Raw genomic sequence first — 72,089 nt, 5'->3', positions numbered from 1 at the left:
GCCCCAAACTTCTAAGAAATGATAGCTTAGGTTTCTCTAAACCATAGTTCATATGGTGTCATCTCATCGGAATTACGTGGTGCCCTATTTAAAGTGAATGTGGTTGTCTTTAATGCCTAACCCATAAACTATCGTGGTAATTCGATAAGAGACATCATGGTATGCATCATATCCAATAGGGTGCAGTTATGATGTTCGGACACACCATCACACTATGGTGTTCCAGGCTGTATTAGTTGTGAAACAATTTCCACAATGTCTTAATTCTGTGCCAAACTCGTAATTCAGATATTCATCTCTATGATCATATCATAGATCATTTTATCCTCTTGTCACGACGATCTTTCAACTTCACCCTGAAATTACTTGAACCTTTCAATAATTCAGACTCGTGATTCATCAAGTAAATATACTCAACATCTACTCAAATCATCTGTGAAGTAAGAACATAACGATATCCACTACACGCCTCAGCACTCATTGGACTGCACACATCAAAATGTATTACTTCCAACAAGTTGCTTTCTAGTTCCATTTTACTGAAAACGAGGCTTTCAGTCATCTTGCCCATGTGGTATGATTTGCATGTCTCAAGTGATTCAAAATCAAGTGAGTCCAAACGGTCCATTTGCATGGAGTTTCTTCATGCATATACACCAATAGACATGGTTCGCATGTCTCAAACTTTCAAAAATGAGTGAGTCCAAAGATCCATCAACATGGAGCTTCTTCATGCGTTTTATACCGATATGACTTAAGTGGCAGTGCCACAAGTAGGTGGTACTATCATTACTATCTTATATCTTTTGGCATGAACATGTGTATCACTATGATCGAGATTCAATGAACCATTCATTTTAGGTGCAAGACCATTGAAGGTATTATTCAAATAAACAGAGTAACCATTATTCTCCTTAAATGAATAACTGTATTGCGATAGACATAATCCAATCATGTCTATGCTCAACGCAAACACCAATCTCGATGGTAGAGGGAGCGTACGATATTTGATCAACCTTGGAAATACTTCCAACACATATTGTCATCTCACCTTTAGCCAGTCTCCGTTTATTCCGTAGCTTTTATTTCGAGTTACTAACACTTAGCAACCGAACCGGTATCTAATACCCTGGTGCTACTAGGAGTGCTAGTAAAGTACACATCAACACAATGTATATCTAATATACTTCTATCGACCTTGCCAGCCTTCTCATCTACCAAGTATCTAGGGTAATTCTGCTCCAGTGGTTGTTCCCCTTATTACAGAAGCACTTAGTCTCGGGCTTGGGTTCAACTTTGGGTTTCTTCACTAGAGCAGCAGCTGAATTGCCGTTTCATGAAGTATCCCTTCTTTCCCTTGCCCTTCTTGAAACTAGTGGTTTCACCAACCATCAACAATTGATGCTCCTACTTGATTTCTACTTTTGTGGTGTCAAACATCGCGAATATCTCAAGGATCATCATATATGTCCTTGATATATTATAGTTCATCACGAAGCTCTAGCAGCTTGGTGGTAATGACTTCGGAGAACCATCACTATTTCATCTGGAAGATCAACTCCCACTCGATTCAAATGATTGTTGTACTCAGACAATCTGAGCACAAGCTCAACAATTGAGCTTTTCTCCTTAGTTTGCAGGCTAAGAAAATTGTCGAAGGTCTCATACCTCTTGACGTGGGCACGAGCCTGAAATCCCAATTTCAGCCCTCGAAACATCTCATATGTTTTTGCGACGTTTCAAAACGTCTTCGGTGCCTCAACTCTAAACCGTTTAACTGAACTATCACGTTGTTATCAAAATGTGTATGTCAGATGTTCGCAACATCCACAGACGACGTTTGAGGTTCAGCACACTGAGTGGTGCATTAAGGACATAAGCCTTCTATGAAGCAATGAGGACAATCATCAGTTTACGGACCTAGTCCGCATAATTACTACTATCAACTTTCAACTAAATTTTCTCTAGGAACATATCTAAATAGTAGAACTGAAGCGCGAGCTACGACATAATTTGCGAAGACCTTTTGACTATGTTCAGGATAATTAAGTTCATCTTGTGAACTCCCACTCAGATAGACATCCCTCTAGTCATCTAAGTGATTACATGATCCGAGTCAACTAGGCCGTGTCCGATCATCACGTGAGACAGACTAGTCATCATCGGTGAACATCTTCATGTTGATCGTATCTACCATACGACTCATGCTCGACCTTTCGGTCTCTTGTGTTCCGAGGCCATGTCTGTACATGCTAGGCTCGTCAAGTCAACCTAAGTGTTTCGCGTGTGTAAATCTGTCTTACACCCGTTGTATGTGAACGTTAGAATCTAACACCCGATCATCACGTGGTGCTTCGAAACAATGAACTGTCGCAACGGTGCACAGTTAGGGGGAACACTTTCTTGAAATTATTATGAGGGATCATCTTATTTACTACCGTCGTTCTAAGTAAACAAGATGCATAAACATGATAAACATCACATGCAATCAAATAGTGACATGATATGGCCATCATCACTTTGCTCCTCTTGATCTCCATCTTCGGGGCTCCATGATCATCATCGTCACCGGCATGACACCATGATCTCCATCATCATGATCTCCATCATCGTGTCTTCATGAAGTTGTCTCGTCATCTATTACTTCTACTACTACAGCTAACGGTTAGCAATAAAGTAAAGTAATTACATGACGTTTATGTTGACACGCAAGTCATAAATAAATTAAGACAACTCCTATGGCTCCTGCCGGTTGTCATACTCATCGACATGCAAGTCGTGATTCCTATTACAAGAACATGATCAATCTCATACATCACATATATCATTCATCACATCCTTCTTGGCTATATCACATCACATAGCAAACCCTGCAAAAACAAGTTAGACGTCCTCTAATTGTTGTTTGCATGTTTTACGTGGCTGCTATGGGTTTCTAGCAAGAACGTTTCTTACCTACGCAAAAACCACAACGTGATATGCCAATTGCTATTTACCCTTCATAAGGACCCTTTTCATCGAATCCGATCCGACTAAAGTGGGAGAGACAGACACCCGCTAGCCACCTTATGCAACTAGTGCATGTCAGTCGGTGGAACCAGTCTCACGTAAGAGTACGTGTAAGGTCGGTCCGGGCCGCTTCATCCCACAATGCCGCCGAATCAAGATTGGACTAGTAACGGTAAGCATATTGAACAAAATCAATGCCCACAACTACTTTGTGTTCTACTCATGCATAGAAACTACGCATAGACCTAGCTCATGATGACACTGTTGGGGAACGTAGCAGAAATTCAAAAAATTTCCTACGTGTCACCAAGACCAATCTATGGAGTCATCTAGCAACGAGGGAGGAGTGGATCTACATACCCTTGTAGATCGCGCGCGGAAGCGTTCAAGAGAACGGGGTTGATGGAGTCGTACTCGTCGTGATCCAAATCACCGATGATCCTAGCACCGAACGGACGGCACCTCCGCGTTCAACACACGTACGGAGCAGCGACTTCTCTTCCTTCTTGATCCAGTAAGGGGGGAGGAGAGGTTGATGGAGATCCAGCAGCACGATGGCGTGGTGGTGGAAGTAGCGGGATTCCAACAGGGCTTCGCCAAGCGCTGCGGGAGGAGGGAGATGTGTCATGGGAGGGAGAGGGAGGCGCCAGGGCTTAGGTATGGTTGCCCTCCCTTCCCCCAATATATATAGGGCCAAGGGAGAGGGGGGGCGCAGCCTTGGCCCTTCCTCCAAGGAAGGGTGCGGCCAGGGAGGAGTCCCACCTCCCCAAGGCACCTAGGAGGTGCCTTCCCCCTTTAGGACTCTTCCTTCCCTCATCTCTTGGCGCATGGGCCTCTTGGGGCTGGTGCCCTTGGCCCATATAGGCCAAGGCGCACCGCCTACAGCCCATGTGGCCCCCCAGGGTAGGTGGCCCCACCCGGTGGACCCCCGGGACCCTTCCGATGGTCCCGGTACAATACCGGTGACCCCGAAACTTGTCCCGATGGCCGAAATAGCACTTCCTATATATAAATCTTTACCTCCGGACCATTCCAGAACTCCTCGTGACGTCCGGGATCTCATCCGGGACTCCGAACAACTTTCGGGTTACCGCATACTAATATCTCTATAACCCTAGCGTCACCGAACCTTAAGTGTGTAGACCCTACGGGTTCGGGAGACATGCAGACATGACCGAGATGACTCTCCGGTCAATAACCAACAGCGGGATCTGGATACCCATGTTGGCTCCCACATGTTCCACGATGATCTCATCGGATGAACCATGATGTCAAGGACTTAATCAATCCCGTATACAATTCCCTTTGTCTAGCGGTACGATACTTTCCCGAGATTCGATCGTCGGTATCCCGATACCTTGTTCAATCTCGTTACCGGCAAGTCTCTTTACTCGTTTCGTAACACATCATCCCGTGATCAACTCCTTGATCACATTGTGCACATTATGATGATGTCCTACTGAGTGGGCCCAGAGACACCTCTCCGTTTACATGGAGTGACAAATCCCAGTCTCGATTCGTGCCAACCCAACAGACACTTTCGGAGATACCTATAGTGTACCTTTATAGCCACCCAGTTACGTTGTGACGTTTGGCACACCCAAAGCACTCCTACGGTATCCGGGAGTTGCATAATCTCATGGTCTAAGGAAATGATACTTGACATTAGAAAAGCTTTAGCATACAAACTACACGATCCTTGTGCTAGGCTTAGGATTGGGTCTTGTTCATCACATCATTCTCCTAATGATGTGATCCCGTTATCAACGACATCTAATGTCCATGGTCAGGAAACCGTAACCATCTATTGATTAACGAGCTAGTCAACTAGAGGCTTACTAGGGACATGGTGTTGTCTATGTATCCACACATGTATCTGAGTTTCCTATCAATACAATTCTAGCATGGACAATAAACGATTATCATGAACAAGGAAATATAATAATAACTAATTTATTGTTGCCTCTAGGGCATATTTCCAACAGGTGCTACTGGAAAACACGGGCAGATTCAGCCTAAGAAACTGGGCTAAGTGGTCAACAGGTGGTGGTGGTGGTGGGTTGTTGTTATTGTTCCCCTAATTCTGATTCTGGACTAGCAACTGCATCAATGTGTTCTGCTGCTGGATCAACTGGGTGAGCTCCGGTGGGAAGGCAAATCTGGGGTCACGTCTCGGAGGCATCTGTGGGTTTAGAAAAGATGAGATATAAGAATAGAGGGGGTCTAAAGAGAAAACACTACCCATATGCACATGAGGCAAAAGCAAACAATTCACTTCAATCAATCAAACAAAGGCATACAATCGATCTAACTATCGCAAAAGTGCTCGGACTACTATATTTACATGGTGGACTACTACTACTGATGAGGTGGTCTACTAGAAATATTCTTCGGTTGGAGACTCCATGATATCTGCTCCAGCTTCATTAACATAGTCATCATCGCTACTATCTGCTTCCGAGTTGGTGCCGTCGATGATGATGTAGTCTTTCGGGCTAATTTCCTAGGGTTCTTCGTCTTCATCTACTGGCGTAGGGCCTCCCATAAATATTCCAATCTTCTTGATCAGGTCATTATTCTTCTCCACCAATACTTCAATTTCTTCTTCAAAATCTTCACGTGTAGCCTTGAGTTCTTCCTCCAGTTCCTTGATTCTAGTCTTAGCCTTCTTCAGATCTATCATGTCGGCGCACATCTGGTTCTCCTGTCGTCGAATGTGCTGGTTTAGCTCCTGGATAAAAGCTGCAATTGATCTATCATTCCTGGTGCTGATCATCTCCCAGTGCTCATCTCGGCACCCACAAATCTGGTAGATAGTATCTTTGAGATCCTTGTGGTAGACTTCTCCAACGCGTCCCATGGCGATGTGAGCTGCCATGCTTTTTCCTAGACTCCAAGTTGGTGCATCAAAAGAAAATTCGATGGGCCTAGTGACTGGCATGAACGTCCTTCCTGGAACTTGAACTTGAATCATCTAGCGCTCTTCTTCAGGTAAAGTGGCATTGTAGGTTCCCGTGAAGATTGGTACTCCTATGTTCAGGTATCTAGTGACTTCCTTCAAGTGACGTCCAAAGGGTGTATCTTCATCCGGTTGTGTGAACTTGTTCCATGCATCCGCCATCCTAAAGAGTAGAAAAGATGAGGAGTCAGAGAAGAAGAGAGTGAATAGTGATCTAGGTCTTTTAGCTTAGTGGTCGTGTCCTATAGTCAGCGTGTGCTCTGATACCATCTCTGTAGCGACCAGACCTCAAACAGTCTGATCTCTGTGCTCCGGTGTCATCCCTGGATCAGTAATGCTGACACCACACAGTACTCGGAGGATTTATAGCAGAGTAGCAATCACACACTTATTACATCGAGTGTCTCATAAGAAATCTTATTACAATAAAATATGGCTTAAGGCCATCTAATAACGATAACAGCGGAAGGCTTGGAAGATAAGTGAGTCCATCAACTCCAACGGCATCACTGAGTATAGGACCACGACCTAAAAACTCCTTAATCGTCGTTTGCAAAGTCTGCAACATTAATGTTGCAGCCCGAAAACGGGCCAGCACATGGAATATGCTGGCAAGGTAACACATAGAGAGTAATGGAATGAAACAGCTATACTATATGCATATTTGGCTGGTGGAAAGCTCTATGGTTACAGTTTTTGTGCAAAGCCAATTTTTCCCTACTACAAAGGAATAAAATTTATTTAACTATCATGGTAGTTGTTAAACATTGAGAATGGTTGACAGCATTCTCAGTCCCAATTAAGCATCATCATTAAACATAACCCAACAAAATTAATGTAGAGTAACATGTTGAGATTCACATGATAATCCAGGTACTAGATACTCAAGATGTCCATAACCGGGGACACGGCTAATCATGATTAGTTTGTTACACTCTGTAGAGGTTTGCGCACTTTTCCCCACAAGACTCGATCGCCTCCGTTTGGTTTCTCGCACTTCATGGTGTTTGAGAAGACGGATGATCGAGACATAGTCTTTCAGAAGCGCTAGCACCTTACGATCGGGTAGACCGTACCACCTACATCCCCTACATCTGCTAGTCTACCACTGTAAGAGTTCGCACAACTTAGTCAACTATGCTAGAGCCCATATTAGCTTGTGGATGCACATGGAAGTTTCTAGTATGAATAGTCTTATGATCCCTTTGAGCCTGGGTGGCGGTCCAAAAGAAAACAGGCAAGTCCTGGAATACCTAGGTGCCTCAATCCACCTAGATGTGTGTTTAAGTTGCCACCTTAGATAAACCATTAATTAACAAAACTCACATCTGTCATGGATATCACTCACCCAATCCACGTCTACTAGCATAGCATGGCATAATAAGCAAACGCGGAAGTAACTCCCAAAGGTTTGATAATAAACAGATAATAGGTACTACCTCAACTACTTCCCATCCCACAATTTAATTAGATCCTAATCATGCAATGTGTGAGGATTGATCTAATGCAATAAAACTGGGTAGTAGAAAAAGGTATGATCAAAGTGTTACTTGCCTTGCTGATGATCCGGGAAACCTAGCGATTCGAAGTAACAAGCGGCGCACTCCGGATACTCTATCGCAAACAAACAAACGAGCAAGCAATCAGTACTCATCTAATGCACAAGTAAAACTCAAATAAGAGATATAACCAGAAGGTTCAACTTACGAACTCCGGTTGGCAAAAAGAATCGAATCGAACAAAGCAACGAAAGTCAAACGGCGAAAGAAAACAACTTCGTTCTAGTAATCTGGATCTCGGGCAAATTTTATAGTTGCAAAATCTTGTTTAAGTTGGTTAAACGGATAGAGGGTTTCGAGACGAAACTCTAGGCACTTGAATCGCCTGATTCCGATAAACGAGCGAAAAGATAAACTAAAATGAAAATTGGATCAGGAATCGCGATCAGATAAATCGCGGATTTAATCCGAGAAAAAGAAAACTGGCGAGCAGTTAATCGAACGAACGTTCGTTAACAAAAACTAACCGGTGAACACGTTCGCTAAAACGAAAGGATCGGCTATACCTCCGGCGAGGTACTCCGGCGGTGGGGCGGGGCTCCGGCGGCGGCGGCGGCTATGCGGGGCGGCGGGCGGCGCAGCGGCGGCGGCGGCGGCATGCGGCAGCAGCGGCGTGCGGCGCACGGTGGCAGCGGCGGCAACGGCAGAAGCGCAGGCGGCGGGGCGGCTGCGGCTTGGCGGGGCGGGGCGGGGTGAGGTGAGGGGCGCCGGGGCGGCTCGGTATTTAAGAGAGGGAGGGGGTGTTGCCTTGGGGGAGGGGGCACGGCGGCGGCCCCGAGACAGACTCGGGCGGCGGCGCGGCTCCGGTCTCCTGGAGGGAGACGCAGGCGGCGGGGTGGGCCGTCGGCTGGGCCTTGGCCCAGTCGGCGCGCGGCGCGGTTATTTTTATATATTCCGCTCGGAAAAAGGAAAAAAAGAAATACTAAACGGACTCCAAAATTTCCGAAATAAATTTTCGCGGGCTTCTAAAATCAAGCCTCACAGGGTGAACATTTATTTGGGACCTAAATGCAATTTTGAAAAACGCACATTTTTCCTAAATCAAATAAAACTACGAAAAACTACGAAATAAAATCTTATTTGATTTTATTATTAAATCCTCAATATTTCTTTATTTTGGGAAAGTCATTTTATTCCCTCTCTCATAGTTTTTGTAATAGAAATAATTGATGATAAAATAAATAAAATCAAATGATCCTATTCTCAAAATTTGAGAGAACTAAAATATGAAAATATCGAAATTCCCAACTCTCTCCGTGGGTCATTGAGTTGCGTAGAATTTCTGGGATCAACCAAAATGCAAAAGAAATATGATATGCATCGATGATCTAATGTATAACATTCCAAATTGAAAATTTGGGATGTTACAAGAAGAGAATAGGTGCACCGTGCACGTACTCACGCTTCGTGCCTAGCCACACCCACGCGGGTACGCGGTGGAGCTCATTTCTGTACGAAATGGAAGCCCATGTGCTAATTTGATCGCATGTAGTGGTTGTTTACCTACGGAGGTCATGTACCACGCGTGCACGAAACAAAGTTCGACTTGATTCGTAGGCGGGTTATTTTTAAATAAATTTATATCGCTCAATGGCATGTACACATAATATAAAATGATTTTTATGGAGAAAAAGGTAGTCCACTCCACTATATACAATGGAGCCTGCCTGCCTGGTTTGTCTCTCTTTAGAGTATCTCACACAAGGCTGCGGTGGCCTCTCTCTCTCACCATTGGTCACTGATCCGGCCTCATCCCGTCCGGCGGCAGAAAGGGAGGACGTGCATCGTTTCTCCGTTCGACGGCACCGAGGTAGCACGTCCCGATCTACGGTACACGTCGTTCTCTCTGACCAAGCTCCGGTGCAGTAGGGCCTACGTCACCTGCTCGCTGCCGCAGTATGGGCACACTCCGCCCGCCGCTGCTCACCTAGTTACATCCCGACGACCTCTAGGTATCCCCTCCGACGTTGCTCCATTGCCCGTCTTGCCACGTCGCTGCATGTGGATCTTCCATAGTTCTTTGCCCAAAACGTAGCTCGTCCGCGTACTTTCCATATTGCAATCTCGTCCTCACACTGTTTTAGACAAACACAACCGTGTTGTTATCTTCCCTTAGGACAAGGAATATGCTTCTTTTTTGTCGTCGCATGTGTCAGCAACTGTTATTGGCCAGTAATTGTTTCCTTTCTACCTCTTTTTTGCAAATAGGGTTATCCATTTCACCTTGTTGCTATTGCGACTTTTTGGTGAACTGCACAAATCACTTTTTTCTTAAGAGTGTTTTGTGCAGTTGTACCAAAATGTCAAACGGGCAACGTCTCTACATTTCAGTGCGACTGCACAAAGGGAGATTGGTTTTGCTCTATCCTCCTCCTCCAACTCCGAGCCTAATCTCCTCCAACTAGTTAGAATTAAGAGAGACTGCAAAGGTGACCGGCTTCTATTTGTGTGTTTATTGTTTCATCGGCAATCCTCTATTATCGTAATCACACTTAATATCTTTGGAACATGGACGCTCAGCTCTATTTTAGTGGAACTGCACAAAATGATCGGAATGTTGCATGCTCCATACAGCTACTTTTTTCCCAACATGCCTTGTTGATTTAGACAGAGCTGGGGGACATTGATGCCAATGAAAGCATGGATCAATTTTAATTTAACACCTTCTCACAACTTTGTCTTCAGTTGTGATGTAAATATTAGCTCTGATCTACTAATAATTGAGATGCATTAGCAAGGAAGTTAGTTTTTTATTGTTTCTGAAAGAGCATCAATGGCAAGACACACGAAACAAAAGCTGAAAGCTCACACCATTGTACAATTTCATGTCGCTGGAAAATTATTTGTATAGTACGTCAATTATGTAAACAAATGCGGGAAGCTTGATAGCATTGCTAGAAGCCTCTTCGGCATCCGGGTCCATGTGCCATGCACAAAATTATACTCCTTCGTTCCTAAATATTTGTCTTTTACAAATTTCAAGTGGGCATATTTTAGAGTGTAGATTAACTCATTTTGCTTCGTATGTGTATTCCCTCCGTTCCTAAATATTTGTCTTTCTAGAGATTTCAACAAGTGACTACATACGGAGCAAAATGAGTGAATCTACACTCTAAAATATGTCTATTTACATCCGTATGTAGTAGTCCATTTGAATCTCTAAAAAGACAAATATTTGAGTAGTCACTCGTTGAAATATCTAGAAAGACAAATACTCTGGAGTATATTTAAGAAACGAGGGGGTAGTGCACAACCGCATGGGAGACTCAGCCCGGTCGTTGCGCCGCATTAATAGTGAGTAATGAGCAGTCAAATCATAAGCCCCACTTTTCCCACTGTAAGTTGCTCGAAGGAAGCAACCATCAATATGCTCTTCTTTGAATCTGCTCATACTACCCCATCCGTCACTGTTTATAGGGCGCGCTTCAGAAAAAGAAAAAATCTCTGGGACCAAGGCGACTAGCGATCGGCCTGAAAAATAGCATTGGTAGTTATAGCACGGCGTCTATTACTAGAGGAAATAATGCGTACACACATGCATGTAGTGCTTCCACCCCAGGTACACACATGCATGCACTTACTCCACTCCATAGTACATCGAGAGAAAATTGTGGACTTGATTGCGGTTACCACGCCCTAATTAATTGAGCATTAAACCAAACACGTCTAAAGTCTCTCTGGTGGTGGAAATGCATTGAGAGAAATGCATCATAATGAAGCACGCCTTGTAAACAGTGATGGAGGGAGGAGTAGTATGAAGGAGCAAAACCAAGTACGCGTATGGCCAGTTGGTCAACGCACCTCCTCTTGGCATATCACTGACATGTGGGACCGGAGTGTGAGCAAACCGATCTCAATTGACAGCAAAATGGCCAACCCGCCGTTCCTTGAGAGAGACGAGGAGCGAGAACACACAGACGGGCTCACACAAAGGCTAAGATATATTCGAGCATGGTTGATCGATATCATCATTACATGTTGGGCTGCCGTTTTCCGCCCTTCTCCGAAATAAATGTGTATTTTATCAGAGATTAAAAAAATAAGAGTACAGACGCTCCACCATGCGGTTCTAGTAGTAGTACTACTCGTACTACTAAACCTTGCGCTTGTCTCTTCGCCTCTTCATGAAGTCGAACAATGATGGTACTCCGCATGTTCGGTACTATAGTGTATGCCTCTGGCAATCTGACATCGAATGAACTGATGCATGTCCACTGCCTGGGCGAGGGTAGGTTGCATTAGTCAAAAGGCGTAAGCGAGCTTCACCTTGTCCCGCAAGCTTCTCCTCGTTCTGTGAGTTGACAGGACACACCAAAAAGTAGTGCTAGTCCATACTCCCTCCTTTCCGATTATTATGGCTTAATCTTTTTTGCGGGTAAATGAGAGAGCCTTATTCATATATAAGCATTCTTAGGACGATCAGCCAAGACACTGGTCACTAGGAAGCGAGGTACCCCGCAAAAAAATAAGTAGGAAGCGAGGTGTTTCATCAAGCAAGCTCTCGGCCACATTCAAAGTGCAGCAAGCATGGTTCACACAAATATGCGCCGCAAGGTTTGCTGACCTGTTTACATGCTGAATAACAAAAAATGAGGAAATATTACCAAGCACTCCTATTTGTAACAGGATATGAGCCAGAATTAAGTGATAATTGTGGCGAGTGTTCCATGCAATCAACTTCCATTATCACATGCGAGAACCCTCGAAGAGAACCAAATGTGTTGAAGATTGCTTTATCACATTTTAAAAATATAATAAGAGTGCAGACGCTCCTCCATCCAGTTCCTAGTACTAGTATAGTACATACCTCTATAGACTATAGTAGTAGTACTAGTACTAGTAAACTTTGCGCTTGGGTGTTCGCCTCTTCGGGAAGTCGAACAATAATAGTACTAGTATAGTGTATGCTTCTGGCAATCTGACACCGAATTAACTATTGCACGTCCACCGCCTGAGTGAGGGAGAGCTTGCATTAGTCAAGAGTTTCTCCTTGTCCTGCGAGCCACCGCGCGCAAGCTTCTCCCATCCTGCAAGCTTCTCCTCGTTCGGCAAGTTGACGGGACACAGCAAAGTAATGCTAGTCTATACTGCCTCCTCTCCGGTTAATATGGCTTAATTTCAAACGAGATAAATACACTGTTTGTCATTGTATATTTGTAAAAATACGGTCAGTGGACTTCATAATACGCTCATTGCGCTCAATATATACATTTTCCGGTGTTTATACGGTCACTAGCTCACCCTGGCTGAGTATGTGTGTGCATGCACGTGTAGGTTGAGCACTTGAGCGTGACCATGTGTGTTCCGTCGTGTGCTCGGACATGCATGCATTAGGGCCTCGCGCGCATTTTTTCGTCCATGTGTATGTGTGACTGTTGCAGACACGTAGGGGGAGTACGTGTAGGGGCAACTAAAGGAGCAGTCAAATCACACAGTAAGTTAGTAGAAAGAAGCAACCATCATTTCACTCTTCAGTGACACATACGCAATATAAAATGGTTGATATGGAGAGAAAAAGAAAACCACTAGCAGGAGCCTAAGCTACAAGCCTGCTTGCTTGGCTTGCTCTCTTCACAAGCATAGAACGACGGTGGCCACACCGCTGGTCACATATCCGGCCTGATCCTGCAGCTGGGGGAAGGGAACAATGTTCTGCGTAGACGCGGTCGACATCGGCGAGGGAAAAAATCCACAGTCGGTGCATCCCAATCGGGGGTCACCGCGGTATGGGCCGATGCCGCGTCCCAACCGCCCTTCTAGCTACAACCCGACGTCCCAGGTAGTCCATCTTCCTTTTGGAGCCGGCTTGCTCCACTGCCGCAGCTCCCCATGTAGCTCCATCTCCATGTCGATCTTTCTCTACTTATACCGGCTTCTACTTGTGATGAGTTTATGTCTCATGAACTAGTGCCAGTACTATTATTCTAATCACACTTCTTCAATATCTTTGCCATCAGGGATGCTCAGCTCGATTTTAGTGGAACTGTACAAAAGCATCGTATGATCCGAGGGTGCCAGTCGTCTTTCCTTCGATAGGTTCTACCTAGCCAGGAAATTAAATCCTGTTTAGGGTTTAGGGTTTAAGTCGTAGTGACCCCATCAGTAGTTTTTCTTTCGTACACTCTCTCACAACTTTTGTCTTTAGTTGTGAAGTAAATATTGGCTATGATCTGTGAATCATTGAGATGCATCGGTATGCGTGTTAGTTTTCCTTTGTATTTGATGGAATGTTGTAATGGGGCAACCTTGGAGTGGGAATGAAAATGGAGTGGAAAGTTTCCATTTTTCCGGAGAAAAAATGGAAACAGAGAGAAACCAACATTTCGTTTCGTTAGATCGCGCCATCGAGCAAAACCAACGTTTAAATCACGTCTGTCACATTCGTGTCTCACCCTCCTCCACGGCTCGACCCCACATGGTCGCTCGGCATGCCACTCACCGCAAACCGAGTATACGATAACTTTCCCGCCTGCTTGTTGATGGATCACGCCATGGATTACTAGTACTATTGGAAGAGATTGACGAGTTGGGGGAGGACGGCTAGCTGTAGCACAGACTCCCAAGAACTTTTTACATGCATTTTGTGGCTCGCTATTGCGACCTTTGAACACGGAGCAGTCGCGTGCACCAGCGACGCTCTCTCGGCTAGCGCGCCGCTTCAATGCCGGCGCTAGTGAGAGGTCGCATCCGCTCTGGCCGGGCATGAATATGACACTAACCGTTTCGGGCGGGAAGCACGTGCGAGTGATGAAGAGGGTTCGGATTGGTTAGGAGCGGCCATGGCAGCGGTCCGGACGCCCACAAACAAGATGTTGTACGTTAATATTGCCGCGTATGTAATTAACAACGTAAATAATGTGCCAGTTGGACAAATATGATTGGAGATGGAGATGGAAATGGAATTTTACGTAAACACGGATATGCATGTCTATGTCTATGTGTGTGTGTGCGACGACTCTCGCGACCTGGAAGCAGGGGCGTGTTTTTGATCGAGTTTTCTTTCTTGGTACGTTAAAAAATTGTCCGCCAGTTTTCGTTTCTTTTTTCCGGGAACGCGCGTATTCTATTTAAAACCACTGCTATGGAGAGATTTTTTTTACTCCATTATAGCCTCTTGTTTGATAGAGTTTCTCGCGTCTCGCTCTCTCACCCTCTCCATATCAAAACAAGATGACAGTGTCCACACTATCTCTCTCCTCACCGGTGGTCACAGATTCGGCTGAATCCCGTCCGCTGCGGGAGGTGAGGAGGTGCAGCATTGACGTTGTCGCCGTCGGTGATGGAGGAAGCCGATGTGCACCGTCCTCTCGGAGCCAGCGCTGGCGGGGACGAAGGTCCTCCGCGCCCTTGTTTGCTGCCGTCGTGTGGGCAGACCCCGCCCACCCGCCTAAGCGACATCTCGCCCACCTGAGGTATAACTTCTTGTACTGGTCCAGCTCCCCAGGTTGTTGCATGCGGGTTTTCTTCTATGCGACTATTCCCCAGCTCCCCATGTATAGTAGCTAGGGTTCGTCGGCTGGTCCAACATCACCTACTATTATAGAGAAAATGCCACTCGAAAAGTTGTCCTGATTTATGCCTCAGTGGAGCTATACATGTTGTTTTGACAAAAAGTACATGGTGGTTGTGCAGTCATTGTCCATATGCTCCTATTGCTGCTGCTAATCTAATACTATCACTGGTTAAATGAAGTAATGCTTTTTTTCTCGGGTATCCTGGTTTAGTTCCCATCAAGATAATCATGATGCTTCTGTTTGTTGGTGTACTTTTCATAATTCTTATTGACAATTGAGATGTCGTTGTTAATCTTGTAAAACAAAGTAACAACACTATATCCCTTTTTTATATTTTTGGAAACAGCGATGCGTATCTCCATACTCGGGCATGTCTTCCTCAATTTTAGTGGAACTGCACAAAATTGGATGGCCTTGTTGTTCCGCCTCACTGTCCTCTGCCACGTGGTTCTTCCTTCCTCGAGCTTGATTACTGAGAAGAAACAGACCACGGTGAGGATTTGTCAAACTTCGTAGGTGCCTCACCCAAACTTGATGCCAAATGGATGATGCATCACCACGATGACCTATCGATGCTCATGGTTGCGCCTCATGGATGCGTCGGCTGTTGAAGCTGATCGATTTTCAATGAAAAACAAGCTGTCTTCCATCAGTGCTCTTTACTTGTTACCCACAAAGATGATATCCTTCATCAGTTCACCTTGGTTGCGTTGGAGACGCAGTCGTCTTTCACATTGGTGCAATTTCATCACACAATTGGCTATGAACCAAATGTTTCCTCGAAGAAGGATCGACGTTGGTACTAAGAGCATAAATTTTGTATTGATTTCTAAGCCTTCTCACAACTTTTTCTCCAGCTTCCCTGTAATTTTATTTGTCCAGCTATTAACTTTGATTAAAAAAATGGTGTGGACTAAAAACCCGGATGGTCGTAGTAGCCCTCCATTTTTATTTACTCCGCATATTAGATTTGACTGAAGTCAAACTTTGTAAAGTTTGACCAAGTTTAGGCCGAACACAACAAACCATAATTATTAGAGAGGGCAAACTATACATACTCTCAAACCTTTCCGATAATTGAAATTAAAATTCTTTATTTGTACACACTCTCACATGTTTCTGATAATTTGGCGCATGTGTGGTTGTTCACTTAAGGGGGGGTAGTGTACCGCACATGAAGGACAGGAAGTGCAACCAGGACGCATGGATCATTAGTTCATCGGAAGTACTCCCTCTGTTCCTAAATATTTGTCTTTCAAGTGGTTTGAAATGGACTACCACATACGGATGTATATAGACATTTTTTACAGTGTAGATTCACTCATTTTGCTCCATATGTAGTCATTTGTTGAAATCTCTAGAAAGACAAATATTTAGGAACAGAGGGAGTAGTAGTTTTCTTCACTGGTACGTTAAATAAAGAGTTTAATTTCATACTTACGCAATTTAAAACGATTGTTATGGAGAGAATAAGAGAACCACTCCACTATATATTAGTCATATACACGAGTACTATACGGACGCAGCTTCATTGACTTTAGTGCACCTGCCTTTGGGTTTATGACAGGTGGGCCCAAAATGTGGCTGGCCCACCTATCATACAACCAAAAGCAGGTGTAGTTAAGGCACCGAAGCTCAATCCGTACTGCAGTATATATAAGCTGGAACCTCAGCGCTTGTTCGCTATGGTTTGCACTCTCCACACTCTCGCCACACTACATATATATACACGCTGGAGGCTTAGTGTTCCTTTGCTAGGGTTTGATATATTCACGGTCTCTCACCCTCTTCACCAGATCTAAACAATACTGCGTTGTGGCCTCTGTCGATCTCACCCCCCTCACAGCTGGCGAAGTAGGCGTCCGGATCCCGTCGCACCGGGAAGGGGAGGAGGTGCAGCGTTCACTCTATCGCCTTCGGCAAGGGAGGCAATCCACTGCCGGCTGTGCTTTTCTCTTTCACCCAGCGCCTGTGCGGGAGGGCCACCGACCCCTTCTTCCTCGCTGTCGTATGTAGTGTGGGCAGATCCGACCTCCCGCCGCACGCCTTGCCACATCCCGATGACCCTAAGGTATAAGTTTCTTTGAAACCATCGTTGCTCTAGCTGCATGCAGATCTTTTTCGATTCTATAGTCGAATCTAGGTCTTGGTTCAAAGAGGAAAGAAGGGTGCGGTGGGGTGGAGCAAGAATCTAGGACGTGGTTCAATGAGGAAAGGAGGGAGTGAAAGTAGTATAGACTAGCTATCCAGCCGCTTTGTTGGTCAAAAAGGGAAAAGGGGGGTAACCCAGTACACACATATGTAAGGAAGCGAACTCTTTGTTGAAAAGGGAAAGAAACTGGGGGGTCGGGTAGTTTGTGCAGGACTAGATTTGATGCCCTCACATAGGAAAAAGTATCAAAGAGAACAAATATGGGACCAACACAGATATGCTGCTTGGCTACATACTCTGCATCACCCATTTATACGTGTGGACGCACATGGTGCTGGCATGTCCCATGTCCTATCCACATGATCGTGCAGTGTGTTTTGAGATGTTGTGCTACTTGTATTGGTACTGTTTTAAATCTTTCCCTAACATTAAAGGAAGGATTGTTTCTCCACTTTTTTTGGGTCAAATTTCGTACGTCGCTCCTGATTTTTTTTAAACCATCGACACGTGCTTCCTGAGTTTTTCCTTTTAGGAAAAAGTAAAGGAAAAAAGGGACCCATTTATACGTGTGGACGCACATGGTGCTGGCATGTCCCATGTCCTATCCACATGATCGTGAGTGTGTTTTGAGATGTTGTGCTACTTGTATTGGTACTGTTTTAAATCTTTCCCTAATATTAAAGGAAGGATTGTTTCTCCACTTTTTTGGTCAAATTTCGTACATCGCTCCTGATTTTTTTTTAAAACCACCGACACGTGCTTCCTGAGTTTTTCCTTTTAGGAAAAAGTAAAGGAAAAAAGCGACCGAAGGAGGATCAAACACGGGACCTCCGGGTTTAGGGCTAAGGTGCTAGCCACTCTCCCGTATGATGTTTGGTGTTCAAAACCAGCGCTGCACTTCAAATGTACATAGGACATTCCGGATTATTACTATTTTTGAAAACCAGCCAAAAATAGGAGGCCCGAGGAAGAATTGAACATGGAGCCTTTAGTTTGCACGCGAATGTGGTGACAAAATTAGCGCTGGGCCATAAATATACACTGAACATTTTTTAGTATATGGTGAATATTTTTTCAAATGTAATTTTTTAACTAGCAACAAAATTCCGAAATGTTTGAAAAAATTGAATTTCAAAATACACAATGAATTTTTTTAGTATACAGTGCACATTTTTCAAATACAAACTAAACATTTTTAAATATACAATGATTTGTTTAAATGCACGCTGAACAAATTTCCTATATATGATGAACTTTTCTTATATATAGTGAAGAGTTTTCAAATGTATGGTGAACTTTTTTTTCTCTATGGTGAACTTTTGTTATTACATGATTTTTTTAAGAAGATGACTAAATTTTGGAATTACGAACTTCTATTGAAAAAAGATACGAACATTTTCTAAAAAATTGAAGAAAATTTCAAATTCTAAATGAAAGGTCCAAAAAAGTCGGCCGTCTAAACGCTACCTTCAGCGAAGCGACAACGTTTTGATGCTCACAAGGGTCAAATAGAATCGACGGCGTTTCGTACCTCGAGTCACAATTTGTGTACGTTATTCCTTCTGCGAACAAGTCTTGGTGAACACTCTTCTCTCATGGACCCGGGCCTACTGGAGTTCCATTTTTTTGGAAATTCAGCAAAAACTACGTGCATTAGTGGGATTCAAACTGGCTACATGAGGTGCAAATCCCATCACATTAACCAACTACGCCAGCAACTCTCATGGAATAAAATGAGCTATATCATATTTATACACTACAACAGATAACATTTTTTCGTCCCAATCCCAAACAATTCACACTCGCACTTGCACTTGCAATACTGCATCTTTTTGTTTTTCTCTTCAAGTAATTGTCGGCTTAATTCAGATTGCAACCTGAAAGTACTATGAGATCTAACTATAGCTTCACCAATCAACCATTACTAATGGATTCAAACAACATGTTGGCACTACATATCGAAATTAAGACAAGAGCACACACAAGTTGATAGTATGCATATTCCTTTACCGAACCTTGTGCAGTCCAAGTTCATATATATTTCAGCGACGCAACCAAAAGAGAGAATTAGACAACTACTGATTTGGCTGAGTTGGTAGAGCCAATCAGGGCAAGCAAGCGCGATTTCCACACAACTAGAAAACCGTAGATCTTGCTATGGCAGTGGGCACATGTAGTGAAGCGAACATGTCATGGGAGTGGGCGCATCCCCTAGAATCATTAATTGATATTAGTTGCTTGGAGTTGTAGGCGAGTTGCCTTGGCGGCGACCGGATGGCATGCTACTGAGTTAGTGCTCAATGTGGTAGGGGATAAGTGTCCAACATTGTCGTTAGCCGCACATTATCATGTCCAATGTTCTGAAGTGGCCTCCTAAGAACCCTACCACAGAGTGACCGATCATTTTTTACATTAGCGACCTAGATTGTAACCCAGTTCCTTGATCTAGACAACCTTCGTACAGGGTCACAGATGTTTGCTCCATAACGAAGCACCAGGGTTGTGCAGGAGAAATTGTATGGAGCATGTGCCCGAGGGACACAGAGGGCACCGCTCAACCCACCTCAACAGATTAGTTTAAACATTCCCTTGCATTGGGGCAGTTTAATCCATTGGGCCGGTGCGATTCAATGACAGGTGTGTCATGTGATGGCCAAGCTCATCGCCTTGGGATTGGCCACATCTAGATGCATTACGATCAAATGGACACTAGGGTACCCGTCAGTGAGGGCAGAAACTAGGAAAAGCCATGATAGATGAATGTCGTGTTAAAATAGAGGACATGGACTTGCAGGGCGAGCGAGGTGGAGTCTTTGAGTCATGATTATTAGGCTAGATGTCTGTGATATTATTATTTTTCTCCCGTTGCAACGCACGGGCATTTGTGCTATAAATGTTGAATTGAAGCTATTGTATTTCTCTCTTTTCCCATTAAGTAGTGAACAAAAATGGTACCAACCCAGACATGATGCTTGTTGCTTTGCTACAACAAACTCTGCATCACCCCCTTTATAAGTAGATAGAAGCACATGGTGTTGTTGCGCCCACTCGCCCCCGAAACTGTTTATGCTTTTTCTTAATCTAATGTTGATGGTAAAATTAAGCAATGCCACTCTCAGAATTAACTACTAAACTATTTTAAGAGAATTTCTCTGTTAATATGAATCAATGCAACCGTTTTAGAAATGCTACTGTCCTCTACTTTGTTTTCCATCAAGATAAGGTAGATGCTTCTTTTTGTGGCTGCATGTTTCATCCTCCTTTATTGGCGGTAATTGTTTCCTTTTTTGCCTCTGTTAAATTAGGGATATCTATTCAACTTGTTTCTATAGCAAACTTAAATGTCACGCCAGCGACTTTACTTGATTTCAGTCAAACTGCACAAAACGAGCTTGGATTTCCTATTCATGTTGGCAGATTCGTACGTGATCTTGTGTGCGTCATGACAGGTTGGTACTTGCCTTCATCCACATGAACGTGCAGTGTGTTTTGAGATGTTGTGATACTTGTATTGGTACTGTTTTAAATAAATGTTGAATTGAAGCTATTGTATTGCTGTCTTTTCCCATTAAGTGGTGAAAAAAATGGGACCAACCCAGACATTATGTTTGTTGCTTTGTTACAACAAACTTTGCATCACCCCCTTTATAAGTAGATGGAAGCACATGTTGTTGTTGCTCCCACTCTCCCTGGAACTGTTTATGTTTTTTGTTAATCTAATGCCACTGGTAAAATTAAGCAATGCCACTCTTAGAATTAACTACTGAATCTTATTTCAAAACTGCAACACTTGTTAGGGATTGGCGGGATTACCATTTTTGTGGCCGCGTGTTTCAACCTCCTTTGTTGGCCAGTAATTGATTCCTTTTTTGCCTTTGTTAAAACAGGGATATCTATTCAACTTGTTGCTATTGTGACATTTTGCTTCGCTTAATTTTGGTGGAACTACACAAAATGAGACCGGATTTCCATATATGTGTTGAGATCTCTTTTAGATCTTCCTCAGGAGTTGTTTCAAATCTTGGTCTTGAAAGGTCAGTACCTACTTTCCTCAGAATTAACTACTGAATCTTAGTTCAAAACTGTAACACTTGTTAGGGATCGGCGGGAGTACCATTTCTATTAGGGATCGGCCGGAGTACATGTTTAAGAAATGTATTGTTCACATAATGTCTCTATTATTATATATCAATTAAATTGTTTTACAAATGGTACTATCCTACTTTGTAGTTCTTTCTACATGTTTAACCATGGTATTGTTAAGATAATGTCTCTGTTAAAATGAATCAGTCGCGTTGTTTTGGGAATGATACTTTTCTGCTTTGTCATTCTTTATACATGTTGAAACAAGGCATTGTTAAGATAATGTCTCAGTTAATATGAATGAATCACACTGATTGAGAATTGCTACTCTCCTGCTTTGTTTCCCATTAAGATAAGGTAGATCACTAGATGTTTTCCTTCTGGGAGTACGTCATCAACCATTATTCTCAATAGTTGTTTCCCTTATACCTATTGTTGCTTACAGGGATATCAAAATTAAAGCTCGGTTTTATTTCGACTTTGATTTTAGTTGAACTGCACAAAAGGAGCCAATGTGTCTAAGGCAAACTACTGCATTAGTGGGTCCAGTTGATCTTACCACTTTGTAGAAAGAACCACTCACTGTTTGCACTACATTACACAAGGAATGATCGAGAAGCTTTATAGAGTATTAGTAGACGCTGGTGACATGACTAGTCTGCAGAGAGCATAGGAAACTCTACAACACGTGAAGTGCACTGGGCAAAAAGTTCCCAAACAAGTACAGGAAGCCAGGACAGGACTCCAAATCTATCAATATCATTCTAAGCAACAATGATGGGGCATCTGGGTATGGTAATCTGTTTACCGTACTTTCAGTTTGTTAGTCCACCGATTGGTGGGTTGACGCTAGGGCCAATATTCATGTGTGTGCTGCTGTGTCTTTGTTTTCTTGCAGCATATAAATAAGATATCCACAGGGATGCTTAGCTTGATTTTAGTGGAACTGCACAAAATGTCCAGATGGTTTGTGTCCTCCATAATACTTCATCATGCACAATACATCAAATGGTTCTCTAATCATTCATCATCACCTTGAGCCACCGGACTATATGTTTGAATGGTGCTGCCAGCGTCGGCCATTAAGAAGGGTAAGAAGAAAGACAAAAAGGAGATATGGTTGCTTTACTTGTGGTTCAGAGGAACACTGGGCAAACAAGTGCCCAAGCAAGTACCAAGAAGCCAGGACAGGACTCCAAGTCTGTCAATGTCACTCTAAGCAACAATGATGGGGCATCTGGGTATGGTAATATGTTTACCGTACTTTCAGTTTGTTAGTCCACCGATTGGTGGGTTGACACTGGGGCCAATATTCATGTGTGTGCTGATGTGTCTTTGTTTTCTGGCAGCATATAAATACGAAATCCACAGGGATGCTCAGCTTGATTTTAGTGGAACTGCACAAAATTTTCAGATGGTTCGTGTCCTCCATAATACTTCATCATGCACAATACATCGAATGGTTCTCTAATCATTCGTCGTCACCTTGAGCCACCGGACTATCAGATGACAAACTGATGACAAACCCTGCCCGTTCCACAATCATAGGCATTACATATTTTGAATGGGAAAGCTTGTGCAATTGCTCGGGTTCACTTAGAGCCCAACGCCTCGCTCGAGTTCAATTAGAGCCCAACGCCTCGCACACACGCGCATACGTGTACAAGAGAAACGTGCATTGCTCGGCCCCCGACCACCCACGATAACCGGGAACTCCCCGAAATTTTCCTCGCCCTTGCTTCTACCACGGTTTTTTCCGTCATGGAGGGCCCAAAGAATGTCATGCAGCTGCGTCTCCGGCCCGCCCAGGACGAAAAGCCCATTTTCTGTCATGATTTTTTTCATAGAAGTAGGAGCCCACAACATCTATGATGATACCGGGTTTTGTCACAATTATCGTCATAGAAGTGTCATAAGTATGGCAGGAAAAATTTTCGTTCGGCCCAAAATGTCACAGATGTGTCTTTTTTGTAGTGTACTGCCTGGCCACACGCCTTGCGAGCGTTTTGCCAGGTTTTTCAACAGCCCCCACTACATGTTCGCTATGGTGGACATCACCAACGATGTAAAGGCGCTCGAGAATTCGGGCATCGCCTGCCAGAATCTTATCGACATCCAGGGCCAATACAAGATCAGGGGCAGCAAGGAGCATGAGAAGGACTCACTGGTTCACCTCGCCGAGGCCATCATCGACCCCTACTACAGGGACATGAAGGATTCGTGCAACAAGGACAAGCGTACCTCGCACTCGGCCTGAATGGAGAAACTCGACAAAGCTCACGTTGTGTACGCAGCCAAGGAGGCGTACACGAGCTACGACATGTATAGGCGGATCATTGACATGAGGAAGTCCCTCCTTCCCCAAAACGGCCAGGGATCCAGCCGGAAGCAGAGCAATGGCAAGCGTCTTTGCAACAATAAGTAGATGATTAGATCCTCGTTTCTCCTACTATAGTATGCATGTAATTGCTTTCTTTGGTGTGTGGAAATGTTATGTGTGTAGTCACTTGTGTAATTGTATGCTTAATTTGGTTATCCAATGTTGTCCTTTTAAGTATATATGTCGATGCTCTGTAGAAAGAGCGTAGATGTTGTGCGGACAAAGAAAATTACATCGCACATGGACTAAACAATGAAACCCGTCGGTGATGTTTTCAAGAATCACTCACAATTGTATACCAGCAATCGTTTGCTCACAACACACGCGGCTTGTTAGCAGTAATCGTCTGTGTTGTTATCGGCCTTCGCACACGTTTCCAATTACAGACCTGTTTGCCTCGCATCACACACATCTTGTTCATTTGAACCGTTTCTGTTCTCAGGTCTCAACGCAAACAGTTCATCCGAGTGAACCGCATGCCGTATATCGCACACACCTTTGATCTGGCTGGCCGTTTCCTTTGTGTTGCCTAATGTCGAGGGTTGGGTGCGGCATATGCCAAGGGATGGCTTATCATGGTGGGGGCGAGTAGAACGTCGCCGGTGCCTGGAAACGGGATAAGGCGAAAGCATGCACGCCGGCGAATCTTACCCAGCTTCGGGGCTCTCCGGGGAGATAATACCCCTATTGCTGCTCTGCGGGGTCTCCGCATGGTCACTATGGTAAAGTGTGTACACGGTTGCTCCTTGAGCTGTTTCCTGGAGGGAGGAGAAGGCTAGGCTAGCTCTCTCCTTCCTATATGATCTGGTCTAGTGCTAATGGATTCGAACCCTTTGCATGGGTGCCCTGGGGGGTTTATATAGGCCTACCCCCCAGGGGTACAACGGTAATCCGGCTGGGCGCGGGCCCAGCCGTCAGTGTCTCCGGCCTCCGTCTTCTCTGCCCACTGCTGGGGCCCGCCAACTGGCGGGCCCCGCCGACTGGTCCGGCTGCTGATTACTGTAGCCGTGCTTCTAATGACGCGGGCTTGGTCATGGGGTCGTGGCAACAGCCCCGCCGCCTGGCGGGCGATCACTATTGCCACGCCCCGTCATGCCTGGTTAATGGCGCGTGGGCCCCGGGGGAGGGGCTGGCCGACTCTCGGGGGCCGACTCCCAACGGGTCCGACTGGTGACGCTCTCGCCGTCTTCTGGGCTCCCGCTGACTGGTGGGACCCGCCTCCCCAGGGTCGTACAGACAAGCCGTCGTGGGTGCGGGACTCTGTCCACTGATGCTGATGTCAAGGCCGGTATGGCAACAGTGCCGCGCCGGACGGAGATCTCCGCGGGTACGGCACACTGTGGCCATGCCTGCCTCTGGAAAGGGGTGGGAGTGGGCTTTACTGTAGCCACTCCCCGTCCCGTCCCTCTTGATGAGGGCATGGGGTTTGTTGGAGTCGCGGGCCGACTCCCTAAGACCGGCTTCTCTAGAAGTCGTCAGTCAGGAGTCGGCTCATCTTGAAGTCGTCCCCGGGACTCAGCCGAGAGTGGGCAGTCGGTTGCCTTGCCGCCGACTTCTTAGAAGGCGGATCTTCGTCCTGGGGTCTTGAGGGGTGCAGCCTGCCCGATGTCTTGAAAGGTTCAGGGACTCGGGTTAGCCTACCCGTGGCCCATTACTCCGATAGTAGTCCCCAAAGCTGATGAGGCGCCGCAGACGATCGGCCGAGGAGCCTCGGCAGTTTCTCTTTCCGGGTGCCCGAGACATGGATCTTGCTTGATTTCTGCCGGGCCGACTAGAAGGAGTCGGACTCGCTAAACTCTGACTTGTACAATATTTCAGACGCCACGGCGGGATCCAAGTGGCGTGCTAGCTAAGCTTCCAGGCTGCCGCCCGCTCCGGGCCTGTCACGTGGCAACACGCGGCCGGGCCAGTCTGCCTTCCCATGCGCGTGACCGGACAGGCCCACAGGCGGGGCCCGCCATTATCGTGCCTCGGCGCACGAGCGGATCCACTGTGGCCCAAGCGGACGGTTGGGATTCCCGTGAAGTTACTGCGCACAGTAACTTTGTCGTGGAAATGTGGGGGTCGTGGGGTCATGGGCGCAGTAAATCCCACGACCGCCCCCTCGGCTTCGCAGCCCATGAGGCTATAAGTAGGGGGAGGAGGGGGCGCGGCAGAGCACACGCACCCCTCCTCCACGCTACTCCTTGCTCTTCTTCTTCTTCTTTCTCGCACCGCCGTGCGCCCAAGCTTTGCCGAACGCCGCGGTGATCCACTCATGATGAGCTCTTCCTCCGTCGCCGTGCCTCCCTCGGTGCATTCTGGCACCTGGGATGGCTCAGAGGTTCACGACGACCACATCGAGTTCCTCCGCAAGACTCGTCGGCTCCCCGGCGAGGATTACGTGCGGGTACGCCTTGCACCGAGGGGGGAGATCTCTCCGGTGCCGGAGGAGGGCGAGCGGGTTATCTTCCGCTCACACTGCCTGCGCGGCCTGGGCTGCCGGCGAGTAGCTTCTTCCGCTCTTTTCTGGAGTTCTACGTCCTCCAGCCGCACCACCTCACGCCCAACACGGTGGTGTTGTTGTCCGCCTTCGTTGCCCTGTGCGAAGGCTTCCTCGGAGTCCTCCCCACCACCGAGCTCTGGGGGGAGTTCTTCTACTCCAAGCTCGGCACCCAGGCCGCAGGCGTGCCGGCTCAGTGCGGCATGTTCATCGCCGTGCGGAGATCGGGGGCCGACAACCCCTTCCCCACCATCAAGCTGATAAAGTCAGTGAAGATGTGGCAGCGATCGTACTTCTACGTGAAGAGCGTCTTAACGAAGGGCGATTGGGTCAATCTGCCGGCTTTCGCAGCCGGCCTGCCGGCAGGGAGGCTGCCCAACTGGTCATATCGGGCCAAGTCGCTGACGCTCGCGGGAGCCGACGCCGTCACGCGACTCCGAGTGCTGACGCAGTCGGGGGGCCTGACTGGCCCGGATCTGCTGGCCGCCTTCGTGGCGCGCCGAGTTCTCCCGCTCCAAGGTCGCCCCCACATGATATGCCAAATGAGCGGGCACCGTGACCCGAGTCGAATGTGCACCAAGGACATGCCTCATGAGGAGGTGGCCTACATGGTGAACTACCTCTCGGACAGCAAGCTCCTAGAGGATTGGCGATTCAGCAAGGAGCCGTACTCTCGCGCCAACCCCCCGCCCACAGTGAGTTGCATTTTTCTTTCTTTCTTTGAATTGTCTTCTTTCTTGCTGAGTTTGTCTTGTCCGACCTGACCAGTCGGCTTTGGTCAGAATCCCCTCCTCCATCCACCAGCCGGCACCTCGGGGTCGGCCCGCGAGTTCCTCACGGACCGGGCGGAGAGCGACGTCGACGACCCCGATCTGGGGGCGGCGGCTTTGGAAGACGACGCCGAGGGAGGAGGTGGCCCGCGGCTCGGGGCCAGTCCAGAGGACTGACCTGATGACGATGAGGAGGTCGCCCCCCGCCACCGGCCAGGAGTCGGTCATCCCGGCGCGGGCTCCTCTGTCGCGCCGGGCGCTCCAGGCGGCGGGAAGAAGCGCAGGGTCGCGCCGACCTTGTTCGGCAGTCGGCCGAAGAAGCCCAAGAGTTCGGCTGCAGCGACCAAGCGGGACAAGGCGGCCGCGAAGGCCATCCGCTTCCGCAGGGAAGTAAAGAAGCCACCACTGGTCTCCGCGTGAGTATTCCATCTTAATGCTTTATTCCTTCTTTGTGGCTTTTGTCTGAGTCTTTTACTTTCTTCCCTCGCTTCAGGGCTCCCCTCACTCTTGAGAGGGTTGTCGCCGCCTCCGTCATGGGGTCGGCGGAGACGTCCGCCACCACTCGGAGGATTGATCCCGCCGCCGACCTTCGGGAGGCAATGGAGCAGAACGCGCGGGAGAAACGCAACGAGGAAGAGGCCGCCCGCCTGGAGAAGGTGGAGGCCGTGAAGGCGGAGGCCTCCGGCAAGAAGAAGCTGGCGGAGGCCGAAGCCGCTGTCGCGGCGAGGCGGCAGGCTGAGGAGGCCGCGCACCGCCAATCGGCGGTGTTCATCACCCCGCTGAATTCTACGCCGCCGCCTCCGGAGTTCACGGGGCAGACTGGGGAAGCCGGCGGCGAGAACCCCATCATGGAGAGGGAAGGCGGCGACACCTCCATGCCGGACGTGATCATTCCGCCACCACCTCTGCCGCCGTCTGGGAGCGCGCAAGGCAAACAGCCGGCGGACCCGCCGGTGCCGCCGACTGAAGACAAGGCCGTGGCGAGGCTACTCCTTCAAGTCAGCTCGCCAACGCGCTGCCGTCTTGAGAAGGCGACTTCGGCGCCACGCCCCTTGGAGACCGGCACCACCAGCTCAGTGATCCCAGACGCCAAAGCGATGAGCGCCGCGCCCATTGGGTGGGTGCGAGGAGGCGGCATGGGCCCGTTGAACCAGGCGCTTCTGGACGTCCAAACGAAGCTGCGAGCTGAGGGCGACGCCATCCAGAACTGCACCAAGGCGTACCTGGTGTCGCGGGCAGCCGTCCGGGTATGCTTTCTCTTTTGTCCTTGTTTTCTTGTTCCTCTCTGTGGGGGCGCGCCAGCGCACCCACTGGGTGTAGTCCCTGAGTTTCGGGCCGGCTGCTGAGCAGGCGGCCCGGAACTCCAATTGGTGAGTTCTGGGTACTAACTTTTGTCTTAAATACTTGTCGCAGGACTATCACAACCTCCGTGTCACCGCCTTTAACCGCAATGTTGAAGAGCTGGGCAAGCGGACCGCCGACTTGTCGGAGAGCCGGAGTGAGTCCTTTTTCTTCTTTGCGGGGGCGCGTTGGCGCACCCGCGGGCTGTAGTCCCCGAGATTCGGGCCGACTCCCAGCGACCTTCTTTGTTGACGACTTAACGCCTTCCTTCTTCTTTCTCTTCAGAGGCCAACGCCGCTCTTCAACAGCAGCTGAGCGAGGCCAACTTCGTGTTGCGCACCAAGGGGGAGGAGTGCGGCAAGCTCGTCGCAGAGCACAATCAACTGGCCGCACAATTGGCAGAGCAGCAGGATCTACTCAAGAAGACGCAGAAGGAGGCGGAAGAAGCTGAGACCGCCCTCCTGGCCGAGTTCGCAAGCGAGCGCTCCTCCTGGTCTAACAAGGAGGCATTGCTGGCCTCCGGGTTCCACGAGATTGAGGACATCATTGATGGTGAGTTTCTTTACTTTCTTTCTTCGAGTTGCCGACTATAAGTCGAGCCGACTCCTGATTTTTGACTTGCTTCTTCATTCTTTTTGTCTTGGCAGGCTTCTTCCCTGGCCACTTGTAGGCCGCCATCCAAGCCATCGAGGCTGACCGTGAAGGGAGGAAGGCGCAGAGATCACCACCGACGCCCTTCGAAACCTTGACGAGCAGCTCCTGACCATCGAGGCTCGCCTTCGGCTGACTCACCGGATGTTGCGCCGGCTTCAACGTGTCGGCACCCATGCGATCGCTACCCTGTGGCCAGACATGCAGGATCCGTGCACCCCCAGTCGGACTGCCGACTGGCTGGAGGTCGCGGCTGGCCGTCTTGAGGCCTGGAAAGGTTCCTCGGCCCGGGCTAGAGCGCGCCGAGTCTTGGAATTCGTCAAGGCGTGGTACCCGGGGCTGGACCTAGACCGGCTGGCCACACTCCGGCTAGAGGCCCAGCCGGAGCTGGCAGCCGCGGAAGACGCCCTCGTCAAGCGTGCCGTGGTGATCGCTGAGTACACCGACACCAGCATCTTTGTCCCCGAGCGGGTTGAAGACAGCGAGGAGGTACCGCCGCAGTGGTTTGGGGTGAACCCAGACTACGGCAAGGACTCGGCGGAGGTGATTGGCTCCAGCGTCGAGGAGGAAGGCGAGGCGGAGGACGGAGGCGAGGCGGAGGCACCAGAAGACGGAGCAAACGACCAGTCTTAGCTCGACCGCGCCTCCAGCAACGAGCCGCGTGCGACCGAGCCGACTGCCGCCGGAGGCGATCAAGCCGAGACTATCCAGCCGGCCGCCCCAACGCCTGACACCGCCGTCTCCTCTGACCCTCCTAATCCATCTGCCGCATCTTAGGTTGCCGCCTTATCTTTATTTTATCTGCTTTAGTAGTCTCTGAAGAACTTGTTAATTCGCACAATTCCACCTACTGGGTGTATTTTGAACTTCTACTCGAAGATTCGGCCAAGGGCTTATGTTATGTAAATATTTATGCGAATTTTATCTTTTCCTGCTCATTGCTCCTTTGGCTTTTTCCTTTGCCGCCTTCCCTTAGTTGCCGTCTTGCCAGTCGGACAGCCGCTCTGCGGACTGCCGCTGGATCAAATGCTTGGCTACTTTTGGGAAGGTAAGTACTTAGCCATTTTAGAGTTTTTTAGCAAGTTGAATAGAAGGCGACGAGCTGATCGCTCAATAGTCGGTTTGCGAAAAAAGGCTGGAAGCCGGCTTAAACTATGTTTTATGCTTTGAGTCCTTAGCCATTTTTCATGTGAACGCCCATTCTACCTTACTCCTGCCCACCGGACAGTCGCTCTGCGAACTACGGCTTCTGACAGGAGATGGCTTAGGCGCCACACACTACGTGTCCGGCCGCAGGAAGCATTTCATAGCGCAAGGCGGCAAGTCCCCGGGCCGACTAGTCGGACCAGGTGCCAAGCGGCATAACAAAGAGTAACATACTCGTAGGCATAATTCTTATCGTATAGATAAAAGAGGGTAGTCCCTGAGCTCGTCTCGGGGGGCCCGAAGTCTTGGTACTTTAATACAAAAGGTAGCGTGGTACATATTGCATCAACTGTAAAATCTTCGGAGGAGATATGCATTCCATGGCCGCTCTGTCTCTTTGCCGGAGTCGTCCCTCTTGCATGCTCGGGGCTTCTGAGCGTCAATCAGGTAGTAGGAGTCGTTGCCCAGCACTTTGCTGATGATGAAAGGGCCTTCCCAAGGCGCCGACAGCTTGTGCTGGCCGGCTGTTCGCTGGATCAATCGGAGCACAAGGTCGCCCTCTTGGAAAGATCTTGGCCTGACCTTCCTGTTGTAGTATCGGCATAGGCTCTGCTGGTAGATGCTGGACCGGCTGAGTGCCAACAGCCGGCCCTCTTCTAGCAGATCGACGCCGTCTTGACGTGCTTCTTCTGCTTCCTCCTCGGTGTACATGGTGACTCGCGGGGAGTCGAACTCTATGTGCATTGGGATGATGGCTTCAACACCGTAGACGAGGAAGAAAGGCGTGAAGCCGGTTGACTTGTTTGGAGTCGTGCGCAGACTCCAGAGGACGGCTGGCAACTCATCGAGCCAGCAGCCAGCCGAGCGCTCCAGGGGCTCGATTAGTCGGGGCTTGATGCCGGACAGGATGAGGCCGTTTGCTCGCTCCACCTGGCCGTTTGACTGCGGATGGGCAACAGACGCTAAGTCCAGTCGGATGCCTTGTGTCGCGCAGAAACGAGCCAAGGCGCCTTTGGCAAAATTTGTGCCGTAGTCGGTGATGATGTTGTGTGGTATGCCGTACCGAATTGTGATGTCGGAGATGAAAGTCACGGCAGTCGGACCATTCAGTTTCTTGATTGGCTTCGCTTCTATCCACTTGGTGAACTTGTCCATCGCGACAAGTAAGTGAGTTAAGCCACCTCGTGCCGTCTTGAATGGTCCCACCATGTCTAGGCCCCAAACGACGAAGGGCCAGGCAATGGGGATGGTCTTGAGTGTAGAAGCCGGCTGATGTGGCTTGGAGCGGAACTTCTGGCACACTTTGCATTTTTGGACCAACTCCTTGGCCTCTTCTAAGGAAGTCGGCCAGAAGAAACCGTGTCGAAAAGCTTTGGCAACGAGTGCTCTTGAAGCCGCATGGTGGCCGCACTCGCCTTGATGGATGTCTTTGAGAATCACTTGGCCTTGCTCTGGCTCTACGCAGCGCTAGTAGACACCAGTGACGCTGCGCCTGACCAGCTCTCTGTTGACTATGGTGTAGGCTGCCACTCGGTGTTGTACTTGCCGAGCTGAGGTCTCATCAGTGGCAGCTCTTTGCTCACCAGGAATTTGAGGATGGGCTGGGTCCATGAGGGTGCTGCTATTTCTTCGACTGCCAGAACTGCGACTTGAACGAGGGCGGCTGGGCTAGGAGGCGACGGGCTGGAGTTAGCGACCTCTTGCTGGATTAATGAAGTCCTCGGGCCGACTGGTGCAGCCCTCGGGCCGAGCTCTGGAGTCTTCGGGTTGGCAGCCACGGTCCCCGGGCCGGGCTCTGCGGTCCCTGGGTCGGCTTCAACTGTGGCGGCTTTGGAGCCATCTGCCAAAATCCTCATACCGTCTGCTGGGGCTCTGGAGTCGGATCCGACTTCTTCGGGGGGGCTGGCACAAAGATGGAGTCTGATTCCGGTGAAGGCTTGACAGACGGCTTGAAGAGGCGCTGAAGGGCAACGCCGGATGGTATTGCTTGGCGGGTAGAGCCGATTCATGCCAGGGCTTCTGCTTGGTCGTTGTCGTTTCTTGGCACATGGAGGAACTCACACCCCTCGAAATATCCATTGAGTTGCTGCACAAGGAAATGGTAACTCGCCATGTTTGCATCTTTGGCGTCCCAGTCGCCGGACGACTGTTGGACCACTAAGTCCGAGTCGCCATAACACAGGATCCGGCGAATGCCAAGTTCTTTGGCAAGACGGAGCCCGTGAATGAGCACCTCGTATTCGGCGACGTTGTTGGAGGCGGCGAAGTGGATTTGTAGTGCGTATTTGAGCTTGTCGCCTTTAGGAGAAGTGAGGACAACTCCGGCTCCCAGGCCAATGCGCATCTTGGAGCCATCGAAATGCATCCGCCAATGGGTGGAGTCAGGCGCTGGTGGTAGGTACTGGGTCTCGGCCCAGTCAACGAGGAAGTCGGCCAGTGCCTGTGACTTGATGGCGGTGCGGGGCTGGTAGTAGATGGTGTGGGGAGCCAACTCTATGGCCCATTTGGCCACTCGGCCAGAAGCATCTCGGCTTCCGATGATCTCAGCAAGTGGGGCCGTGCAGACCACAGTGATTGAATGCTCTTGAAAGTAAGGCTTCAACTTCTTGGCGTCAAAGTGCATGCCATAGCACATCTTCTGGTAGTGGGGGTAGTTCTGCTTGGAGGTCGACAACACTTCGCTCAGGTAATATACCGGTCTCTGGACAGGTAGTGCCTTGCCTTCCTCCTTGCGTTCCACTACAATGACTGTGCTGACTACCCGGCTGGTGGCGGCGATGTACAGGAGCATGGGCTCCTTAGGAGTCGGAGCCGCCAGAACGGGTGGAGTAGTCAACATCTTCTTCAACTGAAGAAAGGCTTCATCCGCCTTGTGGTTCCACTCAAAAAAAGTGGTTTTCTTCATGAGCTGGTATAAGGGGAGAGCTTTCTCGCCCAGCCAACTGATGAATCGGCTGATGGACGCCAAACAGCCAGTGAACTTTTGCACGTCCATCAGTCGGCTGGGTACCTCCATCCTCTCAATGGCCTTGATCTTTGCAGGGTTGCACTCTATGCCGCGTTCAAAGACCAGGAAACCAAGGAGTTGGCCGGCTGGTACTCCAAAGATGCACTTCTCAGGGTTGAGCTTGATCTGGAATCGGCGCAGGTTCTCAAAGGTCTCCTTGAGGTCTTCCAGTAGTGTTCCATGCTTCTCCGTCTTCACCACCACATCGTCCACGTAGACGTGGGCATTTCTGCCGAGTTGCTTGAGCAGGCATTTCTGCATGCAATGCTGAAAGGTAGCGCCGGCATTCCTCAGGCCGAACGTCATGGTTAGATAGCAGAAGGCTCCAAATGGTGTGATGAAGGCGGTCTTTAGTCTGTCAGCCGGGTTTAGCTTGATCTGGTGATATCCTGAGTATGCATCCAAGAAGCTCAGCGGCTCGCATCCGGCTGTGGAGTCTATCACCTGATCGATTCTTGGCAAAGCAAATGGGTCCTTGGGGCAATCCTTCTTGAGGCTTGTGTAGTCAATACACATTCGCCACTGCTTGTTCTTCTTCAGTACCAGGACTGGGTTGGCTAGCCACTCTGGAAAGAACACCTCCATAATGAAGCCGGCTGCCAGGAGTCGGGCTATCTCTTCTCCGACAACCCTTCTCTTTTCTTCTGATAAGCGGCGCAAGGGCTGCCTGACTGGCTTTGCATCAGATCGGACATGTAACTTGTGCTCGGCGAATTCCGTCGGTACATCTGGCATGTCTTTGGGGGACCATGCGAAGATGTCCCGATTCTCACGGAGGAAATCGACGAGCTCGCCTTCCTATTTGCTGTCGAGGTTTGCGCCTACGACAGCGTACCTCTCTGGGTGCTCCGGATCCAAGGGTATCTTCTTTGTCTCTTTGGCCGGCTTGAACGAACCCTCAGCCTCCGACTCCTTGGGGTTGGGCGACACCTCTAACTGCTTGCCGGCCATCGCCACAACCCGGTCAAGGAGCCGCTTCTCGACCGCGATCACCAGGGATTCGGCCAACCGACTACTCTTAGTCGCACAGGCAGATGACTTTCGGTAGTCGTCGGCTACGGTCAGAATCCCCTTGGAACTAGGCATCTTCATCTTGAGGTAGGCGTAGTGGGGGACCGCCATGAACTTGGCCAAGGCGGGTCGGCCAAGTAGTGCATGGTATGGGCTCTCGAGATCCACCACCTCAAACCAAACTGATTCTCGGCGGAAGTGATCTTTGTCTCCAAAGAGAACGTCCATCAGGATCTTGCCGATTGGTGAGCAGGAAAGGCCAGGAACAATGCCGTGGAACACAGTCCGGCTATTCTGAAGCTGTCTTTGCTTGATCCCTAACTTCTCCATGGTGTCCTTGTACAGGATGTTGATGTTGCTGCCTCCGTCTATCAGAACTCGTGAGAAACAAGCAGCTCGCCTATCCATGGCAAAGGTGGCATCCAAGACCAAGGCATGAGAGCCCGGACTCGGCATCACCTCTGGGTGATCAGCCCTGCTCCAGTTGATAGGCTTCTCGGACCAGTGCATGAATTCTGGTGTCTCTGACGTTACTGCATTCACCTCTTGCTGCTGCAGCCGCCTGCTGCGTCGATCATCAGCCATGCTGGTAAATATTACATAGGCTCCATGCTCTTTGGGGTACTCATCTTGTACTGCGCCGACTGGCCTGACAGCCGGCTGCTGGGGCGGAGGCGGAGGCTGCTGCCCAGCAGGTGGGGGAGGCAGGAGGCCGTCTCCTTTGGCGATCCTGGTGAGCCAGTGGCACTTCCGGGTGGTGTGATTCGACGGCTTCGCGCCGCTATGGAACTTGCAAGGACCATCCAGAGTCTGCTCGTATGAGAAAGCCGGCAACCAGTTGGGGTTGCCACCTTTCTGTCGCTTGGGTGGAGGCTGCCCATCCAGCTGCTGGCCCTCGACTGTCGCCACCTGCCACCTGTGGGGCCCTGCGCTTGTGGTCGTTCTGCTGTTGTCGTCGACTGGCGTCTCCAGCCGGAGTTCTAGGAGCCTGAGGGGCCACTTTGCCAGTCGCACTAACTTGAATCTCCACCTTCATGGAGGAGTCAGCCGTGGCATACTTGTCTGCTATGATCAGCAGCTCGTCGAGGGTCTCTGGCTCGTCGTAGAGGAGCTTGTGCTTGAGGAGGGTGCCTTCTCTGCACCTGGCGGTGAAGTACTCGATAGCCTGCACCTCGTGCACGCCCTCACAAGAGTTTCGGAGCTCGGCCCAACGCGTGAGGTAGTCGTGAGTCGACTCGTTGGGGCCTTGCACGCACAAGGAAAGCTGACGAGGCTTGGGAGGACGCTTGTACGTGCTTATGAAGTTGCGGACGAATGCAACGGTGAAGTCGACCCAGTTGTTGATGCTGCGAGGCTTCAGGCTATTTAGCCATGTTCGGGCCGTGCCCTGGAGCATGAGCGGAACGTATTTTATGGCAACACGCTTGTTGCCGTTCGCTATGCTAACGGCCGTGGAGTAGTCAACCAGCCAGTCCTCCGGCTTCACGGAGCCAGTATACTTGGGTGTGTCTCTCGGGAGTGTGAACCCTTTGGGAAAGGGCTCGTCTCAAATGCGGGGCCCGAAACAAGGCGGACCCAACTCATCTTCTTCTTCCAGCACCAGGGATCGGTGAAGTCGATCGATCCGGTGACGGGCATCATTTTCTCCGACTCCCTCTCGGCGGCCAAGGCGGTCGCCGAGAGTCGGATGGTCAACAGGCGGCGGGGAGACTCGCCTTTCCTTGCGAGGAGGAGGAGGCGGACAGTCACCCCATCGTTCCACTGCTCTCGGGCGGCCGTCTTGATCGCGCTCTATGGTAATGCGAGTCCGACTGTGGCTGACAGCCGGCTCCTTGTCCTTCCTTCCTCGGGTGCCGCCAGTCGGCGTCCGAGACATCGCGCCTTGATCTCGGCGTGGAGGCAGGTCGTCGTTTTTTCGCTGCGGCGCCTCTGTGCGGCAGCCGGCCTCATTCTGCGCGGCAGCCGCGTCGAGGAGCCGCTGGACTCGCTCCGTCATCAGGCGGCGCTCTTCACCCTTGAAGTTGTCCAGCTCGTCCGCCGCCGCCTGGGCGGCTCGAATATTCTCCGCAGGCATGGCGTACATAGGGCGATTTGCCCCGAACAAGTTGGCGATGGCCACGCCGCGCTATTGGACCGCACCTAGGCGGCTGGGCCCAACTAGGGCTGGCGAGCCACCTACAGTGCTATCCATCTCACGCTAGTAGGCTTCTGACAAGCGTCTCATGCTAGCCAGCTTCTTCGCACCTTCGACGAGCTGAAGGTGGCGCGCCTCCAACGTCTCCGTGTCAGCGTCTTCCAGAATGGGCGCAGTTAGGTCTTGCAATGCCGCGCCAAGTGGGTCATGTGCCCCTCCGCCGGGATGCTCGTCATGACTGATGACGAGCACCTCTGTGACAGTGCTTCCGTCGCTCTCTGCGCGAGGGAGCGGCTCGTCGTAGACGACCACGTTGGTGGGAAACGCGTCGAGTGACGCGGTGTCGGAGTCGACCAGCATCGGGTCGGTGGAGCCTATAGACTCCAAGTCCACAACAGGCTCGCCGGCGACGTGGAGTTGGTCAAGGAGGCCCGCGAGGAGGCTCTCGGGGCCGCCCGTGCCTGCGTCGGATGCAGGCTCGTCGGAGAGGCAAACCTCGTTGACAAGATCGGCGAGGCAGCTGGCCGTGCAGGCGATCTCAGCGTCGTGCAGCGCGTCGGCGCAAACTCCATCTGGCGTGTCGGGCTGGCTGCGCTCGCCAGGGAGGAAAAGGGTTCCCGTCCAAAACAGGTCTCCGGACGACGGTGCACCAGGCCCCACGGTGGGCGCCAAATGTCGGGGGTTGGGTGCGACATATGCCAAGGGATGGCTTATCATGGTGGCGGCGAGTAGAACGTCGTCGGTGCCCGGAAACGGGATAAGGCGAAAGCATGCACGTCGGCGAATCTTACCTAGCTTCGGGGCTCTCCGGGGAGATAATACCCCTACTGCTACTCTACGGGGTCTCCGCATGGTCACTATGGTAAAGTGTGTACACGGTTTCTCCTTGAGCTGTTTCCTGGAGGGAGGAGAAGGCTAGGCTAGCTCTCTCCTTCCTATATGATCTGGTCTAGTGCTAATGGATTCGAACCCTTTGCATGGGTGCCCTGAGGGTTTATATAGGCCTAATGGTAATTCGGCTGGGCGCGGGCCCAGCCGTCAGTGTCTCCGGCCTCCGTCTTCTCCGCCGACTGCTGGGGCCCGCCAACTGGCAGGCCCCACCGACTGGTCCGGCTGCTGATTACTGTAGCCGTGCTTCTAATGACGCGGGCTTGGTCATGGGGTCGTGGCAACAGCCCCGCCGCCTGGCGGGCGATCACTATTGCCACGCCCCGTCATGCCTGGTTAATGGCGCGTGGGCCCCAGGGGAGGGGCTGGCCGACTCTCGCGGGCCGACTCCCAACGGGTCCGACTGGTGACGCTCTCGCTATCTTCTGGGCTCCCGCTGATTGGTGGGACCCGCCGCCCCAGGGTCGTACAGACAAGCCGTTGTGGGTGCGAGATTCTGTCCACTGATGCTGATGTCAAGGCCGGCATGGCAACAGTGCCACGCCGGACGGAGATCTCCGCGGGTACGACGCATTGTGGCCATGCCTGCCTCTGGAAAGGGGTGGGAGTGGGCTTTACTGTAGCCACTCCCCGTCCCGTCCCTCTTGATGAGGGCATGGGGTTTGTTGGAGTCGCAAGCTGACTCCCCAAGGCCGGCTTCTCTGGAAGTCGTCAGTCAGGAGTCGGCTCATCTTGAAGTTGTCCCCGGGACTCGGCCGAGAGTGGGCAGTCGGTTGCCTTGCCGCCGACTTCTCAGAAGGCGGCTCTTCGTCCTGGGGTCTTGAGGGGCGCAGCCTGCCCAATGTCTTGAAAGGTTTAGGGACTCGGGTTAGCCTACCCGTGGCCCATTACTCCGACACCTAATCACAAACAGTTCATCCGAGTGAACTGTATGTTGTACATCGCACACACCTTCATCTGGTTGCCCGTTTCTTTTGTCCCTCCTCGTCGCAAATGGTTAATTGAGATGAACCATATGCCCTGCATCGCACACGCAACTAAAATCTGAACCGTGTTTGATGCATCCCCCATCGCAAACGTTTTGCACCTTTTTGACGGTTATTTTACACCACTGTTTGTGATTATGGCATCACACACAGTTCCGTTGAAGGGTCTTTGATCGTAGTGTCGCGTTACCAGCATCCTGCAGTAGTGACTTGTTATTGCAGTACCAATACAGACCCACTCCTGAACCGACGTGTGGCCGGAATAGGCTTCTTAATGGAGGTGTTTGAATGCACCGAGCGTACATGTTCTATCAGGCGTGCATCGAGCGAGGGGGTAGTAACTGTTGTCGCTTGTACACACTCAATTTACTATTGAATCCAGTTCCCCAAGAGCTGGAAAACGAATTGCCGTCGCCGCCTACCCACTCATTCACATGAAGAGACTCCAATGGCGATCCGAGGGGTGAGCCTTCTGGATATGGACTTCAGCAAGGAGTTCACCTTTGAGTTCACCGTTCATACCCATGGTTGCACCAAGTTGAATGTGATGTACACCAATGATCCAGACTTGGTGAATCTCTGCCTTGCCGAGTTCAAGCAGTACCTATAGGATGGGAAAGCACAAGGTCGCAGGACTAGACCTTGTGCCCATCCATTCTTCTCCTGGCAGGGACCAGCGGGTCACCGTCGCCCAAGTATGCATGCAGGACGAGGTTCTCATCTATCACTGTTGTAGGGCCATCATAGGTTCTGGAGCATTCACCCGTTTCATCAGCAGCGCCGACTGCACCTTCACTACGGTGGAGAGAAGGAAGAATGCGGTGATTCGGCCATCTGGTGCAACAAGCTTGTCAACATCCAAAAGCAATACAAGATCATCAGCAATGGGCAGGAGAAGGACTCCGTGGTTGACCTCGTTGAGACCATCATCGACCCCTGCTACTCCAACATGAAAGAAGACAACCATACCAAGGACCTAAACACGTGGGAGGTACCTCTAAATCTAGCCTACATAACCTACGCGGGCAAGGACGCGTACGCATGCTATGACATGTACAGGTGGATCTTGGACATGAGGGCGCGTCTACTTCCCGTAACAGACGAGTACACGGACAACCGCAGCGTCATGATCAAGCATGCCAGGAAGGTCTAGATGATGTAATTTATCTATTTAAGCACCTTTATCATCTGAGTGTTTCATGCATTAGCCTATGTGTCGTAATTATCTGTTTTGTCCGAAATATTTCGTCTAAGAACCCACTAACTTGTTTGCTTTTTAGTGGCTATTTGCTTATGTATGTAACTAGTTCACTGGGCTGCCGTGCTTTGAATCTCCTTCCTCCCAACATATTCCCCTTCTCAGGTGGACCCAGCAGGTCTCACACACAGACATCTCAAACCAACCACCTGTCCATTTGTATTTCTTTATTTTGTTCAATCTTTCGTCCTCTTCCTACAGCGGTTGGCGGCGTTGCCGCCCACGCCTCAGTGACCCATCATAGCATATGGCATTGGCCAGGCCATCCCTCTACACCCATACATTGTCTGGTGGCGGCAGCTCCACCGGCCCACCCTGCACCCGAACAAGTCAACCCTCGTACTCCCCTCCGCTTGTGTCTTCCCCCGCTCCGGTTAGTTCAGTTCAAGGTCTCGACGTCATCCTCCGCCTTGGTTCTCGCGCCGTGGTGCCGCCGTATGTCATTCCCAACATGGTCAGAAAAACAAGAGGAATCGGGAGACGATTGTTCGTCGAGAGGCTGACAGTCCCGGGCCCACCAGGTCCATGGCCTAGGTTTTGTTGTTTAACATGCGCAGCCCACGACATGTTTCAAATTTTTTGGATCCAACGGGTATCAAGCGGCCTCTGGGCCTCCCAGCCTAGCTTGTCTATAACATCAGGTTATGTTTGTTTTTTCAAGACAACGCACAACACAGTTTTTTTTCTATAAGAATGCAAAACAGAACCTATGTTTTCCCTTCTATAGTAGGCTGGGGTCCTAGAACTTGCTCGGGATGTGATGATTTGGTCCTAGAACTTGCAAAATGACCCTACCCGGTCCTAGAACTTGCACCATATGTGCAACTTTGGTCCTGGACTAATCACAGCGTGACAACTGGACTCCTCGGGCCCGAGCTGGTCAGCGTGTGCGTTTTTGCAAATAGCCCCTGCCTTTCCTTGTAATCAACCTGCACTCACTAAAAACACCTGAATTAATTGTTTAGTTGTAGAAACTGAGTGTTACTTCCTGTCCACTTGTAACTTTGTCCTGGCCATGTGGTATTTCTGTCAACTGGAGAAGATGCACAACAGAATCCATGTACCATAATATTTCTTTAGATCCTATATGGGAATCCATTTCTATGGTGCAAATGTAGTACTCCCTCCGTAAAGAAATATAAGAGTGTTTAGATCGCTAAACTAGTGATCTAAATGCTCTTACATTTCTTTATAGAGGGAGTAACTTTTTGAAGAGGGTACAACTGCTGACAATAAAAATCTTGGACACTCGCAAGTAGTCATATGATCTATCACTCAGAATGTTTTTCTCCTTTCTTTTTTCCTTGGGGAAGATGTGAAAATTTGATGATTTGGATTATCTGCTTAGAAGTGCAAGCCGCAGCTATACCAAGAAGAAGAAGCATTAATACCAATCACTTTCAGTCGCTGCTACACCTGCATGTATTGTATAACACCATTTTTGTCAAGCAGACCAGCAACCGCGCACAGGGGATCTCAGGATCTACAGATGGAGATCTATAGTATTGACTCAATTAACCTATCTTGATTAATAGTCGGATTAACTCCTACATGGTGAGTGAGGGAGTCCTAGATTAGGGGGTGTTCGGGTAGTCGGACTATACCTTCAGCCGGACTCCAGGACTATGAAGATACAAGATTGAAGACTTCGTCCCGTGTCCGGATGGGACTTTCCTTGGCGTGGAAGGCAAGCTTGGCAATGCGGATATTCAAGATCTCCTACCATTGTAACCGACTTTGTGTAACCCTAACCCTCTCCGGTGTCTATATAAACCGGGGGGTTTTAGTCCGTAGGACAACTTCATCATACAACAATCATACCATAGGCTAGCTTCTAGGGTTTAGCCTCCTTGATCTTGTGGTAGATCTACTCTTGTACTACCCATATCATCAATATTAATCGAGCAGGACATAGGGTTTTACCTCCATCAAGAGGGCCCGAACCTGGGTAAAACATTGTGTCCCTTGTCTCCTGTTACCATCCGCCTAGACGCACAGTTCGGGACCCCCTACCCGAGATCCGCCGGTTTTGACACCGACATTGGTGCTTTCATTGAGAGTTCCTCTGTGTCGTCGCTTTTAGGCCCGATGGCTCCTTCGATCATCAACAACGATGCAGTCCAGGGTGAGACTTTTCTCCCCGGACAGATCTTCGTCTTCGGCGGCTTCGCACTGCAGGCCAATTCGCTTGGCCACCTTGAGCAGATCGAAAGCTACGCCCCTGGCCATCAGGTCAGGTTTGGAAGCCTAAACTACACGGCTGACATCCGCGGGGACTTGATCTTCGACGGATTCGAGCCACAGCCAAGCGTGCCACACTGTCTCGATGGGCATGATATAGCTCTGCCGCCGAACAGCGCCTTGGAGGCCGCACACGCATCGGTTCTGACCATTGATTCGGAGCCTACTGCGCCGATCGAGGATCAGCGGTTGGACGCTGCCTCAGGGGCTGCGATCTCAGAGGCGATCGAGCCGAACTCCAGCCCCACACTCCGCATGGCCCATGACTCCGAGGAGCCGGATTCCTCTCCGAACTCCGAGCCCCCCGCGCCCCTGCCGATCGAATCCGATTGGGCGCCGATAATGGAGTTCACCGCCGTAGACATCTTTCAGCACTCGCCCTTCGGCGACATCCTGAATTCCCTCAAGTCTCTCTCTTTATCAGGAGAGCCCTGGCCGGACTATAGTCAGCAAGGTTGGCATACGGACGATGAAGAAATTCAAAACCCACCCACCACCCACTTCGTAGCCACTGTCGACGACTTAACCGACATGCTTGACTTCGACTCCGAAGACATCGACGGCATGGACGATGATGTAGGAGACGAACAAGAACCAGCACCTGTAGGGCGCTAGAAGGCCACCTCATCATATGACATATATATGGTGGACACTCCAAAGGATGGAGATGGCGATGAAACAGCGGGGGACGATACCTCTAAGAAACAGCCCAAGCGCCGGCGTCAGCGGCGCCGCTCTAAATCCCGCCAAAGCAAAAACGGTGATTCCGGCATGGGAGATAATAATACTCCGGATAGCGCCGAAGGACACCCCCTCCAGCAAGATTCAGCACAGGAGGACAGAGAAGCCAGCCCTCACAAGAGGGCGGCGGACCAAGAGGTTGAGGACGATAATTATACGCCTCCCTCCGAAGACGAGGCAAGCCTCGACGACGACGAGTTCGTCGTGCCAGAGGATCTCGCTGAACAAGAGCGTTTTAAACGCGGGCTTATGGCCACGGCAAGCAGCCTCAAGAAAAAGCAGCAACAGCTTAGAGCTGATCAAGATTTGCTAGCTGACAGATGGAGTGAAGTCCTTGCGGCCAAAGAGTACGAACTCGAACGCCCCTCCAAGAGTTACCCAAAGCGCAGGCTACTACCCCGACTAGAGGAGGAAGCACCTACATCACCAGCGCATGACATGGCTGACCAGCCACCTCGTGGCCGCGACAGAGAGGCCTCTTGGCCCTCCACTCAAGCCATGCCCCGGCGCCGCGTCAAGCATACTAAGGCACGGGAAAATACGCCCGACCTGCGCGACATACTGGAGGACAAGGCAAGGCAAACAAGATCGATCTACGGATCGCGCAGGCGCCCCACGGCACATGACGGTGATCGTCACTCTGGATGCCATGAATCCGGCCGGGCCGAACTCAACAGACAAAACTCCTTCGAGCTACGTCATGATATAGCCCAATACAGAGGCGCCGCACGCCCACTATCCTTCACAGATGAAGTAATGGATCATAAAATCCCCGAGGGCTTCAAACCCGTAAACATCGAATCATACGATGGCACAACAGATCCTGCGGTATGGATCGAGGATTATCTCCTTCATATCCACATGGCCCGCGGTGATGATCTACACGCCATCAAATACCTCCCACTCAAACTTAAGGGACCGGCCCGGCATTGGCTTAACAGCCTGCCAGCAGACTCAATCGGTTCTTGGGAGGACCTGGAAGCCTCATTCCTTGACAACTTCCAGGGCACTTATGTGCGACCACCGGACGCCGATGACCTAAGCCACATAATTCAGCAGCCAGAGGAATCGGCCAGGCAATTCTGGACACGGTTCCTAACAAAGAAAAACCAGATAGTCGAGTGTCCGGACGCAGAGGCCTTAGCGGCCTTCAAGCATAACATCCGTGACGAGTGGCTGGCCCGACACCTGGGACAGGAAAAGCCGAAATCTGTGGCAGCCCTCACGACACTCATGACCCGCTTTTGCGCGGGAGAAGACAACTGACTAGCTCGCAGCAACAACTTAACCAAGAACCCTGGTAATTCGAATACCAAGGACAAAAGTGACAGGTCGCGTCGGAACAAACAAAAGTGTCGCGTTAACAGCGACAGCAACGAGGATACGGCAGTTAATGCCGGATTCCGAGGCTACAAATCCGGTCAACGGAAAAAGGCATTCAAAAGAAATACTCAGGGCCCGTCCAGTTTGGACCGAATACTCGACCGCTTGTGCCAGATACATGGCACCCCCGAAAAGCCAGCCAATCACACCAACAGGGATTGTTGGGTGTTCAAGCAGGCACGCAAGTTAAGAGCCAAAAACAAAGACAAGGGGCTGTATAGCGACAACGAGGAGAGCCCAGGCCGCTGAACAACAGTGGACAAAAGGGATTTCCCCCGCAAGTGCGGACGGTGAACATGATATACGCAACCCACATCCCCAAGAGGGAGCGGAAGCGTGCGTTACGGGACGTATATGCGATAGAGCCAGTCGCCCCAAAGTTCAACCCATGGTCCTCCTGCCCAATCACCTTTGATCGAAGGGACCACCCCACTAGCATCCGTCACGATGGCTTCGCCGCATTGGTTCTAGACCCAATCGTTGACGAATTTCATCTCACAAGAGTCCTCATGGACGGCGGCAGCAGCCTGAACCTGCTTTACCAGGATACAGTGCGAAAAATGGGCATAGATCCCTCGAGGATCAAGCCCACCAAAACGACCTTTAAAGGCATCGTACCAGGTGTAGAAGCCAACTGTACAGGCTCAGTCACACTGGAAGTGGTCTTCGAATCCCCGGATAACTTCCGAAGCGAGGAGTTAATCTTCGACATAGTCCTGTTCCGCAGTGGCTATCACGCACTGCTCGGGCGAACCGCATTCGCAAAATTCAACGTGGTACCGCACTATGCATACCTCAAGCTCAAGATGCCAGACCGTAGAGGAGTAATCACGGTCAATGGGAACACCGAACACTCCCTCCGAATGGAGGAGCACACAGCAGCGCTCGCAGCAGAAGTACAAAGCAGCCTCTCTAAGCAGTTCTCCAGTTCGGCCTTCAAAAAGCCGAACACTGTCAAACGCGCCCGGAGTACCCTACAACAAGACCGCCTGGCACGTTCTGAGCTAGTGTAGCAATCCGGCCCCAACCCTAGCCCTCGCAATATAGCAAAACCAGTGCTTCGCGTACATAACTACGCTCTTGAAATACCATGGGCACAGGGGAAGGGGCACTATCATGGCACGCCCGAAAAACGGCTTAAACCGCACCAGGGGCTGCTGGATTCCTTTTTTTCTTCTTTCTTCCTTACTCTCAGGACTCCAAACTTCGGACGACCCGTTTAGCAATTCAACTGCCGCACAAACGATGCAAGATCCAGGAAAGCAGACAAGCCACGCCGCATTATGGAACTCCCAGGTGGTCTCTATTACGAGCAGTATACCTGTTTTTTAATACAATTCCGCGGCCTGCCCCTGGCCAGGACATGTTAAATAGTCCAATTTCTTTTGCTTATCGCACTATTTGTATCGTTCCGCTTTCATAGCAGCCTTTCTATAAACAATGCATAGCTTTTTGTCTATTTTTTGCATTATCCTCTTTTATATATATATATATATATGTTTATTAATAACATGTTGCATCCGTACACCGTGGTACGGCGAAAATACGCCAGGGGCTTCAGTACCCATCAATATGGCGTGAGAAGTCCGTACACTTTCACAAGTGCGGCACCCCGAACTTATGGCACTATATGCATTGGCTCCGAATCATGATTTGGGTCAATAGTTGGGTTTGCCCGGCTCCTATGTTTTGGTGCCTTACGTTCCGCTATATCGGCTAAGGTAGCACTAGGAGAACTACTGCGGTTGTGCCCCAGTTGAGCTGGGCTGAGCACCTCAGTAGAGAAAGCTAAAACTGACTGTCATGATGAGGCGAGAGACCGGTCGTTGTTCGAGAGGTTTTTCGAGTCCTTAAAGACTTATGCCGCTTCGAGCGAGGAACCGGCTTTGTCCGGCCAAGGCGTGGATAACGCCCCGAACTCGGTCTTCCGAATACTAGGGGCTTCACCGAAATTTAAAATTATAGAGTTCTATGGCTAAGTGAGAGTGTTCAAGCATTATAGTCCGATTGCCTTGTTCGTTGTGCTGAGCGCCTCCCTCGATGGACCCAATCATGGGAAAAAGAGCGCTCAGGTTTATCCCGAACACCCCAGCACTAGTGGCATGGGGGCAGAAGCCGACGACTGGCCATCTCTCAATTTTTTGACAAACGGTCAGAAAGTAATATTTTAAATTCAAAAAGCATTGCTTAGCGCATATGGACAAGTTTTCAGTGCACAGGATAACACGAGCAAGTTCATTCAAAAATTACATTCTTGGTACATTCATCCGCCATAAGGCGGGCACCATCCAGAACATCCTTGTAATAGTTCTCGGGCTTGCGATGCTTCTTCCCCGGCGGCGGCCCATCCCTCACAAGCTTCTCACCGTCCAGCTTACCCGAGTGCACCTTTGCACGGGCAAGGGCCCTACGGGCACCTTCGATGCAGACGGAGCGCTTGATGACCTCGAGCCTTGGACAAGCCTCCACCAGCCGCCGCACCAGTCCGAAGTAGCTCCCAGGCAGGGCCTCTCCAGGCCACAGCCGAACTATGAAGCCCTTCAGGGCCTGTTCGGCCGCCTTATAGAGCTCGACCAGCTGCTTCAGCTGGTCGCTCAAAGGGACAAGGTGTTCGGCCTCAGCGTACTGAGACCAGAACACCTTCTCCGTTGAGCTGCCTTCCTCGGCTCGGTAGAATGCGGCGGCATCGGATACGCTGCGGGGAAGATCTGCGAATGCCCCTGGAGAGCTCCGAATTCGGGTAAGTAACAAGTAGTTTACTTTTATATGTCTGCTTTGCATAGAGAATGCCTTACCCGCCGCTATCTTTTTCACCGCATCCAATTCCTAGAGGGCCTTCTGGGCTTCGTCCTTGGTAGATTTGGCAGTTTTAAGGGCCGCAGCAAGCTCGGACGCTCGCGTCTTCGAGTCGAGCTCCAAACTCTCATGTTTTTTCATGAGAGCCTGAAGCTCTTGCTGCACCTCGCCGACCTGTGCTTCAAATTTCTCCCGCTCGGTGCGCTCCGTGGCCGCTTTCTTCTCGGCCTCGGACAGCGCCTGCTTGAGGGTCGCCACCTCAGTTGTGGCCCCTACAAATAAGCAGTATACTCCTGTCATTTTTTGCAATTGCGTCTTCTTATAGGCATTTTTTCTATAAGGTATCTCTTACCTTCTTTCTCCTCGAGCTGCCGTTTGGCAAGGCCGAGCTCTTGCTCGGTCCGCTCGAGGCCCTGCTTCAGGGCACCCACCTCCGCAGTCAGTGCGGCGGTGGCCAGCAGCGAAGCCTGCATACGTATATTGACTCATTTTTAGTTAGACTCCTGCGATATTTAATAGATCATCTATTCGGCTTTTCTTTCCGAACGCTAAACAGAGCATCAGGGGCTACTGTCTATGCGGTAATATTTTTACATATTTTTACTTACCTCGAAGCCTGTTAGAAGGCTAGCACAAGCTTTAGTCAGTCCGCTTTTGGCGGACCGAACCTTCTGGACCACCGTACTCATGATGGTATGGTGCTCCTCGTCGATGGAGGCGCCCTTAAGCACCTCCAGCAGATTGTCCGGCGCCTCCGGTTGGACGGAGGACGCCGGCTCAATAGGCTTGCTCCTCTTGGCAGGAGTTCGCCTGCCACGGCTCGGAACCGTTGATGATTCCGGTGTGGTGTCCGGCTTAAAGCCGGACTTGGAGCCCTGGGGGGTCTTATCCCCTTCACTCCCAGAGTCCGGGAGATCGCCTCGCGGCTCCTCCTGGACCACCTCCTCTTGCCCTGGAGCTTGCCACGACGCCACTTCGGCGTCATCCGCGGCACAGGGGGAGGCAGCGGGTGGAACTGAATTCATGGCCGATGAATCCAGGGAGCCGCTCGACGACTCGTCGAACCCGTCCTTGGGCGGGCTGCATGACTATATTCGACATTAGGACAAGCTGTGCAACAAAAGGAATATCATGAGTTACTCTGGTATCCGAACACTTACGATTTCGCCGGACGCTTGGCCCTGTCCGGCCACTCCTCTTCGTCCTCGTCGGCGTCGGGGGCGTAGTCCGGCGGTGGGGTTTTCCTCTACTTGGACCCTTCGGCCTCCCCTACTGGGGCGGCCTTCCTCTTCTTTCCTCCCCCCGCTGGAGGGGGAGAGGTTTCTTCTTCCTCCTCCTCATCTTCACGGGAGGAGTGCGTCTCGGACTCATCGGACAATGAGTCCGACACCACCATATGCCGGGAACTCTTTTGAGTCCCCGTGGCCTTCTTCTTCTTAGCCTTCTTCTCCAGCACCACATAAGGTGCCGAAACCAGCAGCTTCACTAAGAGAGCAGGGGCTGGGTCTTCGGGCAAGGGAGCCGGACAGTTAATCAGTCCGGACTTCGCCTGCCAATCCTGTCAAAGGTAAGGGAGTTTAGATCCCGCATAGAGTCAAACTATGAAAAAACTTAACATCCTGTAAAAGATGAAAATATCTCACCTCGCCAGCAGGACGCTGCGAGCTGAATCCGCGGTCTTCGGAGGCAGATGTGGGAGCCTCGGCGCCTTGGGTTAGCCCCTTCCAGACATCTTCGTACGTCGTGTCGAAGAGCCTGCTCAGAGTTGGTGCTGCGCCGGGTTGAACTCCCACAAATTGAAGCCCCGTTCTTGACACGGAAGGATCCGGCGGATGAGCATGACCTGGACTACGTTGACAAGCTTGAGCTGCTTGTTCACCAGGGACTGGATGCATTTTTGCAGTCCGGTCACCTCTTCTTCGTCGCCGCACGACAAGCCCGTCTCCTTCCAGGACGTGAGCCGCGTAGGGGGTCCGGATCGGAATTCAGGGGCTGCGATCCACTTCGGATTGCATGGCTCGGTGATGTAAAACCACCCTGACTGCCACCCCTTCAAGGTCTCCACAAAGGAGCCCTCGAGCCATAGGACGTTGGCTATTTTGCCCGCCATGGCACCTCCGCACTCCGCCTGGTTGCCGCGCACCACCTTTGGCTTGATGTTGAAGGTCTTGAGCCAGAGGCCAAAATGGGGGCGGATGCAGAGGAAGGCCTCGCACACGACGATAAACGCCGAGATATTGAGGATAAATTTCGGGGCCAGATCGTGGAAATCTAGGCCATAGTAGAACATGAGTCCACGGACAAATGGGTGGAGAGGAAAACCCAGTCCGCGGAGGAACTAGGGAAGAAATACTACCCTCTCATGGGGCCTCGGGGTGGGGAGAAGCTACCCCTCCTCAGGAAGCCGGTGCGCGATGTCTTTGGACAAGTATCTGGCCTTCCTTAGCTTTTTGACATGGCCCTCCGTGACGGAGGAGACCATCCACTTGCCTCCCGCTCCGGACATTGTTGGAGAAGGTTGAGGTAGGAAGTGCGGGCTTGGGCGCTGGAGCTCGGGTGCGCAGAAGATGGATAGGCAAGGGAGGAAGAAGGCGTAGGTAAAAAGGTGGATCCTTATTCCCTTATCACCTATTACTTTTATGAGATTAATGAACGGAATTTTACGTGTTTTCATTGGACGGTTTATGGTAGTCTATTTTGATGATATATTGATTTATATAAGATCTTTGAAGGAACATTTGGAACATTTACATGCTATTTTTATTGCTCGACGTGATGCGCGCTTGTTTATGCATGTCTATGATTCAGTTTGGCTTGAGTTAACTAAAGCTTAATTTTGATGCTAAACAAAGTGCTCAATTGATCTTAAAAATGCATGATTTAACTAAAGAAAACATTGAGCATATGAATGCTAAATATACAGTTGTTGGAGATAAAGGTAGAAAACATGTTGTCTTTGCACCTGGAGATCTTGTTTGGTTACATTTGCGTAAGGATAGGTTTCCTGGTTTGTGCAAATCAAAGCTAATGCCACATGTTGATGGTCCTTTTAAGGTGTTAGAGAAAATAAATGATAATGCATATAAACTTAAGCTGCCCGCAGATTTTGGGGTTTGTCTCACTTCTAACATTGCAGATTAGAAGCCTTATTTTGGTGAGGAAGATGAGCTTCCGTCGAGGATAACTTCATTTCAAAAATGGGAGGATGATGAGGACATCAATACCATTATTACACCCATAGACCATGCTGCTATACATACTAGACCAATTATTAGAGCTTTCGCACACCAATTAAATTACCATGTACTTTGGTTTCTTAGTAATGATTCCAATATTCATGAGAATATGATGCTGTTTAAATTGGATACATTTGTCTTGCTTATAAATGTAGGGCCTAGCTTCGACAAGAAGGATGAACATTGGAGCAAGATCAAACATGAAGATGATGGCATGCGCGGGGGGAACAAGAACGGAGTTACAAGTGATGATTTCAGGACCTTGAAGCCACCATAATGAGTGCATGAAGTCTTGGACGAAATATACAAGATGCCATTTCATAAATTTCGTCCAAAGGCTATTATAGGTGCTGGGTCACCTTATTATTGGGCTAGACCCATGTATTTTTGAAATACTAAAATATATGCTATTTTTAGAATCCATATGTGTGGTGAAAACAGAGTTAGGGTTAGTTTCAGACACCTCCAAAGGGGTCATGAGATCCTCCCCTCTTTCTTCATATATACAGCCCTTAGGGCGTCGTTTAGACTTTGAGTTTTGTTTAGATTAAAGCTCGCTATAGCTGCAACTTCGCATACTTCATTTGTATTCAATGACCGGACCAAGACTTCACAGAACCCCACCTTGATCAATAGAGGTTTCATCTTATATTCGCAATATCCAAACTGCAGTCTTAATTTCTTACTTGTTCGTCGTTTGCTTGCAGGAAATAGACCCTCTTGGTCAGGTTGATCGTGCTTCGGCGTAGTCAATAACCTCTCCGAGTTGGTTTAGCAATTGCTAAGGCGCACATCCTCGCACGTTCGTAATCGGATCGTCAAAGTCTACTCCACAAAAAATGATAGCCATCATATCATCGAAAGACGGGACACCTTTGCCTCTATTACATCTAGTACCAAGAAAATAACCACATGCATTGAACTCCATAGAGAAATTCAAACTGCGGGAACCTACATTATGCAAGGTAGACGTCCATCAACCTTGATTCAGGAAATTAATTATCCCTAATAAAACCCATAATAGGAACCCTAACAAACCCCTCCCAAAGTCCTAATCAACTACCGTCGTTGCAACAAAGCAGCCCATCAAAACATGTTTTGATCGACAACGTGGTCTCCTATATGATAGGATCATGGATCAAATCATCAAAACCGAGTAAAAATCATCTCATTTTCGTTCGAAAAATGGGAAAGAGAAGAGAGGCAAGACCAGTTACCGTATACCAATGGGTCCGTGCCATCGCTCGACGAATTGCGCCCATGGTGTCTTTCTCCTCATCGATGACAAGGGCCGCCACATGACCTATCAACCTTCGTCTTCGGTTTTGAACCTCGCCCACAAAAAATCGTTCACGTGATGTCGCCGGTCGCGGCCCTTCATCTCCCTTTACCAACAGATCTGATCAAGGCGCCTCTAAACATAAAATTGATCGATGCGAGGGCTTATTTGTAAAAAATAGATGCGACTCGGTGACAATACGGGCCGAAATGTAGACAGTGACAGTATGAGTCTACGTGAACAAGTACAAACGTAGTAACATGCCATTCTTTGAATACAATGACCAAAATGACCATGATGAACCAGTTTTTTTAGGCAATGATAAACAAGTTTAATGACCCGTAGTGCATCTCTACTCCTAATGGAGCAGTTGGTAGTCTCCGTCGGTTAATTTTCGTCCCACTTCCCCTGGTTTATTTTCGTCCTCAATCCCACCTCGTACGTAATAGTAAACCCGTCCTAGTTCGAACGTCTATTTCGTCCTCCCACACTGTCGATCGACAAAAAAAGCGCCTAGAAAATAAAATCTACGAGGTTAACCCACCAAAAAAACCAGGGCGGGGGAATTGGTCCCCGAGCGTTTCCTCCTCACGTTCGCCCCCGCCGCTCTAGGGTTGTGCTCTTCTCTGGCGTCGGCGCGTCGCCCTCGGCCCGATCTCCGGTCATCATCCTCCACCGCATCAGCGGCGGCACCGCGGCGTGGCGCCACCTGCTGCTCCTCCTCACCGCCCAACTGCTCGCGCTCGCCCTCCTCGCGTTCGCGCTCCAGTGCCGCGGCGGCGGCATGGACGACGCCGGCTCCCCTCGCCTGGCCGTGCCGGCCCCGTCGAGGCTGCAGTCCCTCCACTCCTCCACCGCCTCCTGCGTCGAGGTGCTCGCCGCCCCCGCCGCCCCGCCTTCCCCTACCCCCGCGGCTGGTCCTTCCACTTCGACGCGCCGGACACACACCACCCCAAAGTACTACCTTTCCAATCTCACCTCCGCCCTCTTCCTCACCGGTCACCGGCCGATGTGTCCGACCTATGAAGCAGGAAGCTTGTTCGATGAGATAAATCCCTGCCTCACATTTGCTTCGTGAAGGCCAGAATTTCGCTCTTTGTTTGTCTACTGAAAAACCTCCATGTGGGGATAGATGTCATCATAGAATGCGTGCAGTAAAATTGTTCTGACTGTATTATGTATCATTATTTTGGTTAGTCTAAAAGAAATAATTTGGTTAGATTTGTCTTGAAGAATAGATTCGACCTATACTTCTAGGTTTTGATACAGAAAATAGAAATTTGTTGCCAAAGCAGTGTATGGAGACTATTTCAGTATCTGGAAGTACACTTGTGACCGGAGGCATGGCCGCTGTTGCTGCCAACATAGTGGCAATGAGCGCAATCTGGAAGTAACAAGCACACTGTTTAGTAAGTGTGTTGTCCCTGGATTTTTTTATCCATGAGTATACCGTAGTAAATTGCACACCTCACTGGTGTACAGGGATCTAGGATCATGTAATGTAACAAAACAATGGTCCATTATGTTCCACTGGCTCTGATCTCAGTTAAAAGTTACCTGCAATTTTTATACTTATTTTATTTATTCGTAAGGTATCTGACAAATGTGTTTGTGCCATAATTCCCAACTAACCGTTGCTGATATTTGTTTTTAGGAGGGGATGGAGAGCTTTACAAATGGGAATGTTAGGTTATTGAAGCATGAACGCAGCATTGTTGCAGAGGATAATCTTGACTGTCGGTGGCAGGAAGCCACTGGAGAGGCTGTTTTCGAGGTCTCCAACCGCTCTGCACTCACTGTCCATCCAATCGGTTGGTTCAGCATTCATCTATCTGTATCTTGTTTAACACACAGGTGCAATTAAACCTCGATATGTTATGTGTAAAATCCTATTAAATACGTAAATATGATACCATATACAAACTGTTAATACATTCGCAAGTTACTGCACCTATTCTTCTAGCATACAGGCAGTTAATTATATTCTATATTTTTCCTAATTTCCCTGTATACTGTGAGCCTGCGATTGTTTGGTTTCATGGTTTTTGAGCAATGTCCATGCTTTCAACCCACATGCATACATGCATGTTGATTACTAATTAGTGGTTCCTTCTTACTATTCCTAATGGAGCAGTTGGTAGTCTCCGTCGGTTAATTTTCGTCCCACTTCCTTTGGTTTATTTTCGTCCTCAATCCCACCTCGTACGTAACAGTAAACCCATCCTGGTTCGAACGTCTATTTCGTCCTCCCACACTGTCGATCGACAATAAAAACGCGTCTCCGTCGGTTAATTTTCGTCCCACTTCCCCTGGTTTATTTTTGTCCTCAATCCCACCTCGTACGTAACAGTAAACCCAACCTGGTTCGAACGTCTATTTCGTCCTCCCACACTGTCGATCGACAAAAAAACGCCTAGAAAATAAAATCTACGAAAGTTAACCCACCAAAAAAACCAGGGCAGGGGAATTGGTCCCCGAGCGTTTCCTCCTCATGTTCGCCCCCGCCGCTCTAGGGTTGTGCTCTTCTCTGGCGTCGGCGCATCGCCCTCGGCCCGATCTCCGGTCGCTGTCCTCCACCGCGTCGGCGGCGGCGCCGCGGCGTGGCGCCACCTGCTGCTCCTCCTCACCGCCCAACTGCTCGCGCTCGCCCTCCTCGCGTTCGCGCTCCTGTGCCGCGGCGGGGGCATGGACGACGCCGGCTCCCCTTGCCTGGCCGTGCCGGCCCCGTCGAGGCTGCAGTCCCTCCACTCCTCCGCCGCCTCCTGCGTCGAGGTGCTCGCCGCCCCCGCTGCCCCGCCTTCCCCTACCTCCGCGGCTGGTCCTTCCACTTCGACGCGCCGGACACACACCACCCCAAAGTACTACCTTTCCAATCTCACCTCCGCCCTCTTCCTCACCGGTCACCAGCCTATGTGTCCGACCTGTGAAGCAGGAAGCTTGTTCGATGAGATAAATCCCTGCCTCACGATTTGCTTCGTGAAGGCCAGAATTTCGCTCTTGTTTGTCTACTGAAAAACCTCCATGTGGGGATAGATGTCATCATAGAATGCGTGCAGTAAAATTGTTCTGACTGTATTATGTATCATTATTTTGGTTAGTCTAAAAGAAATAATTTGGTTAGATTTGTCTTGAAGAATAGATTCGACCTATACTTCTAGGTTTTGATACAGAAAATAGAAATTTGTTGCCAAAGCAGTATATGGAGACTATTTCAGTATCTGGAAGTACACTTGTGACCGGAGGCATGGCCGCTGTTGCTGCCAACATAGTGGCAGTGAGCGCAATCTGGAAGTAACAAGCACACTGTTTAGTAAGTGTGTTGTCCCTGGATTTTTTTATCCATGAGTATACCGTAGTAAATTGCACACCTCACTGGTGTACAGGGATCTAGGATCATGTAATGTAACAAAACAATGGTCCATTATGTTCCACTGGCTCTGATCTCAGTTAAAAGTTACCTGTAATTTTTATCCTTATTTTATTTATTCATAAGTTATCTGACAAATGTGTTTCTGCCATAGTTCCCAACTAACCGTTGCTGATATTTGTTTTTAGGAGGGGATGGAGAGCTTTACAAATGGGAATGTTAGGTTATTGAAGCATGAACACGGCATTGTTGCAGAGGATGATCTTGACTGTCGGTGGCAGGAAGCCACTGGAGAGGCTGTTTCCGAGGTCTCCAACCGCCCTGCACTCACTGTCCATCCAATCGGTTGGTTCTGCATTCATCTATCTGTATCTTGTTTAACACACAGGTGCAATTAAACCTCGATATGTTATGTGTAAAATCCTATTAAATACGTAAATATGATACCATATACAAATTGTTAATACATTCGAAAGTTATTGCACCTATTCTTCTAGCATACAGGCAGTTAATTATATTCTATATTTTTCCTGATTTCCCTGTATACTGTGAGCCTGCCATTGTTTGGTTTCATGGTTTTTGAGCAATGTCCATGCTTTCAACCCACATGCATACATGCATGTTGATTACTAATTAGTGGTTCCTTCTTACTATTCTTAATGGAGCAGTTGGTAGTCTTCGTCGGTTAATTTTCGTCCCACTTCCCCTGGTTTATTTTCGTCCTCAATCCCACCTCGTACGTAACATTAAACTCGTCCTGGTTCGAACGTCTATTTCGTCCTCCCACACTGTCGATCGACAAAAAAAACGCGTCTCCGTGGGTTAATTTTCGTCCCACTTCCCCTGGTTTATTTTTGTCCCACTTCCCCTGGTTTATTTTCGTCCTCAATCCCACCTCGTACGTAACAGTAAACCCGTCCTGGTTCGAACGTCTATTTCGTCCTCCCACACTGTCGATCGACAAAAAAAACGCCTAGAAAATAAAATCTACGAAGGTTAACCCACCAAAAAAACCAGGGCAGGGGAATTGGTCCCCGAGCATTTCCTCCTCACGTTCGCCCCCGCCGCTCTAGGGTTGTGCTCTTCTCTGGCGTCGGCGCGTCGCCCTCGGCCCGATCTCCGGTCGCTGTCCTCCACCGCGTCGGCGGCGGCGTCGCGGCATGGCGCCACCTGCTCCTCCTCCTCACCGCCCAACTGCTCGCGCTCGCCCTCCTCGCGTTCGCTCTCCAGTGCCGCGGCGGCGGCATGGACGACGCCGGCTCCCCTCGCCTGGCCGTGCCGGCCCCGTCGAGGCTGCAGTCCCTCCACTCCTCCGCCGCCTCCTGTGTCGAGGTGCTCGCCGCCCCCGCCGCCCCGCCTTCCCCTACCTCCGCGGCTGGTCCTTCCACTTCGATGCGCCGGACACACACCACCCCAAAGTACTACCTTTCCAATCTCACCTCCGCCCTCTTCCTCACCGGTCACCGGCCGATGTCTCTGACCTGTGAAGCAGGAAGCTTGTTCGATGAGATAAATCCCTGCCTCACGATTTGCTTCGTGAAGGCCAGAATTTCGCTCTTTGTTTGTCTACTGAAAAACCTCCATGTGGGGATAGATGTCATCATAGAATGCGTGCAGTAAAATTGTTCTAACTGTATTATGTATCATTATTTTGGTTAGTCTAAAAGAAATAATTTGGTTAGATTTGTCTTGAAGAATAGATTCGACCTATACTTCTAGGTGTTGATACAGAAAATAGAATTTTTTTGCCAAAGCAGTGTATGGAGACTATTTCAGTATTTGGAAGTACACTTGTGACCGGAGGCATGGCCGCTGTTGCTGCCAACATAGTGGCAGTGAGCGCAATCTGGGAGTAACAAGCACACTGTTTAGTAAGTGTGTTGTCCCTGGATTTTTTTATCCATGAGTATATCATAGTAAATTGCACACCTCACTGGTGTACAGGGATCTAGGATCATGTAATGTAACAAAACAATGGTCCATTATGTTCCACTGGCTCTGATCTCAGTTAAAAGTTACATGCAATTTTTATCCTTATTTTATTTATTCGTAAGGTATCTGAAAAATGTGTTTGTGCCATAGTTCCCAAATAACCGTTGCTGATATTTGTTTTTAGGAGGGGATGGAGAGCTTTACAAATGGGAATGTTAGGTTACTGAAGCATGAACGCAGCATTGTTGCAGAGGATGATCTTGACTGTCGGTGGCAGGAAGCCACTGGAGAGGCTGTTTCCGAGGTCTCCAACCGCCCTGCACTCACTGTCCATCCAATCGGTGGTTCTGCATTCATCTGTCTGTATCTTGTTTAACACACAGGTGCAATCAAACCTCGATATGTTATGTGTAAAATCCTATTAAATACGTAAATATGATACCATATACAAATTGTTAATACATTTGAAAGTTACTGCACCTATTCTTCTAGCATACAGGCAGTTAATTGTATTCTATATTTTTCCTGATTTCCCTGTATACTGGGAGCCTGCGATTGTTTGGTTTCATGGTTTTTGAGCAATGTCCATGCTTTCAACCCACATGCATACATGCATGTTGATTACTAATTAGTGGTTCCTTCTTACCACAATCATTGTTTTATAATTGAAGGTTTGCTCATTCTTGTGAATCTACTTCTAAAGGTGTGCCACATCTGAGGGAGGATGAGACCCCCCCCCCCCTCAAGGTGGGAGGCCTGGATGGGCAGCGGTGCCAAACCCTCGAATTGGCCCATGGTTCCGTTTGATGCAAAAGGTTGCTGCAGACCAAGGTCTTGTTCCAGAGTTTGAGGTACGTTACTTCCTTGATGCCTTTTCTATTTCCGAATCAACTGATTTTAATACTGATTGCTTTTGAAGATTACACTTGAAGTTACTCACCATGGACCACCATGAAGCTACTCACCATGGCCTATGTGTCCGACCTGCTGATCTTTTGCTTGCTTGCCAGGTGTGCATGCAAACGAGCACCTCCGCAGGCCTGGACCGGATCCTGCCGTGGCTCTTCTACCACAAGGTCATCGGCGTCGCACACTTTTTGCTCTTCGTCGAGGGCAAGGCCGCCAAGCCCAGCGTCGTCGGGGTCCTCGAGTCCATCCCCGTGCGTTCCTCGCTTGAGATTTTGAAGAATCCAGTAGTACCAATTTCACTCTGCTTGTTCTCAATGTCTGACTCTGTTTCTCTTCTTCTTCTTTAGGGGTGTGAAGGTGGTGTACATGACCAAGGAGCTTGAGGAGCAGCAGGCCAGGTGGTGCGAAACAATCTTCGCCGCCCACGTGCCTCGTCGGGCTATACACAAATTCATCGATGCCCATTCTGATGATGTATATGTTTCACCTGTAGCCGAATCTGGAACGAAACCTGGCTCGCAGGATTCTTCTACAAGCCTTGCAACCACAAACTATTTTTGAAGCAAGCACTCAACATGGAGATGGCCATTGTGATGGCCCGGGTATGTATGTTTGTTTTCGGCTTATTACCAGCAATTATTAATAGTGTTTGTTTAGTGTATTGTATTTATCATAAACAAAAAGCATTTTTCTTCATGGTAGGAATCTGGCATGGATTGGATAATGCATCTAGACACCAATGAGTTGTTATATCCCGGTAGTATTCCATCAGATGCCTGTTAGCTGACGTCCCCGATGACGTTGACATGGTTATTTTTCCTAACTATGTAAGTATACAGTGGTCCTAATACACCTGCTGGACTTCTTATGCATAGTAATTAACTTGCATGTCTGCACTCTGCAGGAAAGCAGCGCCGAGCGTGATGATATAGAAGATCCATTCAGTGAGGTAAACCTTCTCTGTATTTAGGAACATAATTTCCTCAAGTTCCGTTGGATATAATGTTGGCTGATGTAAACAACTTATGTCTAAATACTCTGATATGAATTTTGTTTGTTCGGTTTACGTCTGAAGTATGATACTGTGGTAGGATTTATGTGTGTCTGATACTGTTTACATTTGCTTGAAAAAATAGTTTTGAGTTGCCTTGTTATCTGCGTAGCTTGCCATGCTTCTGTTAGCCTATAATCCCAGAAATAAGTTCTTATACTCTTTTAGTGTAGACTGGGCATGGATCTAGCTAATTTTGCATATTACTCCGAAAGAAAAGAGAAGAGAATGAAAGAATATTAGACCTCTGGTATGTGCAACAAGTCATCGCTGACAACAGATTAAGTAACTTTGATGAATTTTGACATTCAATTCTTTGCTGCTTGTTAAATTTAATTAAGAGCGCCGAACCTAGGTGTGTGCAGCCTTGCTTTTATCTCTACTCCTAATGGAGCAGTTGGTAGGATTGCGTCCACGACACGGTTTTTTTTGTCCCACCACTTTCGTCCGGTTTTTTTCCGTCCCACCTCCCACCACCACCTGCATTTTATTCTCTTTACAAAATATTACAGAAGAAAAAAAACTATGCCGCCACTCCTCCCTCGATTTTTGTCTAGGGTTCCCTGCCTTCGCCTCTGCCATCACGGAAGCCGAGGGCACGCCGCCGCCTCTGTTGATCCCTAGGGACGCCGCCTCCGTGGATGAAGTGGTTCCATTCGATCGGTACACAAGAGGAACCCATCTGTGGCCACATCACCCCTGACATGTTGATGTGCATGGAGTATTCATATGATACACAGGACAGGAAATCTAGCAAGTAATGTTCTAATCAGTTGGGTTATCCCCTTTTGAAAAAAAAAATCTTAATCAGTTTATTGGTTGATTTGATTGCGTTAGGTTATTTCTAATTATGTTCGAATTTCATCAGATTTGTATTTAAGTTTGTTTCTCTCATTGAATAAATTGATTGCCGATCCTACAGGCTGGGTGAGAAGCAGACAAGGGTCACGGTGAACTATTGCTAGCTTGAGGAGATGCTCACATGAAGACATGGTTGCCGAAGGTTGCATACAACTAAAGTGAGCTTCTCTTTGAAAATCTCATAATTGTTTCACTTACCTTCTTTTTACTATCAGCAGTTTCTACCGTTTCAAGTTGTTTGTTTATGAGCCAAGACTGAAGATATACAAGCTAATGGTTAGTATTATCCCTTTTTCATATATTTTGGTTATTGCTTTAGTTAGCTAGATGGATGTGCTGTAGTTAAATAATCGAATGACTTCTATACTTATATCATTGTTTGGTTTATGTAATTGTTGGCGCCAATATCTTGACTCGCTAAAAGTGCATGCAAATTTCTTACTGAAACAAGCATGGTTGACGTGTCAGTCAAGGGGTCCCTGCATCTGTGGTGTTCGGCTCGCTATGGTGGTCGACCATGGAATACTTGTGAGGGAGAGCACCCCTTTAGTGCCTCTTCGCGTAGTTCCTCCGGCGTGCACAGCTTAAGCCTTGTTACCATGGATGACAAAGTTTGCCTTGTCGTGACGACCACGTGCGGGTACGCACATAGGCATACTATAAGATCATTATTAATTAATCCATGCAGTTTCATGTCCAGGCCAATGTTTAGTTGGGGGAAGTGTTGTGGATTTTTTTTATTCAGCCATGAGTGTCAGTGTTGATTTTGAGGGCATTGTTAGGTGTTTAGTTGAGCTAGCAAGGGGGCGTAGTGGACCTGTCATCATTTTTCTGAAATGGGTAAAAGATGTTCAGCGTTGGCTCTATATTTTCAAGGGCATGTGCTTCTCTGAAGATGCTTCAGCTGCATTTTTGTTTACCCATCATTCGGTGGCAAACCAATGATTCCTCATGGGTTGCAGATGATGAGTACTCACATTTTTGGTCTTACTGATTTTGTCAGACTGATGGGTGCACGGCAATTTTTAGTCTTACTGATTTCGACTGAGAGATAATTAGATAAAACGACAATTGACTCCCAACTAACCACACCTAGATAATCAGATAACTACATTTTGAAGTTAGTATACATTCATTCTGTTCTTGCAAAATATTTATTTATATAGCTTGTTGTCATCTAATTTAAGGTTCAATTTCCTCACTGCAAGTCCTCAAATATGTAGGCAGCATGGACCACCAGATAGGTAAGCAAGAGAAGGACCAATTCATAATCATCTTATTTGTTCTACTTGGACTGTCGTTGTTACTTGCAGTTGCCTCTGCTACCATGTGGCAACGCAACCATGAAGGGCTTGACGTGTTGGCTGTCAAGAAGCACTAGGTCGACGGCAGGCAAGGCATTCAGGAAGCCACAGCACGAGAGAGCGATGACGCTCAAAGGGTGAGGTTGCCAAATGGTGCGGTGACACTAGCTCGCTAGCCAAGCAGACTACATTCTGGACTATTTACACATCATGGACTAAAATTGGACTATTTACACATCATGGACTAAAATTGGACTTCTTTCTGGACTCACATCTTTTATATAATATATACTCAAGTCTGATATGCCTTTTATTTATTCTATAATTAAGTACAATCTTTTAAGTTGCTGCTGAAGGAAGAAGACATGGGGTCAAAAAAATGTTAAGATTGACTTGATGTGTGGTAAGGAACATCCAGTTGAAAAGTTTTTGATGCTTGAACATCCACTACTCAATTATTCTTTTAGGTATGCATAATCTGCCAAGTTATAAGCAGTTCCTTTTATTTGGGCACGCATAATGACCGTTCCGCAGCATCAGGTTCAAAAAAAGTTCTTCAAGGTTAGTAATTTTCTCCAAAAAAAGTTCTTCAAGGTTAGTAATTAACTCCCTTCCCATATGGATATGCATGATGGTTGTTCATTTTTTGGGATAGCTTACCCGTCTTATGCCTTGAAAACTGAGCTACCTCCATGATTATGCATCTGGTCTCAGTAGATTATTTTTCCGCCAAAATACAGTTGTGAAGAGGAGTTCCTGATTATAGCTGAATATACCAGCCTACTTGCCTACAACCAAGGCAGAATTATCAGCATGTATGCGAAACAGCCTGCTAGCTAGGTGTGTGCCCCCTGTTTGAGCGAGAGGGAGGACCTTTGCTGGGCAGTCAAAGGATGTGCTCGGATATGGTGGTCCAACTGCAAGGTAATGCTAACACATCTTGTTACTCTTTCTTCAATTTCGCTAGGTTTACGACAGTTCCATTCAAGCACAAATATGTTTATGACACTAATTCAAAGTTGTAAAATACATATATTTATAATAGTTTAATTATTCTTACATGATTTCCACATATATGTGTTGCTTTAGACAAAAAAATGTGCAGTGAACTTGTTACATAGAACACCCTAGGTATCGCCACTAGCATCGACTAGACGACGCCCATCACCGAGACACTCTTCTCTTGGGAGCATTGGCCCAGCTCATTGTCGTCGCATCACTCTCCCACCATTGCTTCTATCTGGTCTCGATCAGATATTTTGGTTGATATGCGGGGAGGTGAGAGGGCAAGCTAGGGGAATGGAGTTGGGAGAGACGATTGTAGAGCGACATCGTTTTTGTTCCTATTTCTTTTCCTTTTCAAGTGGTTACTTTTTCTTCATCAGTTCATCTTTAAACTTTTGGTTGTCTCAGCGTAGCTTGCAGCTCCAGCTTAGATTTTTAGATTTATGGGTAAGTCAAATTGTTTAAATTTATATTGTCCAATTTATTTATAGGAACCAACCACCCAGATTCCTTTCCTAGACTGATGCAGATGGAGCTTGCAATCATATCCAAAGACTAATGAAGCTGGGGCTGTCAAACTGACCAAAGCAATTTGCCACATCTTAGGCTTGAAAATTTGCATATGGACGTGGGAGTCCACTCATATGTATGGCTTTCATGTACACTTTGAATGGTCCAGGAACATTTGTATTTTTCTGCGTGTTGATTTTTTTCCAAGAGTATTTGCTTTGTGTCTGTAGACATTAGGTTAGTTGTCAAGTTGGTAATTAGAGGATTAGATCACTGTATCAATCGACAATCATCTCGGGAAAGTATTATCGTACTTTTGTTAGATAATTGGTACTTCTGTAGTTGCATGTTTTTATACTTATATATACTTGTAGCCACTTTTATTGTGTTCTTTGTTCCTTTCTTTTTATCATACATATAACTAAAAGCCAGTTTACAGAAAAACGTCAGTCTCATCCCTGGCCTTCTTTAGTTGAGGAGATTACTCTACTTTTTATCACTGTTGGAGGATTCCTTATTTTGAGAAGTCAGTATCACAGCAACGGGCACGCAGCTTGGCCAACTCATTATTTCTACCGGCACCAATCGTTTTTATTGTTTCTAGCCAATGTAGATTGTGGTGATTGTATGAAAGATTTAATACCTTTCTCACGTGCATGCTAGCTAGGAATGTTTGTGGATGGACGTGAAATGAACTGTTAAGTACTCTCCTATTTAGTTTCACCAGGAATTTATTGATATGGTAAGAATTATTAGATTGGTTTGTGACGAAATGTTGCTTGAAAATAAATTCACGATAGGTTAGAGTGGGGGCAAAAATAGTTACAGTGCTCTTGTAGGACGATGGATTTTCTCCATGTAGTCTTGTAGCCTTCATGGAAGTCAAATTTTGTAGGTTTGTTTGTACATTTTTGCTTTGTTTCGGAAACCAGAGCAGTTCACTTTATCCATGTGTTTTTTCTTGCTTCTCTGCACTGTACCCTTTGGGATGATCAATATGCATTACTCTTTCTCAAAGTTTCTATTTGGAACTATATTTTTTATTAAACCACTGTCAGAAGGTTTCACAAGAAACCTAAAAACTGTAACAGGTGGTCATTATTTTTTTTTGCCATATGTAATGAATGTTTGCCACAAGTTAGGAAACATAACTGGTTTTTAGTCATTTATCAGTTTGTTTTTCTCATGGGGATATATAATTAGCTTTACCAGTTTTTTGATTTCTCCACATGTGTGTTTCTACAATATGTGTACATTCAAGCGCCAGAAGGTTTGTTCTCCCACTGTGTGCCACTAATATTTCATTTTTGTGGGTGAGATTTTTTAACTTCTGGATGCGCGAACGGTTTGGATATGGTGTTGCACAATGCTACTGTGTTATGCTATGACCACGAACATGCTTATGTGATGTGGTGCATCTCTTTTTATACTTCAACATTGTTGTTCCCGCTTGCGCGGCATCGGTGACTGTAGATGCTGCTCACGCATCTGTTGTTCCTGTGTGCGCGGGGGCGCGGAGATGGGCGACCGGGCGCGGGAGGCGGCTCGGCACGACGAGGCGAGGCCGGGCCGGACTCGTGAGCACCAAGCAGGCGCAGCTGCCACCTGCGTCGACCAGGAGCACACGCCCGCGGAGGGATGCTATGGCCTGGCACTATTCATCGTGGAGCTCGCGAGGGACTCCTTGTCATGGGCGGGCGCTGCCTGTCACGGCGCTCGCGAGGTCCAGTTTGGGATCCATGGAGTCTAGAGCGCGGCGGTAGAACTGCGCGACGGCCGTCGCGGTGGGCGAGCGCGGCGGCGGCGACTACAACTGCTGCTGCGGTGATTGGCTGCTGTTTGTTCCTGCTTGCGCGGCAGCGGTGACTGCAGATGTTGCTCATGCATCTGTTGTTCCTGCGTGCGCGGGGGAGCGGACGCGATGGCGTTGCGACGACGATGACTGCATTGGGCAAACTTTTTTGTCTGCGCGGACACGAAAAGACAAAATCGGTCGGTGTGTTGCAGTTGCTCTAACTCCCTGAAATTTTTCATTCATTTGCTTTTAGGATGTAGGATGGAGCATAGTTTGTGCTGTTGATTGTCAATTGTACTCCCTCCGTTCCTAAATATAAGCCTTTAGTTTATGATGTTGAAGATGCTTCGTACTCCTCCTGTTCCTAAATATATGCCTTCTTAAAGATTTCAATATATAGTATATATGGAGCAAAATGAGTGAATCTACACTCTAAAATTTGTCTATATCCATTCGTATGTGGTCCATAATGAAATATCTAAAAAGGCTTATTTTTAGAAATAGAGGGAATAACAAACAAAAAAGATCACATAACACAAATTGATTGATCATAAATTATTGTTTTTTCTCCTAGGTGGGATTGGTAGTAAAGCTGTTTTGTTGGACTATGTAGTTCATTGGCCATGGAGTTTTTGAGGCAAATCTCTATCAAGCTATTAATGTTAGGTTAAGCACTAGCTTTAGTAAATTCCTGCCCAAGGATTATACTTGACACTTACTCTGACGGTAGAACCGAACACGTGCTCCACTTGACAATATCGTGGTTTTCACGTTTGACCATTGAAAATGAAAAACAAGTGTTTGGGTATGTGGTGGAAATCCCTCTTACGTGATTTCTAAAAAAGGTTTAATCAAATATTGCATTCATGAATAATGGAACTACTAAAATGTGGACATGCTAATTAATTTTTGAGGAACCTAGCACATCAACAACTATCACCTGGCCCATGTCAAACGTTCACCCCAGCAGACTAACCTGTCAACTACCAAAATGTGGACATGCTAATTTCTGCTTAGTATTCCAATGAGTAGAGACGAACAATGAATTTATATATTGCATTATCGTAACATTCAAAATAATATTAATTTCGAAAATTGCAGGGATGCGTGTGACTATTTATATTATTTTATGCTTTGGTGGAACGGTGAAGAATTAGTTCATCCACTGTGCCTAATGAGTATTCTCCATTACATATTTTAAGATCTTCGACGTGAATTCTTCGTGCTAATTACATATATTGCTTGTGCAGGTTGGGTATGAGTTGAGGAGGTTTTTTTAGTTATACTTGTTCAAATTTCATGTGAATGGAGCTAAAGTCTATATTCTTAATATTGTGCGAGAATTTCTTAAGCGCATCAAATGGATCTTAATTTGTAACTGGTTTTAGTTAGATAATCTCTCTATATGTATAAGTCATCAGATTGCCTTTTTTGTTATCAATTTACGTTGCAAGTGAAGTTAACTTTAATTATTAGCCGATTTTGCTTGTGCTATCTATTCTCTTCACGTGAAATTTAACATGTATTATGTTTATATAATTCCAGCAATATATTCAAAACCCGTGGCAACGCACGGGCACTCTACTAGTTTTACTAAGTTGACACAAGCCTTTGTGGTCCGTTTCCGCCCATTCAATTTTTTGTTCATTCCATTTATCCAAACTAGTAAGCGTGCACGTGCAACACACGTCCTGCCAATTCAATCCATTTTTCAAATTCCACCTCTATTTAATTTGTATCCTTTTCTATAGCTTTTGTTTGTCTACACCTTTTTTCAATTCAAACAACTAAAGAAACTAAAAATGGAAATACAATATGTGTTATTCCCCAAAGAAATAAAATGGGAATGTGATATAGGTAATGAATAGGGAGTATCTAGGATGATAAGTACAACATTTGTCGAAATATCCCCAGGGCAATAACCTAATTATTTGAAATGCATTGTTTGACAGAGACACAAAAATGAAGAGTTTATTTGAACAGTGCGCAAAAATGCTCTTCAGATGTATTTTATCAAACAAGGAGTCCGAGTTTGCCAAAATAAAAATTCAGAGCGGTTTGGAAGTATTCTCATCACTTCTCTTTCTCCGCCTCAGAAGCATTCTTCATCCGGGCTCCCAAACGCTACATCCCTCAGAGCTTTGTCTATATAAAGAGTCAAGGTACTAAACATGCATGACATATATGTCCAGTAAGTAATAAAATTAGTTTCTAGCACAATGTCGGAGGATTTAAAGATGGGACATTACCGTCTTAGGCAAACCTTGTGGAGACCTTTGTATATTTAATGCATACTTCTGCTTTCATTATTGGGCTGATGAAGTGAAAGTTGTGAGATAAAATATTCTAAATCTCCTCTAGCTTCTTTAGCAACTATAACCTTCGAGGTCGACAATCCACATCTTTGCTTCTCAGGAGAGGCTCCTAGTTGATTTGCTGATGTACAAGGATGCTAATATGAAACAATTATGCAGCACATGGTAAGTGCTAAGTCGACAATTGGTACTGAATCTACCAGGCTCCAAAGGATCCAATTATGTGATTTTACATGTGCATCTTAGCTATCAAAGGAAAAGAAGAAAATGGTCAAAGCAACAAAAAAATGCAAGCTTATATAAACTTCACAAAACCGGGTATGACATTTCAGCCAAGGAAGATTTATTCACTTACGTTCACATGATACAATATGCAAGCAAAAGTTCATGGGCATGCCCTGACTAAACTATGTGTACACAAAAATAATTATCACCTCCCAACTGCCCTCCTGTTAAATGTGCACAGCAACTAATTGGCTTAATAGTTATCTCACACTCCCACCAATTTATTAAGAAAACAGAAATCATCCAATGGAACCAGAATTTCAGAACAACTTAGTCAAGTTTTCCTATGTTGTATACCCTGCCGCTGAAACAAAGCAAATGAGTATAAGCTATGTAAAACAACACCAAGGATAGCGGATGAACGAAACAACAAATTCTGCATCCCACGGAACAACACCATTTTATGCAGTATTCACTATCGAAGACCCTCTACTCTAAATACTGTGAGATGTGGAGTGTAGTAGAAACATGCTGAACCAACATGAATAGACTCCAAAATTATATGCATACATCTTGAAGCATACACTGGAATTTTCAAATTGCCATCCAACCTCCGGGAACTCTTCATGTCAAAAAAGAGAATTATACAAGACATGGAAAGGAATAGTAGGCCCGGACCAAATAATTACTAACCTTGAACTGTAGGTTCAGGCCAAATAAAAAAAATAAAAGATACACAGATATCGGTGAAATTAACTATAATATACACAACTATTATAAAGAGATTTCAGATGCAGATCAACTACATACACATAATTTAGTGCCCAAGATTTGGTGTCTTATCAATTGGTCCAAGTTCTCCATGTGGCAGCGCATCTCATTATTATTCTCTCGTTGCAACAAAAAACAGAAGAATGTTATTTAGTGTCCAGTCAGCAAGTATAAGCTTGAGCTAAAATAATACAAAAAATAGGAAGGAAAAGTACTGCAATTTTTACACTTCAAAGCACCACGAATACACCTCATAATCGGATTGGTACAACAATAAGATGAAATTATTGCTATGTAATATATTTTTTGTGAAGAGACTTGAAATATCCTAGATTTGATGCTTGTACAAGTTCAGTTAAAAGTGGTTTAAACAGTCTACAAACTGAACTTATTTTTACTTCCTAGATTAACCAAAAATTGGGGGATTTCACACCAACCGAACGTAATAATATACAACAAAAATATTACTCCTTCTGTATACTAATATAAGGCATTTAGATTACTAAATTAGTGATCTAAATGCTCTTATATTAGTTTATGGAGGGAGTAGAAGAAAGCAGTGCAAGGGCAGAACAGTACTCCCTCCGTCCCAAAATAAATGAAAGACAAAATGGGTCGGTGTGTTGCAGTTGCTCTAACTCCCTGAAATTTTTCATTCATTTGCTTTTAGGATGTAGGATGGAGCATAGTTTGTGCTGTTGATTGTCAATTGTACTCCCTCCGTTCCTAAATATAAGCCTTTAGTTTGTGATGTTGAAGATGCTTCGTAGTCCTCCTGTTCCTAAATATATGCCTTCTTAGAGATTTCAATATAGAGTATATATGGAGCAAAATGAGTGAATCTACACTCTAAAATTTGTCTATATCCATTCGTATGTAGTCCGTAATGAAATATCTAAAAAGGCTTATTTTTAGAAATAGAGGGAATAACAAACAAAAAAGATCACATAACACAAATTGATTGATCATAAATTATTGTTTTTTCTCCTAGGTGGGATTGGTAGCAAAGCTGTTCTGTTGGACTATGCAGTTCATTGGCCATGGAGTTTTTGAGGCAAATCTCTATCAAGCTATTAATGTTAGGTTAAGCACTAGCTTTAGTAAATTCCTGCCCAAGGATTATACTTGACACTTACTCTGACGGTAGAACCGGACATGTGCTCCACTTGACAATATCCTGGTTTTCACGTTTGAGCATTGAAAATGAAAAACAAGTGTTTGGGTATGTGGTGGAAATCCCTCTTACGTGATTTCTAAAAAAGGTTTAATCAAATATTGCATTCATGAATAATAGAACTACTAAAATGTGGACATGCTAATTAATTTTTGAGGAACCTAGCACATCAACAACTATCACCTGGCCCATGTCAAACGTTCACCCCAGCAGACTAACCTGTCAACTACCAAAATGTGGACATGCTAATTTCTGCTTGGTATTCCAATGAGCATAGACGAACAATAAATATATATATTGCATTGTCATAACATTCAAAATAATATTAATTTCGAAAATTGCAGGGATGCATGTGACTATTTATATTATTTTATGCTTTGGTGGAACGGTGAAGAATTAGTTCATCCACTGTGCCCAATGAGTATTCTCCATTACATATTTTAAGATCTTCGACGTGAATTCTTCGTGCTAATTACATATATTGCTTGTGCAGGTTGGGTATGAGTTGAGGAGGTTTTTTTTAGTTATACTTGTTCAAATTTCATGTGAATGGAGCTAAAGTCTATATTCTTAATATTGTGCGAGAATTTCTTAAGCGCATCAAATGGATCTTAATTTGTAACTGGTTTTAGTTAGATAATCTCTCTATATGTATAAGTCATCAGATTGCCTTTTTTGTTATCAATTTACGTTGCAAGTGAAGTTAACTTTAATTATCAGCCGATTTTGCTTGTGCTATCTATTCTCTTCACGTGAAATTTAACATGTATTATGTTTATATAATTCCAGCAATATATTCAAAACCCGTGGCAACGCACGGGCACTCTACTAGTTTTACTAAGTTGACACAAGCCTTTATGGTCCGTTTCCGCCCATTCAATTTTTTGTTCATTCCATTTATCCAAACTAGTAAGCGTGCACGTGCAACACACGTCCTGCCAATTCAATCCATTTTTCAAATTCCACCTCTATTTAATTTGTATCCTTTTCTGTAGCTTTTGTTTGTCTACACCTTTTTTAATTCAAACAACTAAAGAAACTAAAAATGGAAATACAATATGTGCTATTCCCCAAAGAAATAAAATGGGAATGTGATATAGGTAATGAATAGGGAGTATCTAGGATGATAAGTACAACATTTGTCGAAATATCCCCAGGGCAATAACCTAATTATTTGAAATGCATTGTTTGACAGAGACACAAAAATGAAGAGTTTATTTGAACAGTGCGCAAAAATGCTCTTCAGATGTATTTTATCAAACAAGGAGTCCGAGTTTGCCAAAATAAAAATTCAGAGCGGTTTGGAAGTATTCTCATCACTTCTCTTTCTCCGCCTCAGAAGCATTCTTCATCCGGGCTCCCAAACGCTTCATTCCTCAGAGCTTTGTCTATATAAAGAGTCAAGGTACTAAACATGCATGGCATATATGTCCAGTAAGTAATAAAATTAGTTTCTAGCACAATGTGGGAGGATTTAAAGATGGGACATTACCGTCTTATGCAAACCTTGTGGAGACCTTTGTATATTTAATGCATACTTATGCTTTCATTATTGGGCTGATGAAGTGAAAGTTGTGAGATAAAATATTCTAAATCTCCTCTAGCTTCTTTAGCAACTATAACCTTCGAGGTGGACAATCCACATCTTTGCTTCTCAGGAGAGGCTCCTAGTTGATTTGCTGCTGTACAAGGATGCTAATCTGAAACAATTATGCAGCACATGGTAAGTGCTAAGTCGACAATTGGTACTGAATCTACCAGGCTCCGAAGGATCCAATTGTGTGATTTTACATGTGCATCTTAGCTATCAAAGGAAAGGAAGAAAATGGTCAAAGCAACAAAACAATGCAAGCTTATATAAACTTCACAAAACCGGGTATGACATTTCAGCCAAGGAAGATTTATTCACTTACGTTCACATGATACAATATGCAAGCAACAGTTCATGGGCATGCCCTGACTAAACTATGTATACACAAAAATAATTATCACCTCCCAACTGCCCGCTTGTTAAATGTACACAGCAACTAATTGGCTTAATAGTTATCTCACACTCCCACCAATTTATTAAGAAAACAGAAATCACCCAATGGAACCAGAATTTCAGAACAGCTTATTCAAGTTTTCCTATGTTGTATACCCTGCCGCTGAAACAAAGCAAATGAGTATAAGCTATGTAAAACAACACCAAGGATAGCGAATGAACGAAACAACAAATTCTGCATCCCACGGAACAACACCATTTTATGCAGTATTCACTATCGAAGACCCTCTGCTCTAAATATTGTGAGATGTGGAGTGTAGTAGAAACATGCTGAACCAACATGAATAGACTCCAAAATTATATGCATACATCTTGAAGCATACACTGGAATTTTCAAATTGCCATCCAACCTCCGGGAACTCTTCATCTCAAAAAAGAGAATTATACAAGACATGGAAAGGAATAGTAGGCCCGGACCAAATAATTACTAACCTTGAACTGTAGGTTCAGGCCAAATAACCAAATAAAAGATACACAGATATCGGTGAAATTAACTATAATATACGCAACTATTATAAAGAGATTTCAGATGCAGATCAACTACATACACATAATTTAGTGCCCAAGATTTGGTGTCTTATCAATTGGTCCAAGTTCTCCATGTGGCAGCGCATCTCATTATTATTCTCTCGTTGCAACAAAAAAACAGAAGAATGTTATTTAGTGTCCAGTCAGCAAGTGTAAGCTTGAGCTAAAATAATACAAAAAAGAGGAAGGAAAAGTACTGCAATTTTTACACTTCAAAGCACCACGAATACACCTCATAATCGGATTGGTACAACAATAAGATGAAATTATTGCTATGTAATATATTTTTTGTGAAGAGACTTGAAATATCCTAGATTTGATGCTTGTACAAGTTCACTTAAAAGTGGTTTAAACAGTCTACAAATTGAACTTATTTTTACTTCCTAGATTAACCAAAAAATGGGGGATTTCACACCAACCGAACGTAATAATATACAACAAAAATATTACTCCGTCTGTATACTAATATAAGGCGTTTAGATTACTAAATTAGTGATCTAAATGCTCTTATATTAGTTTACGGAGGGAGTAGAAGAAAGCAGTGCAAGGACAGAACAGTACTCCCTCCATCCCAAAATAAATGACTGAATTTTATACTAACTTTATAGTAAAGCTAGTATAAAGTTGAGTCACTTATTTTGGGATGGAGAGAGTACATGAATTGTACGTAGTAGACATACATAAATCGAAACGTATGAGAGAGAAAAAACGATTATTTTTATCATATTACCTCAGTGTTAAACTGTTTGTCTACAACGGCGCGACCATAGCCTCAGCTTCCCTCTCCCATTCGTCAGATTGTGGGGAGTGGAGCATTTGGGGACTGCATGTCTCGAAACAAATTTGATCATACTACTAATGGGATCAAACACCAACAACCAATTGCATTGGTTCATATTTTCAGTGAACTGGGTAGAGAAGCATAATACAATCATAAAGAGTTTTGAGCTTGCAAATGAAGCAACCTTGTCTCTCTTGGATAGTTCAAAACAAAATGAAGTCGCCTTGATAAAATTCAACGTCGTCTCTGCAGACTCGTTCTCCCACAGCTTGAGAGAGACCTCTTGCTCCACCTTTCCACCACCGACCACAAAGTACAAACTCTCAAGCGATGAAGTAAACCTGAAAATGTGACTGAAAGGACCTTAGGTGCAGCAATTGCTGATGAATGGCAACATTCTGAACATGTAGAAATAAAGTATGAGTTGATAGGGAAGAGGCCAAAAAAGAAGATATAAAATATTAGTATTGAGATTGCCTGAATTTCGTATATTAGTGGATGATTGAAATCA

Source organism: Triticum aestivum, chromosome 2A (assembly GCF_018294505.1).
Source record: "Triticum aestivum cultivar Chinese Spring chromosome 2A, IWGSC CS RefSeq v2.1, whole genome shotgun sequence".
Classification (NCBI taxonomy): domain Eukaryota; kingdom Viridiplantae; phylum Streptophyta; class Magnoliopsida; order Poales; family Poaceae; genus Triticum; species Triticum aestivum.
This window is presented reverse-complemented; position numbering follows the sequence as displayed.